This window comes from Anabrus simplex, chromosome 8, assembly GCF_040414725.1.
Source record: "Anabrus simplex isolate iqAnaSimp1 chromosome 8, ASM4041472v1, whole genome shotgun sequence".
In the NCBI taxonomy this organism is placed as follows: domain Eukaryota; kingdom Metazoa; phylum Arthropoda; class Insecta; order Orthoptera; family Tettigoniidae; genus Anabrus; species Anabrus simplex.
In genome coordinates, this window is record NC_090272.1 from 22,922,333 (window position 1) to 22,994,421 (window position 72,089).

At 40.9% G+C, this 72,089-nt stretch overlaps 1 protein-coding gene across 1 annotated transcript; it reads left to right on the top strand.

Moving 5' to 3' along the window:
- The first annotated feature begins 17,854 nt into the window (after nt 1-17,854).
- Nucleotides 17,855-47,380, top strand: LOC136879278 (nucleolar protein dao-5). Its single transcript, XM_067153100.2, has 2 exons — nt 17,855-20,953; nt 45,138-47,380. The coding sequence occupies exons 1-2, from the start codon at nt 17,855-17,857 to the stop codon at nt 45,645-45,647; spliced, it is 3,609 nt and encodes a 1,202-aa protein (XP_067009201.2). The 3' UTR covers nt 45,648-47,380.
- Nucleotides 47,381-72,089: the final 24,709 nt, after the last annotated feature.

A 72,089-nucleotide genomic window follows, 5' to 3' on the forward strand; every position in this document is an offset into this window, starting at 1 on the left:
AGGACGGGTGGCTGTATACAATTTCTGATCACTAGATTGCGTGCCAAAAGCCTCTCCGCAGTGCTCATATGACGCTGTTGATTCGTCCGTCGAATGAAGACGTAAAGCTTTGAGCAGATGCGTCGGTGTTATTCGACACGAGTAGGCTAGGTGGTGAAAAAGGATTTCACCCTCTCCCTACATCATCATCCGACATCCTGACGCGCAGGTCGCCCATAGCTCCAAAAGAGCCGAACATGTCCTCGGACACTCTCGGAACTGTCATTCTGGAAGTTGTGACTGAAATAGGCCGGAAACATGCAGGCAGCCTAAATGGCATTAGACGAACATTTCTGCACACAGTAGCTTAGGGCAAACAACAACTATTATTATTATTATTATTATTATTATTATTATTATTATTATTATTATTATTATTATTATTATTATTATTATTATTATTATTATTATTTACCTATAAGGGAATGATGACGGCGGTACAACGAAGAGTAGCATTGCGAATAGCATGTGCACATCGAACGGTATCCGAAGCTGCAATCCTTACCTGATCTGTAGCCGAAGTATCGCCTATTGACTTACTTGGTTTTGAACGACCGAAAATGTGGCGTACTCAAGGAGAACTCGGACAGAAACGCGCAAAGAAGTTAGCCCGTAGACGCCGAATGGAGCGCTGGAAACAGAGACGAGAAAGTGATCCTCGAGGGAAATGGACAAAGCGAATAATACCGTGTCTAAATGATCGGATTGAACGGACTCATGGTGTGGTAAATTACTACATTACTCAGCTTCTAACAGGGCATGCATACTTCCGTAAAGTTTTGCACAAATTGAACATAGCCAGCAGTTCAAATTGCACTTACTGTCGTGATATAGATGACGTCCTACATACTTCCTTTGTGTGTGATCATTGGTTGACAGAAAGAGGTATTGTGGAAGCTGAACTCGAAGTACTGACCCCAGACAATGTTGTGCTTGTGATGCTGAGGAATCAGGAATCTTGGGATAGGGTGACAGAATATGTGGACAGTAACCCGCGCCAGAAGAAGAGGGATCTGGATGCTTTTGAACGTCAGTGAAAGATGAATGAAGGAAGAAGAAGTCCGAATGACTAAAAGCACGACACTGCCCTGAAGTAATGCGAGAGCGGTTCCGGGGTAGAAACAAACATCGTGGGAAAATGGGTGTTTGGTTTTTAGTGGGTAAGAATCCCACACACTTGTGGTGTGCGGACCCTTCACGAGTGTCTGATGTAAGATTTTCCTCAGACCCTCACATATATATTATTTACCCCGAGGCCCACGGTTCGATTGCCTGCCAGATCAGGGATTTTTACTTGGATCTCAGGGCTGGTTCGAGGTTCACTCAGCCTACGTGATTACAAGTGAGGAGCTATCCGACAGTGAGATGGCGGCTCCGGTCTAGAAAACCAAGAATAGCGGTCGAGAGGATCCGTCCTGCTGACCATACGACACCTCGTAATCTGCAGGCATTCGGACTGAGCGGCGGTCGCTTGGTACGCCATGGTCCTTCGGATATGTTGCGCCATGGGGTTTGGTTTTTACACTTCTTGATCCGTTATTTCCATCGGACGAGCGCGTTTGAACTTATTAGCACTTTGTTGCTTTTTCTTCTTCCCTTCATCATCTCACTGCGTACCTTCTTACGTTGTTCACTCCATCCTATATTTCGTCGTGTTGGCTTTACAGAAAATTTGTGTTTGTGAATTCTTCTTCTTAATCATTTTATCCTCCAGGGTTGGTTTTTCCCTCGGACTGAGCGAGAGATTCCACTTCTACCGCCTCAAGGGCAGTGTCCTGGAACTTCAGACTCTGGGTCGGGGTATACAGCTGGGGAGAATGACCAGTACCTCGCCCAAGCGGCCTCACCTTATATGCTGAACAGGGGCCTTGCGGGGCAATGCAAAGATTGGAAGGGATAGACAAGGAAAAGGGAAGGAAGCGGCCGTGGCCTTAAGTTAGGTACCATCCCGGCATTTGCCTGGAGGAGAATTGGGAAACCACGGAAAACCACTTCGAGGATGGCTGAGGTGGGACTCGAACCCACCTCTACTCAGTTGACCTGCCGAGGCTGAGTGGACCACGTTCGAGCCCTCGTACCACTTTTTCAAATTTCGTGGCAGAGCCGGGCATCGAACTCGGGCCTCCGGGGGTTGCAGCTAATTACACTAACCACTACACCACAGAGGCGGACCTTTGTGAATTGAGGTTCTATCTTGAATGGTTTCTTCATTAATGCCAATTTCATTTCGGTCTTCACTGATTTCTTTGAGCCAGTTATTGTGATTTTTCACTGATAAGGCCAACTTTGAAATTTTCTTTCTGGGCCTGTTATTATCTATTCTATATAACTGACCATAAAATTGTAATCGTCGTTTCCTTATTGTGTCTTGCTTCTTTCTATAACTTGATAGATTTCAGGAGATTTCTTTTTCATCCAAATTCCACGTTCGGACTTTGGTCTTAAGATTTTCCTTTTTATTGTTATTATTACGCCATCTGATACACTGATTTCATTTCTTTTATCATTTTATACATTTTAAAACTCAAGTATTTTCTACTAAAACCAAGGGAGAAATTCACATAAAACCAAACCAAACCCCATGGCACTACAGCCCTTGAAGGGCCTTGGTCTACCAAGCGACCGCTGCTCAACCCGAAGGCCTGCAAATTACGAGGTGTCGCGTGGTCAGCACGACGATTCCTCTCGGCCGTTATTCTTGGCTTTCTAGACCGGGGCTCTTATCTCATCATCAGATAGTTCCTCAAATCTAAACACGTAGGCTGAGTGGACCTCGAACCAACCCTCAGGTCTAGGTAAAAATCACTGTCCTGGGCGGGAATCGAACCCGGAGCCTCCGGGTAGGAGGCAGGCACGCTACACCTACACCACGGGGCCCGCTAGAAACCTACATCCCTACTTCTAATCACTGTGAAGAGCTTTTATAGAGCCTGCCCGCACACGTTTGACACAACTTCCGGCAAACTACGCTGTGAAGGTCGGTCATGCAGCCAGGTTTTCTGCCTTGTGCTACAATAATTAGGCCAACTGTGCAACGAAGCAACCAGAAACACGGCCGTATCAGCTCAACGAAGATACAGAAAATTTCAGATTTTAAAAGGTCATCATCATCATCATCATCTGTTTACCCTCCAGGTTCGGTTTTTCCCTCGGACTTAGCGAGGGATCCCACCTCTACCGCCTCAAGGGCAGTGTCCTGGAGCTTCAGATTCTTGGTCGGGGGATACAACTGGGGAGTATGACTAGTACCTCGCCCAGGCGGCCTCACCTGCTATGCTGAACAGGGGACTTGTGGAGGGAGGGGAAGATTGGAAGGGATAGGCAAGGAAGAGGGAAGGAAGTGGCCGTGGCCTTAAGTTAGGTACCATCCTGGCATTCGCCTGGAGGAGAAGTGGGAAACCACGGAAAACCACTTCGAGGATGGCTGAGGTGGGAATCGAACCCACCTCTACTCAGTTGACCTCCCGAGGCTGAGTGGACCCCGTTCCAGCCCTCGTACCACTTTTCAAATTTCGTGGCAGAGCCGGGAATCGAACCCGGGCCTCCGGGGGTGGCAGCTAATCACGCTAACCACTACACCACAGAGGCGGACTATTTTAAAAGGTACTTGGCGAATAATTACATGCATATCAAAACGCTGCCGATCTTTCAGTATTTATTCGGACACGTAAAATTAAACTTAACCAGTTCTAAAAAATTATTCAAAACAAAATTATATTTTTTTGAAACGACTGGTGCAAATAGAGGAGTGTGAAAGTGTTTAGTTAATTTCCAAAGACTGAACGGGGAAAGTCACAGCAGTCTATTATGATCTCTTTTAACCTCACACTAACACATCGAAGGTTTTGGGGGAAGGGCTAGGATTAGGAATGAAGTGGTCGTGGCCTTAATTAAGGCGCTGTACAAATCGGTTAGCCGCGACGAACGATATTTTATGCGTATTCTTCTTAATCTGGTTATCCTCCAGGGTCAGCTTTTCCCTCGGACTCGGCGAGGGATCCCACCTGTGCCACCTCAAAGGCAGTGTTCTGGAGCTTCAGACTTTGGGTCGGGGGATACAACAGGGGAGGATGACTAGTACCGTGCCCAGGCGGCCTCACCTGCTATGTTGAACAGGGGCCTTGCGGGGGGATGAAAAGATTGGAAGGGATAGACAAGGAAGAGGGAAGGAAGCGGCCGTGGCCTTGAATTAGGCACCATCCCGGCTTTTGCGTGGAGGAAAAGTGGAAAACCACGGAAAAACAGTTCCAGGATGGCTGAGGTGGGAATCGAAACCGCCTCTACTCAATTGACCTTCCGAGGCTGAGTGGACCCCGTTCCAGCCCTCGTACCACTTTTCAAATTTCGTGGCAGAGCCGGGAATCGAACCCGGGCCTCCGGGGGTGGCAGCTAATTACACTAACCACTACACCACAGAGGCCGACTTTTATGCGTATTACCGTTAATAATTGTGTTAATTAAAAAAAATAAGGAAAGAATTAGCTGATAAGACAACAGGGCTTATACAAAGTGTTTTTTTTTAAATAATTTCTATTTTCAGCCTGCTAAAATGCAATAAAAATTTGTTTTCTCGACAAAGTGTGGGGGAGTCCCCCCTTGCCCCCCTAAACACCGCTGTAATTACACATGGCTGTAATATAACCAACAATATTCTTTTTTCTTTTTTCCTTTTCTTTCTGCCAGTTCAATCACGTCGCATGTGTTCGTCTTCCAGGAGGTGTGGCTTGCGACATTACGCGCTCAGAGGTCACTCCCAACTCCATTTTTTCGGGAACTGATTAAGATGTTTCTGTGGTAAAATATTCTGGCCAAATCTCTTTTATGATTAATTTCTAAAGAAAGAAAAAAAGAAAAAACTGTCGTCGGTGCGAGAAATCTCGGCATGGCCAGCCTACCGGGTAACCTTGTGTGTACAATCGCGATCACAAGAATTCCGGGTCGAAAAGGAAACAGGTAACGTCTGAGCGAAGATTTTGGCCACCCTAAGGATGAAGGAGAAGTAACTAAGGCAACGTCGCATGTGTTCGTCTTCCAGGAGGTGTGGCTTGCGACATTGCGCATTCAGAGGTCACTCCGAACTCCATTTCTTCGGGAACTGATTAAGATATTTCTATGGTCAAATATTCTGGCTATACTTGTTTTTCCTAATCAAGGAAAACAATTAATTAACTGTAATTGAATTACGATGAAGTGTGCACGATGTAATCCCACCCCAATATATGGCATTTAATTGTTTGATCAGCGCTGATAATAACTTCATAGGAACTGTTTTTCAAACGCCCTTGCGACTCTGACAATCATAATTATTTAATGCCAGGTTATTTTTACTTTGATTTCTGAAGATAAATATTCTTATTATTATTATTATTATTATTATTAGTAGTAGTAGTAGTAGTAGTAGTAGTAGTAGTAGTAGTAGTAGTAGCATTTAACAGGGCCTACAATGACGAATATAAGGGTAATTCTTTCTTACAGTGCTTGAGCGCGATGCTATTTGAAATGAAGTCATAGTCGAGACCGCCAACATTTCAGCCAGACTTCGCACAAAAGAATTACAAAGACACTGGAGAATTTGACCCTCAATGAGTGGACATACACATTACGTTTGTTGCCTTGAAGGGACCGTGTGGTTCTTCCCTTCATTCCCCTCTCCCTTCATTGTCGAGCCAGTGGGACGTGTGGGCAGGCGGGGAAGCAAGTACCTTCCCTTCAGCGTGTGTTTCGTCTATGCTAGATATCCTCGTACTTCGTTTCCTCCACCTCCCCTCACTCTTCAGATGTGTGCTTGTGTTAACGCGTCTAATGAATGTGACCAATGAGCAGGTCCTGGGTGGCTCTGAGGGCTGTGCTGATTTCTTGCCTGAAATCAATATTCCAGGCCACGAGATACTAAAGATTTCGAGTGTACAAGAGGAAGAAAACAGCAAGCGATTACTCGTCATCCGCGAGGCGTTGTATTTCACTCATCTCGACTGATACAAATCTTCCAGTCAAATTTAATTCAAGCCTGTATTTATTGTTCAAGTTTTGAGATATTACCTGGCCCTGTTGCGAGTTGGAACCAGTGGCCTCGCTCTGCATTTCTCCACGTCTCCGCCAGATAAATGAGTCACCTCGCACAGAGCTCGTCCTTTTCTCCAAATGGTGACATTCTCTTTCCTTATCTGACTTGATTTATTGCCAGCATCCTGCCTTTAGTTAACAATATTATCACGTGGTTCGTAGATAAGGCTGGAAATGGAGGTAGTCATGTCGCTGCTCAATGTTCAGGAAATGGTTCCCCGGTTGCACTTCCTCTTAAAACAATAATCACCACCACCACCACCACCACAATTCAGTGTTAAGTGAGTTACAAACTCGTTTCCTCATTTTGATGTCATTAATGAAATGTGTCATAATTCTGATAAACCTGCACTATATATTAAACTATTTGAGACCGGGCGAGTTGGCCGTGCGGTTAGAGTCGTGCGGCTGTGAGCTTGCATCCGGGAGATAGTGGGTTCGAATCCCACTGTCGGCAGCCCTGAAGATGGTTTTCCGTGGTTTCCCATTTTCACACCAGGAAAATGCTGGGGCTGTACCTTCATTAAGGCCACGGCCGCTTCCTTCCCACTCCTAGACCTTCCCTATCCCATCGTCGCCATAAGACCTACCTGTGTCGGAGCGACGTAAAGCAACTAGCAAAAAAAAAAAAAAAAAAACTATTTAAGTTAAGGAGGTTCCAGAGGGTATCACCCTGTCCGCGATGAATGTGCAATTTATTTACCAATACATAGCGATTGACATCCACGAGAGTTAGTGCAGTTTGTATTATCATTATTACGATGTATGATATCCAGCATTAGTTTATATAGCAATTAGTTTGAAACTCTGTTGAACCCTGCATTGTCCTGGACAGGTGGTAAAGGCTGGAGTCATATCATGTTGATGAATTTTGTGACGGAATGTACATACAGTTATGAAATTATGTTAACAGATATTTCTTCCTCCTTTCTTTCTTAATCCGTTTTACCACCCAGGGTTTTTTCCCTTCCGGTTCAGCGAGGGATTCCACCTCTACCGCCTTAAGGCCAGTGCACTGGAGTGTAAGACTTTTGGTCGGGGAGATACAATTGTGAAGAAGGACCAGAACCTCGCCCAGGCGGCCTCACCTCCTATGCTGAACAGGGGTCTTGTTGGGAGGGGGGATGCGAAGATTGGAAGGGATAGACAAGGAAAAGAGAAGGAAGCGACCGTGGCCTTAGGTTAGGTACCATCCCGGTATTTGCGTGGAGGAGAAATGGACGACGCGCCGGTAACTCAGAGTGCAATAAACGGCGACTGACTGTCACTCCTGATAGTGTACGATGTGTTCACTGTTCCTCTGTTGCGCCAGAGCCGAGGAGGGCGCAGATCTGTCCTGCAATGCCATTCGGATGAGGTGTCGATCTTCTCGGGGGGTGGTCTGGGTGATGCTACCAGACCCATCTAATCGAGTTCTACGGCCTTCTATGAACCATTCTGTACACACTCGTTGCACTGTCGACACACTTCGTCCTATACGAGCAGCAATTTCCTGGGTAGATGCATCACGTTCTCTCGTGTCAATAATGCACCCTCTTTCAAACTCACTCATTTGACGGTACGGTTCTCGCATACGTATGCGAGGCATGCTCCACGTCTGTTCAAGTCACACTGATCCATTACCTTCGGTTTATAGCTACAACGAGAGCCGCAGGCACATTTTACCAGTCGTTGGTGGTGCGCTGAGTTATCGACGTGGACCTTGAACCTGAGGGCCGACATGGTTCAAATGCTAATCATTTCTTCAGAATATTTCCTGTAAATATGAACTTCCTATCTCTAGTCTTTCAAGGTGTTCTGGTTTTTATGAACATGAGTGTAAAAGTCGCGTTACTTTAGTCTGGATTGCACTTAAAACTGGACATCCCCTAACTATCAACAGTGAACCTACTTAATCATACAGTACTCAATCAGTGGTAATTTAGGCGCCCCGCCACGACTGTCTCCAGTCATGGTTTAGCTCACACTACGTAGCAACCTTGCAGCTGGAGGTGGTCGCCGTCTTTAAAAACAGACGCAGCTGGGGATATAAGAAACACACAGCTACTTGTATTTCAGAACTATGATCAATGATTGTTGAAATGAAATGTCGTATGGCTTTTAGTGCCGGGATATCCCAGGAAGGGTTCGGCTCGCCAGCTGCAGTCATTCTATTTGACACCCATAGGCGACCTGCGCGTCGTGATGAGGATGAAATGATGATGGCGACAACACATACACCCAGCCCCCGTGCCATTTGTGTAGCGGTATAATTTTGAAATCACCGCTACGCCGGAAAAATGCAATGTTACTGTGGGCAATTGCTTCGCCACTGGACTTTTACTGAACGTTATTGTCTATGAGCTCGTTAGTTGGTAGCTCTGCTGCTTGATTGTCAACTGTTCTGCACGGCGCCCTCTAGCGGCCGTTATTCGAAACGAGCTATTCTGCTACAGCGCTAGGCTTGTGCGGACGTCATGTCGCTTGGCTTGCTGGTATTCGCTATGGCGGGCAAAAACGACTGGAAACCACCATAGTATGATTGTGAAAGGAAGGCTTAGGCCTGTGTATATTCTTTTACGTTTGGTTCAGATTTTTTTGGTGGTGCAATTTAAACTTGTTAGTTAATGTGGAACGTAACCCCTGTGCATGTTTCCGAGTGCCTGCAGCTGACTATTATATCATCCTTGGGAATATTTTAAAAGAAATAAGTGAGTACCTCAGGATTATTATCAACAGTCTGGTAAGTGATCGTCTGGTTTAATATTAACTACGAAGGACCTTCCATGTGAACTACTGGGGATTATCCTGCAGTAAGAAAGACGACAACATGGCTCCCTTGTCCCATGTTTTGAATTAATATTATTTCTGGGGAGACGTCTTGTGATCCACAACTTCAACATACTACTTGCCGGAAAGCAACGTTTATGTGCCAAATTATGTCCTGAAAGGATTTCCGTGTGTATCCCTTCGCAAAACTAGTATTTTGAAATACGCTAAGAAAAATAATAATAAAAACCTTTCTGTCAAGAACTCATAAAATTTAGTTGAGGATATTGTACTGGTTCGGTAAATATTCTTATGGGTTTCTACTTCCAAACTGCTACGGTTAATATTTATATCGTGCTACATCTTGGTGATGTGATAAAGATGGGTTTCAAGGCATTAATAAAATATAATGTTTTTGAAGATACTTCATGAATATAATAGCTGTTGGACACTCCTATATTTATATTTGTTAAGGTGATATTGTAGGTAGATTCATTATATTTTCTTTCTTCTGAAGTATACGGAAGTTGCTAATGTTCTAACTATTATTGGTCTGGTATACATTGTTATATTAATGTTGTGAACGTTAAGTTGTATTAATCTTGATCTTATCTGTGTTCTCGGTCGCATCTTCCATTATTGAATTCCGCCAATCTAAATATGGCCTACCAATTATGTTATACTTAAACAACTGAATTATTTTCTATTGATGCACATACTTATGCGTCACGGGAACAGTGTGGTTTAAAATGATCTGCTCTTTTAACTGGAGCTGTGACAGGTGAAGGCGTGTGTAGTCCATTGTGTCTTTAGCCTCGTAGAGGCGACTAAAATTGTAAAATTATTTTAAAACCTAGTGAATACTGAAGCGTGTTTCGGATCGAACTGTATCTAATTCCATTTTCCGGTTTAAATTAATTTTCTTCCATTATTATTATTAATTATTATTAATATTATTTTATTAAATTTTTCTTGCTTAAAATTTGATTCTATGTTTCGGTTTGAACCTTCGCCCCATTTCTATTCCATTGTTGTCACGGTATGTTCCGTCTTTTGTTTTCTGATAACGGCGTGCTTCAGTTGCATTGTCGCGAAGTGAGTCTGTCAACAATACTCGTGGTGTACAGACGTTCGTTGTTGCATGGCGTGTCTATGTTGTTAATGTGATGGGCTGGGTCACAAGATGAGTGTTTATTGTTTCTGCATTATTGTGCTACATTATTATTATTATTATTATTATTATTATTATTATTATTATTATTAATCTCCTTCTATCATTTTGTTTTCTTTTCTTTTGAAGTGGGTTCTTTTTTTTACCTTAATGTTCCTTGAGGACATTGCCCGTCCATTGGATGTTGTAATTCGAAACGCTTTCGGTGTTCACTGGGAAATGTCTTTTTTTTTTTTTTAATTTTGGGTAAATTGTAAGGTCGCGCGCGACGTTTTCAGGTGCACCTGAAATATGAATAACTGAAAATAATTATTTATGGTTTTCCTTAAAAGAAATGGTTTCGAGCTCGAAAAGACAAAATGTAATAAACAGTAAACTGTAATGAATTTTCAAAAAATCTACTCAAGTTAATGGTGTTTGGGAAATAATGTGGAATTTCTTCTAAAAGAAAAAAATTAATTGTAACTATTGGTTATGGTGACTGTGATTGGTGATTTTGGTATAAATGAGCCTTGTCATCAGTTTTCCCTTTTCTTAAAAGATGATGTTTGTTTTTTATTTTCCTTTTTTAATTGCACCACCCACCTTTATTATTCTTTGAGTATATTATATTTTGGTCTTTTTTAAGTGTTACGGAGTGTGTCATTATTGTGAATTGCTGTACCCAATTCTCCTTCCACCCTCTGTTATGATTGTTAACCTATTGGCCTCGCCCAGATTTCCATCGCTTCCCATTCCCTGTGTTTGTGTTCTATTGAGGCCCTTCTCTACGTAGCTGGCGTGATAGCGCTGGGAAGAGCCTCTTTTATCTCTTTGGTGGTTGCGCTACCAATCGCGGACTTGGGCTGCGGTGTTGCGCCGCCTGTTGATTTGTTGCCCTCGTCTGCGATTGATGGTGTCCCACAATTTGAATAAACCAATTAAGGTTAAAATCCCCGTCCCGGCCGGGAATCGAACCCGGGACCCTCTGAACCGAAGGCCAGTACGCTGACCGTTCAGCCAACGAGTCGCACATCAATGATTGTTGACCTACATCGATCCACATTGTTTTGTAAGCTTTTATTGTATTTAAATCAGACCCCAGCAAGCTAGAAGCTCACATTGAGAGGCAGTACACGTTAAATTCACAATTACATAAAAACATTAATTCTAAGGAAGCAATGCATTGAATAATAATGATAAAGACAGTCGGCTATATAATTGCTAGTAGTAAAGCCAGCTCAACACAAGTTCAAAATTTATCAGTAAAATAGGTATCCATATTATTTTGTTTTTACCTTAAAGCCAACCAGTTTCTTTGTTAGTCTGATAGGTTCTGGTACACTATTAAAGTTTTTAAATACACTGTGTGACCCTTGTTATCCCATATTTAATTGAATTGGGTTGTGGGTAGTGTAACGGATTTGTATCCATTACCATACGGTATGAATCTATTCGTAAAATTTTAACTTAAAAATTACAGTGGCTCAAGTTATTTTTATCATGTACATGAAAATATTGGATGAATATTTAATGTCGAATTCCAGAGGGCATATATTTCGGAGGTAGGTGTTAATGGACGCAGTTCATAAATAATATGGATAGCTCTATTTTAATTTAAGATATTACCAAAATTTATTAGGATCAGCCTATTCAATACAATAGAATTTACAAAGTTAGGACTTACATTCTATTAAACTAAAATTTGAAGGGACATGTTTCGCCCTTGAAAAGGGCCTTTTTACACTCATACTCAAAGATAAAAATCAGGATCCTGATTGTCATGGTAAAAAATATAAAATGAGAATATAAGATTAGAGTGAAATTATACAATGTGAGAAATTGTTATGAGTTCTTAAATAATAATTTACAATTAAAACTTCATTTAAAGTGTTTGCGAAGAAAAAGTTGAAGTTGGTATATTACACTAGTAATTTTAAAATGATTTTATAAATTCTATTGTATTGAATAGTTTGATCTTAATAAATTTTGGTAATATATTAAATTGATGTACATTTCAATACGGACTAAATATGAAATTTGTAACATGTAATGTAGCTCTATTTTGTAAAGTCTATAATGGTTCAAACTAACTTATTGTTACCAGTCTAGATTAAGTACATGTAGGATAAGTGTGATTGAGTAATACTGTTCAAGTGATTTTGAGGTAAAATGCCTGTAATTCTATGCAATGCTCCAATTACTCCTGCGACTTATTTTACAGACAAACTGAATATGTTTGTTCCATGATAAATTCTGGTCTGTAATCAATCCTACGCATCTTCTGAATGTAACTCTATGTGTAAAAATACTATAAACTGAGATACTATCAGGAAATATGATTTTGGAATGTATTTCAAGGCAGATGATGAAGACTGGTTTTTCTACATTTAACGAAAACTTATTTATGTATAGCCATTTATAGATGTGTTGATTATCATCTTTCACAAGAGTAGTAACTCCTTGCAGACTATATTATTTGCAATGTAGAATATATTTATATCATCGGCAAAGATAATTATTTTACCTCAGGTTTAAAACAGAAATGTCATTTATATAGACAAGAAACAACAATGGGTCTGAGACGTAACCTTGAGGAACGCAACAAACAGCATGGTAGTTCCTTACTTTCATATTCATTTACACAAACTGTGTTCTTTTCTCCAAATAACTGTAGAACCATTCCAATGCAATACAACGGATGCAAATGTTTTCTCATTTCTTCAATAATCATTCATGAGGTACTGTATCGAAAGATGTATTAAGGTTAACAAATAGTCCAGATGCAAATTTGTCTTCATCTAAAGCTGGATTCAGTACAGTCACAATGTCGATCACGACATTCACTGTCGATGAGCCCTGTCTAAATCCATATTCATAATCATAGATTTTTACGTTCAAGGTACAGGTTGAGTGAGTCGCCCTTTATTTTACACATTTCAATATTTTTTGTAATACGTGTTATATGGTCAGAAGTTACTTGGGTATGATTTATTACCGTTCTTAAAATAATACCGGGATCACACAAGCCAGCTTGCATAGTTTATGGAAATATTTAATAAGCCAATCGACAAAACAGATATATGCAATATCATTAAATACTTCGTTAGTTCTCCGGATTACCTTATGACGATATCACATTTTTGGTTTGTTTTTACACTTGTTTAAGAATTATTTCCTACCTAATGTTTGTAAATACGTGCGCGCTGTCATAGAGAACAACAGTTTTATGGATTTATTTTCAGTTTGAAAGCAGTAACTACTTCTTGAATCTTTATTAAGTTCATGAAACATTACACGATTCGGCCTCTCTGAACTGACTAAAGGCAGAAGGAACTAAAACTGCTGGTTTACTCTCGGCAACCCAAAAAAAAACGTCCAAATTTATAGTCTACAGTTCCTTTTACATACATTTCATCAACTTGATTCACGTTCTTTTTTCTCTCAGAATGTTGAACAACGAGGTTAAAAATGTGTATTCCCCCTTCCTTTTTTAAGGAGATACCTACTTCAAATAAAGCGGATAATTTTCTCAAATGGCGAGGACGCAAAAATGGCAAAATATTACTTAACCGTATGAAGCCAAAGCACTTCGCATTGTGGAAATAATTTAAACATGAACTTATAATCGGCATTTTCATGGATATGGGATGAAACAGATTAACGTAAAATGTCCAGCGGTTTTAGGCCACTGTTACCACAACTCTCAGCGTCTTCCAGCAGTTTCAACTTTTGTAAAAAGAACAAAAAACATAAATTTGGACTACAAGAGGGCTTCTGTTACTGATATCATCTGGTAAAACATATTATCACAAAAAACCAATGCGAAACGAAAGCTGGCTCCATTTTGTAACTAAAGAATGTCTACACACTATCAATTTAGAAGTTTTATCTCGTAAACACTTCATTCTGTAATCAGTCACAGTTCACATGCACTAACTCACTAAAATCATTTTATCTACTGCGCTCAAGTCGCGTTAATGGAAACACGTCTTTCCACTTTTATCGATATACTTTTTTGACCAAAACTCAAGTCACTGTCTTGAAAATGTTCCATACACACCAATAATGTGTTCGTTAGATCAGTCTTTGCTGTGACCAAATGAATACATCAACTACAAAAATCAGGATCTTTAAGCAATAGAAAACGAGTAACTTCCCCTTCTAATTGTACTGACATATTGTAGTTGTTTACGCACCCCACACTGCAAATCTATCTGGCATGATTACGCACGGCATATACCGTAATCGGTACAAATATACAACCGTGGATAGTGTGTCTGGTCAGCGAATGGACGAACTGCAGCGTTGCTACACTTAGCACAACCCAGCCATGCCTAGTGACAGCCGTGGTCCTACACGTAAATCTACGAGAGCACTACAAAAGCTATTGGTAAAATACAATGATCCCGGGTCCGGGTCCGGGTCCATGGCTAAATGGTTAGCGTGCTGGCCTTTGGTCACAGGGGTCCCGGGTTCGATTCCCGGCAGGGTCGGGAATTTTAACCTTAATTGGTTAATTTCGCTGGCACGGGGACTGGGTGTATGTATCGTCTTCATCATCATTTCATCCTCATCACGACGCGCAGGTCGCCTACGGGAGTCAAATCAAAAGGCCTGCATCTGGCGAGCCGATCTTGTTCTCGGACACTCCCGGCAGTAAAAGCCATACGCAATTTCCAATGATCCCCGACCCGTTCCGAAACGAGATTCTGAATACGTACCTGATTACAGTGAATGCGAGTGCTGCCTAGTGGACAATAGTAGAACTCATACGGTCTGCCTAAGGATTATTCACACAACTGAACCATGTAGTTCCATATGCATTGGGGAGTTTTCCCCATTTCCCATCCTTTAGGGAATTACGTTACGTAAGTTGCTTGCCTTGCTTTGTATTCATTTTTGATGTTTTGGTGTGCTTTTATTATTCTAAATGTCGGTTTATCGTGTGACTACGTGTTGCCTTATAAACGCATGGTGATTCTCGATAATGAATAAGAAGTTATTCAAAACGCAATAATGTCCGGTAGCCAGTAATGTAGGCTTGTTCATTACCTTGAAATTCTGTAACATTAACTTTTATTTACCGATGGTCAGTATTTTTCAATACCATCTTTACATTGTAACTAATGACATGAAGTAGTTTTACTTAGGAAGTCCTAACGTTAACATATGCAGCTTAAACAAAAGGGAATACGTGATACGAGTGAGACTCAGATATTTTGTTTCAGCTGGAGGAGCACGTGTTTTCTAAACATGTTGTAAACATGTCCTAGAAATATTTATTGACATTTCTCTCTTTTTTTCTTTTAATTCCGGTTATGAAATGTTTATGCTTGGAGACATGAACCGTGAATCACGTACTGACGGTGCGATCCTTCTTATGAAAGGACTTGAGCTTAATTTTGTGATGATTCTATTTGTTTCACGTTAATTGCTTGTGTGTTGCTTACACATTCGAAATATTATTAGAAAGTCATTAGATTGACTCCACCGCAACTTTATTTGAACTTTTGGAAGGACTTATCCTGTAAAGACATGTCATTTTTCCTGGTACGTTATTTCGGCGTATTTACTTCACGTCAACGCACCGTGTTCTTGTCAAGTAAAAACTTTACTTTCGTTATTAGTATCTTGTTCAGCAACATCAAGGTGGTTGAAGTCAGTTTTCTCACTTGATCAGACTTAACTTACAATCAATAATTATAGATTGACAGCAATTATTTATATCCTTTAATTAGTCTGTTAATCCATTTCAAGTATATTATTCGGCGAAAGTCTTCTCATATAATTTTTTTACATTTAATTTATTTAAGTATTTTCGTTTAAACTTCGTGTTCTCTTTTTAATGGTATTAAGTGAATTACATTTGATGAAATGCGATTATCAATATCTTGCAGTTTCGAACTAATCAATTAATCGTGTTCCAGAAGAAACTTAAATTGTTTCTTTTAAAGATTAAACTTTATCATTCAGCAACTCGGTTATCTTATTACCACTTAAGATCCTGGCTGAAACCTTCCACAATGTTACCAGTATTTTTTTGGTGAGTATTTTCTCTTGTGTGTTTTTATATTTTAATCATCACATTGTGAAATATTTATTGCGCTGTCCGAGGAAGTTGAACCGATTGATTTGTGTACTTTTGTGTTTCAGTTAAGATCGATTGACCTTGTCGTTACAGTCTATTTATTATCTGTACTATTATTTTTTTTACTGCCGTTACAATATAGCATAAAATATAGGCCATACAGTTCAGTTATTTCTTGTAAAAGTAAAGCAAAGAGCAAAGTCATCCCCCAATAGGCTTTGAAGGGCCTTGGTGGAGCGGAAGGTAATGGTTCCCATTATCAGAAACATCGGCACTTCGTGAGAATTAAGCTCGTTCTCATTTTTGGCGCAGATGATTGAAGCCACGAACTATGTGCCGCTCGAGAAGTTGAATTTCTTTTTCCGACTTCCTCACCGAGCCAGATAAGGCTTTTTCGAGTAATGTTATGCTGTTTGGAATAATAAATAATTTACAGTAATGTGAGCAACTGCAAAAAGACCTCGACAAAGTTGTGAGATGGACGTGGGTGAAAAGTGAGGTTATGTTCAGCTTTAATTACTGTGTGGGGAGAGAACCGATGACCTAGATGTTAGGTCCCTTCAAGCAACAAGCAGCTTCATCACTGATGGGGTGAATTTACATCATGCGGATCACTGGAAGTCACATTAAGGAGGCTACAACATATGGTAATGAGTATTTAGGGGGTTGTAGCTAGGATATAAGTCTCTGGTAAAACCCCAATTAGCGTGTGGTTGGAGTCACGCCAGGATTACTGATCCGAAGGCAAGCAGCACGATTTGCTCTGGGTGATTTCCGACAAAGGAAACACGTTGCAAACTTTGGGCTGAGAAGACTTGAGAGTAAGGAGAAGAGCTGCTATGTTTGGAGCTGTCAGTGGAATTATATTAATAGACGAACAAGTTTGAATGCAGGAAATATGGACATGGATTTCTAAATCAAGAGCACAAACTGGGGCAAACATTCATTTATGGAAAGAGAAAGATAGCAATAATATATCACGAGAAATGTTCGATACATTTCGAACTTTTTAGAAATTCCACTAAACACTTCGTGTTTCATATGGTGAGGTCTTTTCCCCTGTGGGCGGGGGCGACTAAAAGGCCCCAGGAGCTCTTAACTTAGGAGCGTGGGTTGCAACCACGGGACCCTGAGCTGCGTTCTGGCATTTCTTCCAATTACTTATGCCAGGCTTCTCACTTTCATTTATCCTGCACGACGTCGCTTGGTCAATTCTTGTTCTTTTCCGACCCCGACTGTACTGGAGCACTCGAGGCCTAGAGAGTAATCGATTTTCACACCCTTGGTGGAATTGTCTTTCCATGGTCGATATCTTCATTTTTTCGAAGTGTCGTATCCGTTCCATCTTTCTCCCTGATTAGTGTTACAAAGAGGATGGCTCCTATTTGTACTTCCTCTTAAAACGATAATCATTACCACCAGTGACGTTTTTACGAAACTCAAAGGATACAATCGCTTGGATTCGAACAACCTACTCAGCATGATCAGCGTCGCGGGTAAAAGCTAGTTATATAATGAATTTAGAGGTTGCTACTATTCATAGGGAAGATTTAACCCTAATTATCTGCTTATTGTAAATTACAGTATATTTTTCTTATTTTTATCAATGTGAATCATTATACACTGTGAAACACTGATCTGATTCTCTGTTCTTCTCTCTTATAATTTTCAGAATGTGCGCAGTAGAAGTAGCAGTCTACAAAAATACAACATTGAAAGGATATGACAATTAATCAGCACATTGTTCCTTGTCCGTAAATTGGATGGACGGAGGAAGTGGAAAGAAAACGGACGAAGAGGAAGAGGAAGCAGATTCAATGGATGCAGCGGGCTTAAAGGATGGTAACGATGTGTCTCAAGGGGAAAGTACAAAAGGGAAAGACGAAAGCAGTAAAGATACAAAGGTTGGTGGAAAACACTCAACTCTAGGCAGCAACTCTACACAGTCCAGTCGAGGTGATGATCCAGATCAACCACACCAAGAGTCTGCACCTGCAGCTAATGTACTTGTAACCAAGTCTGCTAAACAGATAGATACGTCTCCTTCTAATTCTGATTCACAGTCAGCGGAGAATACAGTCAAATCTCAATATACAGACCCAGTTACACACAAGCAAAATCTCAAAACTCAGAATGAAATTTCACAGAGAGATGAAGCAAATTCTGCAGACTTAGAAAGATCACAATTGAACCATGTGGCCAGGGAAGGCAGTAAAGTGGCTGAAGAACAAATGACAGAAATAGGCGTAAAAAAGAAGTCAGAAGGTGGAGTAAAGCAAAAAAGTCAGCAACAAGACAGTTCAAAACAAACCAGAAGCACGTTGAAAGTAGGCTCTGCTACAGGGAAGAGAGGAAGCACGACCTCGCTCTTACAAGTGGAAAGTGATATCATAAAGCAGCCAAATTCACAAAACATTGAACAAACTGCTGGAACATCAGAGGCGAAAAAGAAACCTGAATCAGCTAAAGTTTCTCAGCAAAAATCAGAAAAGTTACCTTCAAAACATACCCAGTCTGCAGTGGTAGAAAAGGCAGTCATAAAGTCTGAAACTGGCAAAAGGGACGGACGACGAAGTCCAACAACTATCAAGTCAAATTATCCAAAGAGAACAATAAACAAAGGTCTGGTGTCCGAGAAGCCTGAGGAGAAAAATATTAGAGATAAAAAGGTTGAAGTAATAAGAAGTCTTCCACAACAAAAGCCAACAGAAAGAGGAAGGATATCCCCAAGAGAATCTGATAAAATACGGAAATCTCCCACTCAGCTACAACAGTCTGATCCCAGGAGAAAATCAGAACTGAATAAAAGAGCTACAAGCAACGAAAGCTTAGACAAAGCAAAGAAAGATTTGTCTCCTCACTCAAGTAGTGGAAGTTTAGACAAATCTAAGAAAGATTTGTCTCCTCACTCAAGCAGTGGAAGTTTAGACAAGTCAAAGAAAGATTTGTCTCCTCACTCAAGCACTGGAAGTTTAGACAAGTCAAAGAAAGATTTGTCTCCTCACTCAAGCACTGGAAGTTTAGACAAGTTAAAGAAAGATTTGTCTCCTCACTCAAGTAGTGGAAGTTTAGACAAGTCAAAGAAAGATCTGTCCCCTCATTCAAGCAGTGGAAGTTTAGACAAGATTAAGAAAGATACATCTCCTCACACAAGCAGTGGAAGTTTAGACAAATCTAAGAAAGATCTGTCTCCTCACAGAAGCAGTGGAAATTTATACAAGATTCAGAAAAATACATCTCCCCAAACAAACAGTGGAAGTTTAGGAAAATCTAAGAAAGATCTGTCTCCTCACAGAAGCAGTGGAAGTTTAGACAAGTCAAAGAAAGATACATCTCCTAACACAAGCAGCGGAAGTTTAGACAAATCTAAGAAAGATCTGCCTCCTCACAGAAGCAGTGGAAGTTTAGACAAGATTCAGAAAGATACATCTCCCCAAACAAGCTTTGGAAGTTTAGACAAATCAAAGAAAGATCGGTCACCGCACACAAGCAGCGGAAGTTTAGAAAAGTCAAAGAAAGATACATCTCCTCACTCAATCAGTGGAAAATTGGACAAATCAAAGAAAGATCGGTCACCTCACACAAGCAGCGGAAGTTTAGACAAGATTAAGGAAGATACATCTTCTCACACGTCCGGTGGAAGTTTAGACAAATCAAAAAAAGATCTCTCTCCACGGACAAGCAGCGAAAGTCTAGATAAGACAGTGAAAGATTTGTCACCTCGAGAGTCTTTAAAACAGCTATCACCAGGGTTGAAACCAGACGATAAAGTACAGAAAACTGGTACTAGAAGGAAGTCAATGACTCAGCAGCCACCGGCCAACAGAGTTCAAAAATCTCCTGTAGGTAAAGAGAATGAGCTTTCCGTAGGGACGTCTAATTCAAGACTCAAAAGTACAGCAATTAAAGAGATGACAACGAGAATGAAGGATTATCAAGAAAAGCTCAATATTTCAGTCCCAAAAGGTAAAACAGAAAGAAAATCCCCGACATCACCTATGAGGTCAAGACCAATAGAAACTCGGTCTGAAGTTAGTGGCATGCAGGAGATCAAGAGCTTAAAGAAGTTGAAAGATGAAACAAATCTGAAAAGCGAGACTTCCAAGGAAGTACTGAACAAAGTTTCTAACAACAATGATCACTTTGTCAATAATAATGTGTCAGAGAAGGTAACAAAACAAGGGACAAGGACAAAGGATCAAAAGAAATCAAAACTTGGACAGGACAGGCCTACAAGCACTCATTATGGTAATGATAACAACAATTCTGGTATCAGTAACAACAACAATAATTATAACAACATTGTGCAAGAAACTAGTAAAGTAAAACTTCCCAGCAAAGATGATGAGAAGGACGAAAATACAGAACGATCTGTAGGGGAAACAAAGAGAAATGTATCTGAATATACAAGTTGTCAACAGATGGTACAGCAGCAGAGGAAAACTGAGGAGAAATTACAGAGAAATGAAAAAAATGCAGTAACTGTGAAACCCACTGTGCATAAAACTCTCAAAAGCAAAGCCAAGGAGTCGGAAAAGGCATCAGAAGGCGTGTGTTCATTGGACAGGAAGCATGATGAAGTCCTAGAATCAAAGTTCATGACAGTGAAGTCAAAGGCAGCTTGTAAGGAATGTGCTGAGCAGGAACTGATGATAAAGGCAGCAATGCTCCAGGAACTTGGAGACAATATCTATCCACAACAGACAAGACTGGTAGAACAAACAGACCAGTCCACTGAAGAGGATGGGAACAACACTCCTGGCTGTGGTCTACAGTCGAGCACCTGTCCAAACTTCTTTGGAGTAAGGAGTTACCTGCACCACTTCTATGAAACCAGAAATGTTGTTGACGATGGCATTCAGGTAAGTTACCATCACTTTTCAACACTGATGTCCATAACAAGGGTTGCCAGGTTTCTTCTGAACAAAATCGGAACATTTTCTGAAGGAAATTGCCTTTTAGAAAATTAGGTAGAGACGGTAATACCCATAATATAAGATATTCACTTCCTCAAATTAATATGAGGTTGGTAATTCTGAAAATTTTCAATAATAATTTATTTATTTATTTGACTTTTTGAAAGTACACAGGCAGTAAGCCCAATACAGTACCTTCTTAACACAACAGTCAACAGTACTTATAATGCATACATGTAAGTAAAGATAAATACACAATAATAATGCTGAAGATAATAAAGACAAGGAAGAAGAATGAATGGAAAACACATACACAGAGACAATGACAATCCAGAGTACAACAATGATTATTTCTACACTATAAAAATACAAGAATTGCAACAAAGATATAAATAAAGTAGTAAGTGACTATATTAATAAATAAGTTAAAGAGCACCTATTATATAGAAAAGGAGTCTGAATTTATAAATTAGAAACACAGGCCTTTAAATGTATATTAATGACAGTGTGTGATTCTGAAAATAAATCTATTCCTGCAGCAAATGTGTTATAAAATCGTAGCATTTTAATAAATGGCGAGTTCAAGTGATGAAATGTTCTAGATCTTGGAACTTGAAATACTGTGTTCATGCGAGCTCCAGCTCGTGGAACATGAAAGGAGATAAAATTGAGCAGTCCTATGGAATTAAATTTATTTCTAACGATTTTGTTTAACGTTTTTAGAGAAATAATTATTCTTCTGTTGCGCAACGACGTGAGGTTAAAGTTACTTCTTAAATACCGTGTTGATGTATCAAAAGGGCAAAATGTCTTATTTGTTTTATAATACAGATACCGCAAAAACTTGTTTTGAACAACTTCAATAGTATGTATTTGTTCGTTAGAACACGGGTCCCAAATTACAGATGCATATTCTAATTTACTCCTAACAAGGCTAGTAAATAACTGAATAACAATCGATGATTGAGCAAATAATTTAGAACTCCTTATTATAAAACCGAGCATACGGTTGGCATCGTTCGTTATTTTTGTAATATGGGCTTTGAATGTTAATTTTTCATCAAATATTACTCCTAAGTCTCTTATTGCCGAAACTGTTTCTAGTTTGGTATCTTTTATATAGTACGACGCAATCGTACCTTTCTTTTTCCTGGTAAAAGTTACTGATTTACATTTCTTTACATTAAGAGACATATGATTCATATCGCACCATTCTACAACACGATCAATGTCCTGCTGTAGCTCATCCTCATCCTTCTTGTGATGTATGACTTTAAATAGTTTTACATCGTCAGCAAACAGCAAACAACTGGTATGACGAAGATTATTCGGCAAGTCGTTAATCAAAATTAAAAATAGAAGGGGACCCAAATTAGATCCTTGGGGAACACCGGAGTAGCTAATGAAGTTGTCTGAGATTTCGCCTTTAAAAGACACAAACTGACGTCTATCTTTCAGGTAAGAAGAAAACATTCGAAGTAGTGGTTTCGAGAACCCAAACTGGTGCATTTTTTGGACAAGAATTTCATGATCTACCTTGTCGAATGCTTTTTCGAAGTCTGTATAGACAACATCCGTTCTTCCGTTGTTATCCAATACATCATACAGTGTCTGAGTAAATCCTACAAGATTTGTAATAACAGATCTATTAGGCAAAAATCCATGCTGAAATTCGGAAATACCTGCCTTAATGTGATTATAGATCTTAAAATATAGTATATGTTCGTATACTTTTGCAAAGGCGTCAATAATGGAAACAGGGCGGTAGTTAGATATATTTTCATGAACGCCTGCCTTCGGAACTGGTGTAATTTTTGATATTTTCCACCTTTCAGGGAAGCAAGACTTTTTCAATGAAAGGTTGAAAATGAAGGTTAGCTGTGGAACCAGTATTTCAGCACATCCTTTAATTATATAAGGTGGGATGTTATCTGGACCGCTTGACTTTTTAGGTTTTAGTTTTCCATTAATGACTCGTTTTACCTCCTCTTCTGATATAGAAGTAATATTGAGCACATCCATAGTTGGTAATACAGGAATCTCATCCAAGTCCATGTTATCGATATTATAATTAAAGTCCGGGATGGTATACACCGATGAGAAATATTGCGCAAAACCTTGCGCAATATTTCCAGTTTCATACGTGTTGTCATTATAGAAATAGGCATTATCACCTATTCGCGTTTCTCTTTTACTACTAGTAAACGTCCAGAAATTATTAATATTGTGTTTTATTCCATTTTCTAAGTTGTGAATATATATTTTATATGCAATGTTTATTTTAGATTTTAGTTCACTTCTAAGCTGCCTAAATCGATCGTCATAATATTTTGAAAACTTTCTCTTCCTGGCACATTTCTTTTTTCGCTTTAGAGTTTGGATAATATCATGTGTAAACCATACGGGATATTTGGATTTTTGAATGAGATTCCTCTTGGGAATGCATACATCAAAACATTTGTAGAGTGAGGTGTAAAAGAAATCTACTGCAAGGTCAACGTTCTCAAAGGAATACAACGGGTTCCAGTCAAAGTCACGCACTTCACAGTAAAGTTTCATAAAATCTGCATTTTTGAAGTCATAATATTCACGGCATATGTTCTTAAAAATGGGAAGTTTCCTGGTTGGTAACGATAATAAAGAGAGTGCGGGATGATGCAAATCTTCTGGAACCAGTACGAATTCTTCATGTTTTATATTAATTGGTATGTTGGTCAAAACCAAGTCTAGTGTTCTAGAGTTAAAATTGAGAACATTGTTATATGATTTCAATCCTAAATACGACATGAAATTTGCTAGACTACGACTGGCCGTTGATCCTTCAGTAAAATTATAATTTACATCATTAATTTCAGCTAAATTAAAATCACCCATAATGATGCAATCGGACATTATAAGGTGATCAATGTTTTCGACATAGTTAATGTAATCCTGATATACAGAATAGCCGGAAGAGGGAGTTATATAATCAACATTTATAAATAACTTTCGATTGTTACCGAGAATTTGAAGAGTTAGAGATTCACATTGTTGACTATTGTAAACAGAGGATAGCTTTACACAGTATCCCTTTTTAATAGCTATTAATACTCCACCTCCACGTGACTTTCCTGTTAGTGATGCGTCCCTATCATTTCTAAATACTACATATCGATCATCGAATAATTCACTATCAAATACATCATTCGCCAAGAACGTTTCAGTTAACACTAGTACATCAAATGAACAACAAAGGAGATTTTGAAGAAATAACTCACACTTGGTACGAAGTCCTCTAACGTTTTGGTAATAAATTGACAAATTGTTCACTGACATTTAAAAGGCAATAAAAAATGTTAAGTAAAATGTAGAAGTTAACAAATGACTGGTCATTGGAAAATATACAAACATTAAGGGTAGTAAAGGAAACCAAAACGCATTACAGTTTACCTAAATCTTCGACACTACGAAGGACATGAACAGGACTTCCGTCTTCTTTCCTGATCATTATTTTTCCACTGTTATTAACCCATAGGTATTTATAATCTTTGTCGTGCTGCAGCTGTTTTGCCTTAGCAAACAGAATTCTCCTCCCTAGGGATAAGGACTGATTAATGTACACAGGATTAGTAACTGTAAAGCCCAGGTGAGAAGTCGATAAGTTTCTTTTGATTTTTCGCCTCTCGAGGAGCTGTTCCTTATGACATCTGCGAACGAACTTCACAATAATGCCTGCAGTTGGACGATTGTTGACCTTTTTTAATCTATGGCAAGCATCAATCATGTCCTCTTTAAGCTCAACATCTAAGGCCCTAGCGACATTTATGACGGTCTGAACAACGTTTTCATTGGGAACCTCGGGAACACCATATATTTCAAGAGTATTTACCCTAGAATATTGTTCACTGTCATCACATCGGATCGAAAGGTCATGTACTGTTTTCTGGAGCCGCTGATTTTCGGATAACAGATTGTCAATTATCGTTTGCTGTCTTGCTATTATTGCTTGCTGATTATCAAGAAGTTTCTGATGCTCATCTAATCTCTCGTGGCAGACATTAATTGAATTACCTAGCTGTCTTTCAATATCAGTAGTTGATTTCCTTAGAGCTGCCATATCCTCCTTCAGAGTAACCAGAAGTTCATAGATGTCACCAACAGATGGCATCTCAGCTACTAACATTTCATCACTCACAGTGCTCGATCTTTTTTTACTATGACAAGCTTTGCACCTCCATTTATGATCACTGGATGAGAGTAACTTCAAGTCTCTGTCTTGGAGATTCACACATTTAGAATGAAACCATTTACTGCAATTAGAACACTGTATTTTGGCAGTGGTATCCTGCCTGGATACGGATTTTCCACACTCCAAACAGGTGCTCATCGCAAGCGTAGGCAAAGTCGATATCTCGAACAAAGAGTGAAGAACGTACTCCGGTGTTTTGAATTCGTTGGGTTTGCAACACTGACCGCCTAATGTTTACATACAATATCCTTTAAAAAGAATACAAATTAAACCAGTATTACGGCTATCTACCAGTGAAACTTAGTGTTATTACTGTCCGTTGAAACTTACTACATCGGTAGACACAACTCCAAGTCAGGAAACCAGCATAATCAGCAAAAATAACACATTTACACCGGAGCACTATTCACACACGTCCTCACTCAGCCGCCATCTCTGTCTTCACTGATGAGCAAATCAATTAAAGATAGCTGCCGTTTTGGCGAAATGTCGCTGTGGTCGGTTAGGAGAATGTAACAGTACGATGTACTGACAGCTGAGCGCAGGAGATCTCGGGGGATTTGATCGCAGCCAGATTTTCGCTGCTGTAAATATGGGCCAATCTATCTCCGAAGCCCTGCAGGCATAGGGCTTACCACTACGTGGATTCAGGCAAAACCTCCACCACGTTGTGCAATATGTTGTCGACAGGGGTCGCCGTCGGATGGTAAGGCTGATACTCGGGCCGCAGTGTATCAGATCACTCGCGAATTCAGTGCTGGACGACAACGAAATGTCAGCAACCATACCATGCAGAACTATGGGGTGCAGCAGTGTACATCTACTCACCGTACATCACAAGACACAAACATTGATATGGGCAACAGAACACCGCCACTGGACTCTCAGTGCATGGTGAAAGGTCACCTGGACAGATGGCACACACCGATGGCAGGGTACGAATACATCGCCAAGCACATGAGGCAAAGCAGTACTCTTGCCAGCAGGGTAGAGTTCAGGCCTGTGGTGGTGGTATCCTCTTATGGGGACTATACACATGGGATGAAATTAGGTCCCTGGTACAACTGCCAACATCCTTCTCCCGCGGGAACCTGCTGTCACTTGATGTCCAGCACCCTGCAGGAGACCTGTACCTACAGCAAGACACTGATCGCTCCATCGCTCCCGAATTGTGGGCAGTTTAGTTCGTTCGACGAAAACTCCACGGACAGCAGAACGCTTGCCTACCTCCCAGGGTCACCCGGCCTGAATTATCTTAAACGCAACTGGTATTCTGCGCACCCTGGACTTTCTTCCTATGAATCTCCGTGCATTCTGCGAGGCTGTGCAGTGGTCATGGGCCAGCACGTCCCTCGAAACTTCTGGTGTGTTGTGGAGTCCATGCTCCATCATCCGGTCGAATGTAGGTGCTACAAGCTACTGTGCAGGTATCCCTAATTCAATTGTTCATAGTATAGTTTAGTTTTAGAATGAAACAAAGCACTAAATCCTACTTTATCACTGAGTGGGAGACAAATTACTTATCACGCTTTGACTCACTCGTGAGTGGAATACTCACTACCGCAGAAATCGCAGAAGTGTCATATCGTGAGCAAGATTTCATATTATTTTCTATTACGTTGCCTTTACAATTCTTGTAATGGACAGTTTAATTGGAGACAAGATTATGTGAAACTGTCTGGGGTAATCGGAATTTTTACCAATCCTGTCTGGCTTTAAACGGGAAAACTGGGAGAGACCCACCTAAATCCGGATACCTGGTAACCTTGTCTAAAACGCATGCAATAAATTATAGTACTGCAAGGAAGTCTTACATAGAAACTTGGATAGGAACTCTTATTAGAAAAACAGGATGACAATTCAATGTGGAATTATTATTATTATTATTATTATTATTATTATTATTATTATTATTATTATTATTATTATTATTATTATACTTTGTTGGCGGCATAAATCTGTGTTACATTAGATGTGTTTGTACGAGTAAATAAAAGATAATTGCATAAGGTATTATAATTGTAACAGAAAATAAAATTTCTAGTATAGTAAGTTAAATAAGCCAAGTTTAAAAAAGGTTTTGCATTTGGCATATTATTTTTTCTGGCAGAAAGTGTGAGCAGTCAATAACAGCAATATCTAACTTATTCACATTTCTCCTTATTCTCTGCATTGGACTGTAAAGGCCACAGAGTCTAAAACTAATGTTTTATTCTTCTTCTTTATATGTTTACCCTCGGACTCAGCTAGGGATACCACCTCTACCGCCTCAAGGAGAGTGTCCTGGAGCTTCAGACTCTGGGTCGCGGGATACAACTGGGGAGGATGACCAGTGCCTCGCCCAGGCGGCCTCACCTGCTGTGCTGAACAGGGGCGTTGCGGGGGGATGGGAGAGTGGAAGGGATAGACAAGAAAGACGGAAGGAAGCGGCCGTGGTCTTAAGTTAGATACCATCCCAGCAATTGCATGGAGGAGAAGTGGGAAACCACGGAAAACCACTTCCAGAATGGCTGAGGTGGGAATCGAACCCGCCTCTACTCAGTTGACCTCCCGAGGCTGAGTGGACCCCTTTCCAGTCCTCGTACCACTTTTCAAATTTCGTGGCAGAGCCGGGAATCAAACTTGGGCCTCCGGGGGGGGGGCAGCTAATCACACTAACCACTACACCACAGAGACGGACATGATTTTCTTTACTATTTAAAGTTTTTAGTTTTTTGAAGTTGGTAATATACCAGACGGTTCGCGAGCGCCGTACTTTCTACTTATAAATGTTCCGCATGCATAAATGTTGAACGGGTTGTCTGCTAACTAATTTTCACAGGGGCACTACTGCCAGCAGGCAGGTTACGTCAGAATATGAAGAAATAACAACCGGACGGCCGCACGCAGCATGTTCCCAAGCGCTACCCGTCTAACGCAACCTCTTGGATTAGTAAACCTCGTTTACGACCGCATAGTACTAGGCTGGTGTATGTACTAGAGTACAGCAGCACTATATTTGCTGTTTGCATATCAGCAATGGCTAGTGTGTTCAGCAATGACGAATACATAGCTATCATTTTAATCTGTGGAGAATCTGGTGAGAATGCAGCCGAAGCTCCAAACAGAGGTCCGCCTTCTTTTTCTACTGCTTTTCCCACACCTGTGGGGTCGCAGGTGCGAACTTTGTCACACTTGCGGATTTGGCCCTATTTACGGCCGGATGCCCTTCCTGACGTCAACCCTATATGGAGGGATGTTATTACTATTGCGTGTTTCTGTGGTGGTTGGCAGTGTAGTGGGTTGTCTGAATATGAAGAGGAAAGTGTTGGGACAAACACGAGCACCCAGTCCCCGAGCCAGAAGAATTAATAACACGCGATTAAATTCCCCGACCCGACCGGGAATCGAACCCGGGACCCTCTGAACCGAAAGCGTCAACGCTGACCATTCAGCTAAGGAGTCGGACAGACGTCTGCCTTTTACACTCGTATTTCGCCGAACAGTATTAATTTTTGTTTCATACAAACAACTCTTTTATAGAGTGGAATGTCCACATGTGTATGAATTAATAAATTATAAAATTTTCTTTTCTGCACCTTTGGCATATTTACAAATGCAACGTGTGCAGTAAAATGACTGCTCTTTCTTTCACAACTTCTACAATGCAGCATGTTGTAGCACTCCTTCGAAAACAAGTGATTAGGCATCCCGTGCATCACTAGTGCATTCGGCACAACTGCTCGCGATTCGTTCCAGAAAGTTTTCATTCCCCACTCTGAAGGGGCTGGGCGGGCCACCTAGAGGATTACGCCCTCTCTCTGGCCAGGAGAGGTGACGGGGATAAGGAAGAGCGTTATATGAAGGAGAGGGGTAAAGCTGGGTTCGAAAAGGGAGATGTGGAGGCATGGCCTCTTGGCTAAGGGGGTTGTAGTTGTGTATGAGCTTTATTGACAAAAATATACAGTGATACAAAGACAGAGTCGTGTTTTACAATGCAGAGTTACATGGAGTGATAGGGGAAAAGATGGAAGGCGATGAGATGGAAGGTAGAGGAAAAGGTAGCAAGAGAGGTTAAGAGAAGACGGAAAAGATCGGTTGAAGGCGGGGATGGGGAAAATGAGCTGAGAGAGGGTGGAGTGAACCAAAGACGTTGTCGAGGTGAGTGAAGAGAAGGTGCAGAAGGCCGAGGACACCGACGGGGTGAGGGAATACGAGATTGAGGGCGAGGAGAAGAACGAGATGGTTCCACACGATAAAGTAGGTCAAAAAGTTGAAGTCCATGTGTGAGCAGGTGATTGACGGCATCAGGCGTGGCGAAGTGGAGACGTACCAAAAACGTAGGTCCAGTGGAGTTGTATATCCTGGAGGTGCCAGTGACAAAACGTCCAGCTTGATGAAGGGCAAAAGTGATGAAATCGACTGGGAGATCAGGATCCACACCACAGGCGAATCAAGTATAATTGGTAGTGCAGTCAGACGGCAGTGGCGATGGTGGATGCTCAGGAACCATAGAGGAATCAGTTGCAGCTTTGTCGACAGGCAGTTGCTGTGAGTCGGGCCGTTGAGCATGGTGTTGAGTAGGAAGAGGAGGAAACGTCATCACAGGGAATGGATGAGACAGAATGGTAGTGGTGGCGGGAACGGTAGAGACGGCAAAAACGAGGACGGTAGTGGTAATAGGTGATGGTAGTGGTGGTGGTAGCTGGGACGATGGAAGAATAAGACGATGTCAACGGCGGTGCAACAATTGTAGACAGAGCAGGCGCTAGGTCCATCAGCTGGGTGGGACGACGTGAAATACATATGTAGGCTGGTCGAGGGAAGTGCAGTGGTGATTCCATTTTCGAAGAGACCAGGTTGGAGTGGATCGAGGACGTAAGTGAATATAACCGACTTCCAATTGTGGTGTCAGCCTTTGTGCTTTGGGCTCGGCGAGGTGCGAGTTACAGATGAGGCGTCACCCCAGCCGAAAAAATAGAGAATTGAGAATCCCCTGCTCGCGAGCCGCCTGGTACATTTGACATAGCAACGAGCGTTGTTTATAGGGACGAATAAACAATACGTGTAATTGTAAACACTGAAATATAGTAAATGGTTTAGAATACGTGTGTGTGTATTATACAGCGTGATTCAGCCGCCCCTTCCAATGTAGTCGTATCCAACTCACAATATTCATTCCGTCCTGAAAGCATCTGCCCTGCCGGTATGCTTAGACAACACAACCGGATATCTTAGTATTTACCGCCTCACCATGATAGGACACCATAATGTTATACTCGTATTAAACACTGGAAGACATGCGTGTGCCTTCTAGATTACATGAACCTGACACGCCGGCGAAACATTAAATTGAAATTGTGACCGCAATAAACCTAATATATATTTGCTATAAGATGCCCAGCGCGACGTACGGAACCATAGCGTAGTTGGTAAAGGCGTGGCGGAGCGGCTTGTGTATCAGGTGGAAGGTTCATGTCCGGGGCGAAGATTACACATTTTTTAAATATTTGTTTAATACGTACCGCACGCAATGTAAGTTCAGTAGCTGCTTTCATGCAAAATGTATGTGAATGAATGTGTTTGTGGCCCTAAGAAGGGCCGATTAGTTAGAAGGCCTGACACTTCTTCTTCTTCTTCTTCTTCTTAGTGTGCTTGTCCGCCTCGGACGTTGGCGATCAACATGGCTATTCTGGCTTTATCCATTGCAATTCGGATCAGTTTCTGCAGATGTTTTGTTGAACCCAGTTTTAAGGTTGTCGAGGCAGGAAATTCCTCTTCGCCCAGGAGATCTTTTTTCCTTCTAATTTTTCCTTGCAGGATAAGTTGTAGCAGTTCATATATTTTCTGATTCCTCATGATGTGTCCAAAATATTGTAGTTTACGACACTTGATGGTGTTGATCAGCTCTGGTTTCTTGTTAGCTCGGCGTAGAACCTCAACGCTTGTAACTTTCTGTGTCCATGATATTCTCAAAATTCTTCTGTATAGCCACAGTTCAAACGCTTCCAGTCTACCAGTGTTTCTACACCATAAAAGAGAACTGAAATCACATGGCGCCTAAAGAACCGTATTTTGGTATGCATAGTAAGGTCGTGAATCTTGAAGGTTGAGCTCTTTGAGTTGAAATGCTAATTGTCCCGTGCTTCGTTAATGATGGTACCCAGGTACGGATACTGTGAAACTCTCTCTATACTTGCTCCATTGAGGAACAGATTCACGCCTCGGATGTTCTTCTTACTGACGATCATAAATTTTGTTTTATTAGTGTTGATGTCCAGGTCATTTCTCTTGCTTGTTTCAGAAAATTTGTCCATCAACTTCTGTAGTCCTTCCATCGTATCTGCAAAGACAAATAATACACCACAACTGCCCTGACAATGTTTTATAGCAGCAAATGCTTGATGTGATGACCGTTTTGGTTTTTGCACATTCGGGCCCAGTGTCCAATAGATCGTCTTGCGCGCTGAAGCATTCCAGGTGTAGGCCTAATTGCTCGGCAAGCGTCCGTGATGAGTTGCCGGAGCTCGTCGGGGTTTTCCGGCGCTTGAGTGTAAACGACGTTCTTCAAATGTCCCCACGAGAAGAAGCCTAACGGCGTTAAATCCGGTGGTTTAGGGGGCCAAGAAGCAGGGCCTCCTCGTTCTATCCACTTCTCTCGCATTTCTTCGTTCATGTGGTTACGAACGGGCAAAGTCGAATGTGGTGAAGCTCCATCCTGTTGCAATCACATCATCAAACGATCGTGCAAGGGCACATCATCCAGCAGCAGTAAGAGTTCCTGACGTAGAAAGTGCAGTTAGTGTGGGCCCGTCCATTTGCTCTCTGCCCAAGATTTCACACCAAACATTCACTCCCCATCGTACTTGATGGGCCGCTTGTTGCACCCAGTGAGGTTTGTCCGGACACCAATAGTGCATATTGTGGCGATTGACGTTCCCATTATTGTGGAAGCGCGATTCGTCCGAAAACAAGATATACGATACGCATGCTGCGTCATAGTCCAGCCTGCCTAATAGCCACCGTCAGAATTTCATTCGAGCTTCGAAAACCCGCCCATGGAGCTCATGGTGTAGCTCTCAAGATGATGCAGTATTCGCCAGACGGACGGCTGACTAGTGTTCACCTGTCATGCAATCGTCCTTATACTGATGTGTAGATTATCATGAGTTGCCTCTAGAACGGCCTACTCTGTTTCGACCGATGTAACGGGCCTATCGCGGACTGGTGGCTGGCTGCAAATCACGCCTGTTGTCCTTAGGCGTCTTTCAACACGGTGGAATGTCGTAGCAGCCGGGTGTCGCCTGCACGGATACCGTTCCTGGTACAGACGTAGTGCCTCGCACGCGTTTTGTCTTGCTTCCCCATAAATGAGGAGCATGTCAACGTATTCCTCTGTGGAAAACATGACGAATGACAGCAGAGATTACAGTACATTCAGGCCCTAACCAGCGGAGTACGCGCAGGGCATAAGATGAATAACAGCGTCATTCTACTGTTTGAATGTGGCAAACGTGGGCCTGTGTTTACGTATTCAAACATCAGACCGATGGAAAAATATTTGAACGATGCAGGAATCGAACCGCTCCTGGCACATTCCGTCGAGTGCTAGGCGAACGCCCAAACACATCCACTACGCTACAGTACGTAGTACGACGAGAGCAGAGTACATGCGCCATGCGGTTCAGTGCTTAAAACATGAATTACTGCACTGTTACTTAGTTGTATTCACTGATTCCCCTACTCGTTACATCCGGTCACGAGGCACGACACTTTAACATAGTTCTTTCTTTCTTAATCTGTTTACCCACCAGGGTTGGCTTTTCGCTCGGACTCAGCGAGGGATCCCACCTCTACCGCCTCAAGGAAAGTGTCCTGGAGCTTCAGACTCTGGGTCGGGGGATACAACTGGGGAGGATGACCAGTGCCTCGCCCAGGCGGCCTCACCTGCTATGCTGAACAGGGGCCTTGCGGGGGGATGGGAAGATTGGAAGGGATAGGCAAGGAAGAGGGAAGGAAGCGGCCGTGGCCTTAAGTTAGGTACCATCCCGGCATTTGCCTGGAGGAGAAGTGGGAAACCACGGAAAACCACTTCCAGGATGGCTGAGGTGGGAATCGAACCAACCCATACTCAGTTGACCTCCCGACACTACGTGGACCCCGTTCCAGCCATCGTACCACTTTTAAAATTTCGTGGCAGAGCCGGAAATCGAACTTGGGCCTCCGGGGGTGACAGCTAATCACACTAACCACTACACAACAGAGGCGGACCTTTAACATAGTGAACCCTTTTGGTCCATATTTAGGGATACCTACCTTTCTTACCTATCAGCAAAGTTCATGAGATCTGTCTCTTGGGTCGTATCGGGTTCTTCGTTACTTGCTGAGGTAAAGGTAGGGTTCAGTAATTCTAATCTATCTACTTAAATGAAAGGTCTGTTTAAAAGATTCCTATTTATTAATGAAATTCTAAAGCATTCTGATTTGTCAACGGTATCATTGAAATTAATCGTGTCCACTGGACACCACAATCATTTTTATTACATAGAAGGTCAGAACACTAGTGTGAGCCTTTGGCGTGTCTGCCTGATGGGCATTCTTACTAGAAACCATTGCCTCATTTTTTATTAAAGAAAGGAAAGTCTGGAAATCCTTCAATTCGGTTTCCATGTGAGACTACATGTACCATCATAGTGATTCGTTATGGTCCAGCCCTCGTAACACGAACTCTGGACTCTGGGCATAATTAAGGCAGTCCAATCGGTGTGTGCCACACAGTGGTTATACGACATGGACCCTTAATTGAATCTATGTGACCCGCGTCTATGTCATGGACCGACATCTAAACTTCTAAGTTACTTTAAAGTCATTGTGGATGATGACCGCAAGGAAAATGACGCTACAGTGGCATATGGCCCTAATCTAAGTCACTGAGGTTGATGACCCCCTGACCATCCAAGTTTCTAAGCTGAAGGCTAAACATAATTAAATTACATCGGTTGATGACCAAAGTTTCCACTTTACTATCCCCAGCACATTCACTGCTCAATCAATCAAAGTTAAATAATACAACAATAGCAATGCTCACAATACTTTGTGGCAGTAAAATCCATTACCTTCGGATATGTCCCCTTAACGTTACGTTAACATTTACACATTCCCCAGAAAACAAACTAAGATTTCCAGAATGCATCTCCAAGTTATTCGCTTGATTTAAAGTTATTTCAAAATGCGGTTTCACTGAATTTAATAATTAAATAAATTTAAATGATTTAATGAAATCTTAAAGGACAACAAATTCTATCTCCGCGGACTCTGGTTTCGTCACAAATTCCTACGCAATTGTGTTCTCACAATTGTAAATCCTGTGATGTTTATCTGTTGATTCCTATTGTTGGAAAATAACGATTACATAATTCATGTTCAGTTTATATCCTGTTTCATGATCTCACACTTTAAATCTAATCTAACCATTATTAACACTTGGATAACCCTAATAATCTACGTGCAAACCAAAAGCAACTCGCCATATAATTACGATGTCATATCTCGTCATAAGATTTTATGAAGTTTGCGCACTCCTCACAGACAAACAATCATCACTGCCATCGCTCTATATTTTGGACAACCCTGAATTTGGCTAATCTTGTTCACTGTCCTCTAAGTCCGTGGTATCAAATGCACATTACGTCCCCAATTAAACAAATTTTACAGTATCTAATAACACTCAGGTTATTACCGGATGAAAATTTCAACTAAATCCAACATCTAACGTTCTCCCCGGCCGAGAAATACAATCTCAATTCCACGCGTGTCCCGTTATATCCCCGCTGTGTTCCCCTATCAGCTGACGGCATTTCGCTCAAGCCTGCTTGCAGTGATGTAAAACACCCGGTCCGTTCTACCTGACTGGCTTCTCAAAATGCTCCCTTTTAAACTCTGCCGACATAATTAAACAAATATGATATTCTAACCAACAAAATGCACATAGATTATACTTCAAAATGCCCACAATAATTATACACGTCGCAAATTAATACCAGCGCGGATTCCGTGTGTATTGCTTTCCATTCCCAACATTATAAAATCTTCCTCGGGCTTCCACAAGTCCCGGCTTCATTGACAGGTCTCCAACCTGATTTCACAAATCTCATCCCGACTCACACGACAAAACTAACCTCTGTTTCCCAACTCACGACTATCACCGACAAAAGAACTGGAATAAAATCCTTACTAGAATCCATGACGCCTAATAACGCACAATGCATTAATATTGAATAACTTCGCATAAAATGATATCGTATTTTTAATAACTGGATTTTCACGAAAATGACTGAAAAATTCTACTAAATCCTTTTTATTGTCAGTCAGACACAGTTAAAATGGGCCTAGAAAAACGTTTCACTCCGTGACCAAATTCATCACACTATACTCTCACCCGACAGCGCGCTTCCACTCGATTGAAAATGAGTAACCATGGATTTCTTATATTATTTACGTCAAAATTTCAGACAGAAAAATTTTACGTCGAATGAACATTTTAATTTGACATCACAAAATATAGGCAGTAAACACACGGAAATGACGATCTACATTGGACGCGATATCACTTCGAAACCCTATTTAATAACTTTTTACATCATACGGCACTCACAAGACTTTAAAAATTTATCCAAGTGGAAAACAAAACAAATGACTCTTTTTAGTCGTATTATAACATATCCAAAAACCACATAGGGGTGACCAGCTGCGTCGTATATACCCCATTCAAATACACATTTTAGAGATCCTGAAACAAGATATAATAGGTAGTAACATGGTAAGTCACATACCTTATGTTACGTCATCGATCATCATTGGGCTCACCAACGACCCTGGCATTTTCATTTGGCCATATTTACATTTCTGGCTTTACAGATCATTATATTTCTTCACGTTTCCTGGAAATAAAGCATAAAAAAAGAAAATACCCTTCACTTGTTTTTGTTGAGCGCACACGGTAGACTGTAATTATTTCCGCACACGACTTACTTTCTTCATCCACTCCAAATTTTATTCGGTACTTTGACCGTCCTATCTGGTACAACTATTTCCACTCAAGAAAAACTATCTCCACATGGAGTCAAGACCCCAGCCACAATGGCTAAAATATGTTGGTTGAACTTAGTCTACTTTTGTTGTTTGATTTCACAGAGCAGCTCAACCCTCCGTCGTCAGCTTCGTAACACAAAATGCAGGAGGCTTCGTCATGGCGTCAATTCTTATTTATAGCAGTTACCCCCTCTCTCCGGGCATCTCCCTTTGCCGCCAAGAAAATTTCTATAACTTTTCTGACTTAACTAAACTGTAATTACAAGAGTTTTGAAGGTGACTACATACTCGCTACTTTTCTGGCGGTAGTGTTCATGGACATTTAAATTTTATACATGTTCAATTAGTTGGATAAATGACCTCATTTGGTAGGCACTATATTTTCGACTTGGCTTGGGCACGCCATATACACGCGCTTTGAAATAGTTCACAAAAATGACTTAAGATTCTTCCTCCGTTGACACGTGCGACTGACGTCACGTATCCCAGAGCGTGGGACCGAAGGTAATCACCCCCTTGCCACGTGTCAATTCCATGCTATCAAGAATCGAACTTCTTATTAAATTGACAATTTAATGCATGATATTCTTAGGGCACAAAGGTCATGGGTTCAATAGTTACGTGGTAAAATGACGTTGCTACATGATTTCAAGGCGTCATGTTTTGCGAACGGATGTCACAACATTTTGCTAGGGTTCAGAATAGTGTGCAAAATGTGCTCCCTGAACATTAGTACCATACAGTACGCCTGCAGGGGAATAGCACCCCCATAACTATGTGCACGTTAGTTGGACTGCAGCAAACGATATTGGAAGGGGCTGCTGAAGCACTCTGTATATTAAGTTACATCCAGACCGTAAAACAAGCAAGAGTATCTCATGCATCTAGGAGGACCACAGATGTTGACTTCCTCTAGTAATTTGTTTATGTGTGTGTCAAGTAGTTTGTGAAAATGAATATCAAAGTTTTTATGTCGTTCTTGGAGAGATTGTAAGAAGATAATCTCCATATCTTAATACGTAGGTACACTGCTGTATTCGCATAGATGGTTCTCTTTCTCATCAGTCCCATTTCGTCTATGCAACATGTCCCTTTCTTCTCTGCTCCGACAAGTCATATCTGCTTTCTGACTTCATCAGAACTCCATATGAACAAACAGAAGCTATGAAAACATGTTTTAAACTTTCCAGACATTGAAAATATCAAGTGGAAAAATTATGATTTTCTAGAATTCCTCACCCAAGTGATTGCTTCAGGTATGTTCTATCTATGTTTTATAGATGGGTAGTTCTGGTCCTAATAATCACTGCTTTTACTGTAGACTACCTTCAATCTCCCTCGTGTTTACAATGCACTCATATCTCCTGAAGGGTTAGAACAACCTTGTTATCATCATTGACCTGTCTCAAAAGGGACCCTACCCAATCGATGCCACCCCCAGACATTGAGATGAGTTTTCATTGACAAGAAGTACATTCATTTACTAAGTTTTGTCAGCAGGTAGCGGCGAATAAGGCTGGAAGAGGAGAGAATGCCTTGAGTTGGAAGAGTCAAATATGGAATAATATTTAACCTAATTACGATATCTATGCAGAGTTTTGTACACAAACAACAATAAACTCATAAGATCACTTATCATTTTGAACAGATTGTAAGAAGAAAAATTGTTCGTTCGTTTTTACATTTATAATACATATACACCACAAAGTAAAATGTTAAATCTACGTTCATATATTATGACATGAATACATAAATAAATTAATCTACAAGAAGATGTTTTTTCACATTTTGCAAAATGAAAGCTTGGTGAATTTAGAAAATGACGATGTTGCTCTGACTCGTGCTCAAAGACCACCGTCGACTCCACCCTCCCCCGGCATGTACAGTAAGCTTCGTGAAAATCTACGCCATTAACTTGGATGGAGCCATCAGCCGGACTTGTTTCCGAATTCTCTGATTTTTGCAATGTTAAGACGATCGTGAAAAGCGATCGATCCATGCCTGTAGAAGCTCTTCCCTAGTTGTGGCTCCAAATATGACGTCATCAACATATAACAGTATCCATGGATCATCACAATACAAATCACGTGTTACAGTGTCCGTGGTGAGGATGAAAAGGAACGGTGACAGTGAAAATCCCTGATGGACGCCGACTTTCACACAGAAGTCATCAGATATGTCAAGTGAGCAACTAAAAGGGCTGGTGGTGTTTGAGTAGAGCAGTTGAACACACCTGTTGAGGAGCTCTGGAACTCCATGGTACCGCAAGGAGTACCAAAGTTGGTGTGATAAAAGCTAGGTGGAATGGTTTCCTCTTCTCCTGGCGTCTCTCTAGAAGGATCCGTGCGGAAAAACTCGCATCCGTCGTACTAGAAACGTTGACGCTGATCGACGGTGAGACTGACAATCGCTCGAAGATCTTAACGGGGTATATAGTTTGAACACAAAGACGCCCTCTTGGTTATAAAATTGGGTACTGTTACAATCGATGTCTAGTCAGAGGGAATTTTACCCGAATCAACCACGGCATTTATTGTAAGCCAGGCCCGATGACCTAGCTGTTAGGCCCATTTTAAAAACAAACAGCAATTGTGAGCCAGGTAGTAGCCGTACTCTGAAAATAATTGTGCTGGCAGATCATCGGGATGAGATACTTTCCGGTTCTTCATGGCATTAATAGCTCTCTCACCGGGCGAGTTGGCCATGCGGTTAGGAGCGCGCAGCTGTGAGCTCGCAACCGGGAGATAGTGGGTTCGAACCCCACTGCCGGCAGCCCTGAAGAGGTTTTCCGTGGTTTTCCATTTTTACACCAGGCAAACGCTGGGGCTGTACCTTAATTAAGACCACGGCCGCTTCCTTCCGATTCCTAGGCCTTTTCTGTCGCACCGTCGCCATAAGACCTATCTGTGTCGGTGCGACGTAAAGCAACTAGCAATCTCTCTCTCTCTCTCTCTCTCTCTCTCTCTCTCTCTCACGCTCTCTTCCTCCTGTTGTTCGGGGCTGTAGGATAACACCCATAGTATCCCCTGCCTATCGTGAGAGGCAACTATAAGGAGCTCCAGGGGATCTTAACTTGGGAGCATGGGTTGGCGACCATGGGGCCCTCACCTCAGTTCTAGTATTGCTTCCATTTACTTGTATCAGGCTCATCTCTTGATTTACCCTGTCTGACCTCCTTTGATCAACCCTTATTCTCTTCCGACCCCGATGGTGTTAGAACACTCGAGGCCTAGGCAGTCTTTTGATTTCACGCCCTTCGCGGCCCTTGTCTGTCTTTTGCCGATAACTTCATTTTTCGAAGTGTCGGGTCCCTTCCAATTCTCTCTCTGATTAGTTTAACATAGAAGATGTTAGTCTAGTTGTACTTCCTTTTAAAACAATAATCACCACACCTGACACTTAATGCTACTGTTTGTTCCCTATTACCTGTTGGTGTTTGGGTCATCAGTCCATAGACTGGTTTAGTGCAGCGCTCCATGCCACCCTATCCTGTGCTAACCCTTTCATCTCTACAGAACTGCTACATCCTACATCTGCTATAATCTGCTTGTCATAGTCATGCCTTGGTCCACCCATGCCGTTTTTACCACCTACACTGCCCTCAAAAACCAATTGAACAAGTCCTGGCTGTTCTAAGATGTGTTCTATCATTCTATTGCTTCTTCTGGTAACATTTCACCAAATCGTTCTTTTCTCACCAAATCGATTCAGTACATCTTCATTCGTAATTCGATCTATCCGTCTCACGTTCAGCATTCTTCTGTAACACCACATTTCAAAAATGCTATTCTCTTTCTTTCTGATCTACTTCCGTACAAAGCCACGCTCCAGAGGAAAGTCTTCAGAAACATCTGCAGTATATCAATGTTCGAAGTGAGAAAATGTCTTTTCTTAAGAAAGGTCTTATTTGTGCTCGTCTGCATTTTATGTTGTCCGAACTTCTGCCACCGTTAGTCAGTAACAATATCCATCCACTTCCTTTAAGACTTCATATCCTGGATCACTTGACTTCGTTCGACCGCACTCCTTCTCCAAAACTGTGTCCGTACTTTCTCCAGATCTCCTGCAGACTCGGCAAATCTCAGAGTTTTGATTTCCTCTCCTTGGACTGTGATTGTTTTCCAAATTCCTGTTCGATGTCCTTTACCGCCTGTTCTATACGAACATTGAAAATGAGAGGCTACAACTAGATTTTGCCTCACTCCTTTCTGGATTGCTGCTTCTTTTTCACAACCTTCGATTCTTATAACTGCATATAGAGTGTAGAAGAAATTCTTCTTTCCCGATCACCTTCAGAATCTCCAGTCAACATGATCGAATGCCTTCTCTAGATCTACGAATGCACGTATGTGGGCTTGTTTCCCTTAATTCGATCCCCCATGAACGTGAAGTCAGGATTGCTTCACGTGATCCTACATTTCTTCTGAAGCCAAACTGATCTCGCAACTCAGTTTCAACTTGTCTTCCCATTCTTCTGTAAATAATACGAGTTAAAATTTTTCAAGTGTGAGATACTAAACTAATGGTGCGTTAGTAGGCTATTCACACTTGTCAGCACTTGCTTTCTTGGGAATAGGTGTAACGACATTCTGTCTAAAATCGGATGACACTTCTCCTGTATCACACACACACTAAATGGAATAACCTCCCAATGCTGGTTTCTCCTAGGACAGTCAGTAATTCTGAGGGCATGTCATCAGTTCCAGGTACCTTCTTCCTATTTTTGTCTCTCAAAGCTCTGGCGAATTCTGACCTCAAAATTAGGTTTCCCATTTCATCAGTATCAACAGCCTCTTCTTATTCCAGAACCTTATCATCCAATACTTTCCCTTGATATAACTGTACAACATATTCTTGCAGTCTTCTTTTCCTAGAAGTGGTCTTCCATTTGAGCTGTTACTATTTATACACCTAGTTCTCCTTTCTCCAAAGGTTTCCTTGCTTTTCCTTAATTCAGCATCTACCTTTCCTATAACCACTGATACTTGATCTTACCTATCTCCCTAAACTTTCTTCACCAGCACTACTGATCTCATTCTTCACGACTGTCCACTCCTCATCTATTCCGTTTCCCTCAGCTTCTTCATTTAGTCCTTGTGCAGTAAATTCCTTGAAACAATCCAACACACTTCTTTTCTTTCAACTTATCTAGATCCCATCTTCATGAATTTCTTGAACTTCAGATGCTTTCGGAATCTCTACCTGATCATAATGAAGTCTATTTGATACCATCCTGCATCTTCACGTCTCGTCCATGTATACACACGTCGTTAGTGGTGTTTGAGCCAAGTATTAGCAAGGACTCAAATATGGTCGGTGGAGAGAATTCAACAAGCCGACTTCCTCTTTCATTCCTTTGTCCCGGTCCGAATTATCCTATACCATTACCTTCCCTTCCTTGGCCTACCATTGCATTCCAGTCTCCCATCACAATTAGTTTCTCGTCTCCTATTACATTGTATTAAATCTTCTATATTTTCATTCATTCTGAAAATTGTAAAGATTGTACATAAGATTTCGTGATTCAATGCACTCGATAGAAACATGACAATTGCTACTTGCAATTATTAAAACTATTACATGGATCCTGTCCTTTAAACAGAGCATTGAAATACCTGCTCCGCGTTATTCCAGGCAAGTGACGCTATAATAATAATAATAATAATAATAATAATAATAATAATAATAATAATAATAATCGTATGGCCTCAGCTACCGTGTGCAGACATTTCAATTTGACGCCATCTGGCTGTCTGCTCGTCAATTTCGACGTTCCGTTTTACTCTAGGCCGCCACTAGATGGCAGACCGAGTACACCGAAACTCTCTTGGGCGTCTATGGCTGAGATTGTAATGAATTTTGTCGGGTAAACACCAAATATATCACCAGAGATCTTTTACATGCCGACATCGTACGACATGGAGTGTCAAATGGACTTTTTTCCGCCCTTCAAAAATCCGACTGCCTCTGCCGGGTTTGAACCCACTATCTTGGGATCCGGAGGCCGACACTCTACCGCTGATCCACAGAGGCTATGAAGGTCGCTCGGTATAGAGCTGGTTCCGGGCAAGTGTCCCGAACCCATTCTTGTGTCCGGCTCCATGGCTGAATGGTTAGCTGCTGGCCTTTGGTTCAAGGAGCCCCGGGTTCGATTCCCGGCTGGGTCGGGGATTTTAACCTTAATTGGTTATTTCCGCTGGCTCGGGGACTGGGTATGTGTGTCGTCCTTAAGCAGAAAACGAAGCGAAAACAAGGAAAGAATGAGAAAAAATAAGAAAATATCTGTAAAAATAAAAAGTCTAAAAAATAGTTTAAAAAACAAAAAATTGCAATGCTCTCAAAGCTGTCTCCCCCTACATAAGTAGTCGTGAGAGATAACTTGGTGGGCCATCCGCAGTTGCATCTACACTTTAGACTGATCTCTTCAATTTATTTCCAGGGTGAATACAAAACTTTCCTTCGGCTAGGTCAGTTGAGTAGGGTGGATGAGGAAGCACCAATTGGCTTTATCTTCGTCGCGAATCAAGGAGGTAGTGCGATGTCACGTTGGGGGCTCCAGGAACTGTTTCTTCACATGTTTGGTATATTTCTCTCAAACATCTCTACACTTTGAGGTAACACTACGTTTCTCCGTTTGACTGTCAGGTAGGAATTCACAAGATGCAGTGTTTAAGGATGATGCCATTCAGGCGTTTAGTTTTCCAGATACCGCTTTCCTGTTCCCTTTATTTTGCAACAGCAACTACACATGAGGGAGACATCCAGCCGCCATACGATTCTGTCCGTTTCCTCACTGGGTACGAAAATCATGACCGTACGCATGCTTAGTGCGGATATTTATTTATTTATTTATTTATTTATTTATTTATTTATTTATTTATTTATTCGCGAAGCACAATATGCAGCTACACTGAGCGCATTCCACTTGTACTGTCTACAGACTAATTAATAAATGTAAAATTTCATAATAAAATATAACAAACATAACAAAAGATAGCAAGAGTAGGTACTAATAGCAATTGTCCAAGTCGTCGTGGGTCAAGATGGCGGTATAACCACTTCACATCAGACTGTTGACACCCCTCTCGAATATACTCTTGCTTGCTGCTAAATCAAGCTCTTGTCTCCTATTAATAGAGTAAAAGAGAGTTGGGAGATGGATTGGAAAAGATCGTTGAAGTATTGAGTGCTGAGTGTGGGGAATGTGGAGAAGGTCTTTGATTCTCGTGAAGTGGGAAGGAACGCGGAGAGAGAAGAGTGAGACAAGTTGTTCCGAACGGGATGCCCATTTAAGATTCCGTGGAGGAAACTCAAGTCAGCTGCCTGTCGCCTGATGTAGGTGACACGTTTATTGTCCTTAATACCTGCTGTGTAGACAGGCTTCTGAGCTTGACGTCTCTGTGCCTCACGATTCCAGCAAAGAAGGACATTGCTCTGTCTAACTGGTTAATATTGGAGGGAGAGGCCGTTGTCGAAATCGGAGAGACGTTGTTCAAGGGAGGTTGAATGATCGTGAGGAAGAAGTGGCGAAGAACAGTGGGATCAGAAATTTCTGGGAAACAGTAGGCAAATATACCAAAGGTTTCGTCATTAACAATGATGAAATATCAAAAGTTTGCCGCATGGTATCGTACATTGTCAAAATTATATCTTCCTATCTATTTTACAGGAAATTCTGTTTCAATAGAAGGAAAAACATCCACCACTCGGTCACTCCAAGTCCGAGTCCCACACGGAGGAGCTATCTCCCCAACCCTCTATGTGTAAATTACCTTACAATTCGCCAGGGAATTGAAGTACAGCAGTACGCCTTTTTACTTCCAGGAGGAGAAACATTCATGCCATCTCCACACTGCAGTCTTGGATCTCGTTGTTCTAGAAGTTGTGCCTTCAGAAGAAAATTAAAATCAACGCCAATAAGACCCAGGCAATTGTCTTTTTTTCTTTCAAAAAAGAAGGCCTTTAGTTGATCATATTACTATTAATAATGTCTCATTTTCCTAGATCAATAAAATTAAATATCACGGCCTAACAATGTAGGCCCTGAAACGAGCAGCGGCACGCATGCCTAACTTAAAATCTCTGCTATATGATTAATATATCTTTACCACGATATATTCATTAAGCATCTATTAGGCCCATGTGCTGTATGTTTGCGAGATCTGGTGCTATGTTTCCCAAACTCCTCTTTCTAAATTACACGTTTTTCTTTTTCCAAAATAAATTCCTGAGAAGAATGACAAGAGCCCCATTGTTGATAGGAGATCTCAGATAGACAAAATAGCGATGGGAAACCAAACGTCGTGGCCCTTGGCTCACATACGACCTGGTGTAAGAAAGATTTCGGTCTTTTACAAATTATTAACAACATTTCCAAATGATCCGTTTGTTAGGAAGAAAAGTTCCTTTCCCACTCACTAAAGTACTTAAGAAATTACCTTTTTCCAAATTCTCCAGCGAAGAGGGGCTTTCCGTTCTGACTTGGAGGAAAATACCACTCAAAGCCAGATCGTGTTTCTCCCGTCCCCAGTGCAGTAAAGTTGAGATTTTCCGACTCCTTTGGTATCCTAGGAAACAGACGAGTAAGAGGGCATAGTTTTCGCCCTGGGACTCTCCCTTTACTCACCCCCAACATAAAAGCATGATACCGTTTTGAGTGCGATCATGATAACATATACAGTATAGTAATACATTCTGCAAGGATCAATTGTAAGGCTGGAAAAAAAACGTTCAAAATGTAGGATACACTTCAACATGAGGGTTATAACTTGAATAAAGAATACACACTTTTCCAAAATATTGTAATAACTGAAATATTTTTGGTCTTTACAGGAGGATGATTTTGAATTCCTGGTGGATCTAACCAAAGATCTAAAACCAAAATGCTGCAAAGGTTTCTGGTTTCGAGCAGGCTTGTGGAGTGGAATCAATTTGATGTTGATTGGTCTCATTGCTCTCATGGTTGGCTACTTCACTCCTCAACGCAAGATGGTGGTAGCGTATCATGATGAACTCGAGATCCTGGACCGGTGGGCCATCGCCTTCAATCATCGGCTGGACATGTGTCGTCTCGTGGGACTTGCAGTCTTCTGCTTCGGAGGTGTCATCGTCCTCATCACGCTGCTCGTCTCCACCTTCCTTCACAATAACTGTCAGACCTGCTGCGATCCCAACTATCCCAGCATCTCCATGATCGAGCCTTTCATTGGCGATAAAGTCCCTCCTATGCCAGCGGGGTATAAAATACCCATCACAGAGAAAATTAAGTCAGTACAGCCAACAATCTGGCCTGATATCTCACCCATTAAGGAGGAGGAAAGTATTATTGTCCAAATGCCTTGAAAGGTGCTGCTCCATCCAGTGAAGAATACTATTTAGATGTAAAGAGAGCCATATTTATTTCCCTTCCAGACTGAACCATCCAGTATGATATTTAATGTTAATGTACACTATCCGTAAACTTTGGTTGTTATTAAAATAACCTTGTAAGTGACCAACATATGTTTGCTACCAGAGATTGGTGCTACCATGTTAACCTTTACTGCACAGCTTAAGTATCACACGATAGGGAAAAGAGTCCAAATTGGTGAAGACTTCTCCTGTCTCTTCTTTTAGACGGGAATATTATTGTTCTAACAGCAGCATTTCGTTAACCCGGGAGGGGTGGCGTGAAGTTCTTTTGTGACCCTTCACCATTTTATTTAGTTGCAGTTTCTATATTTTAGGGCATACAGACTGCACCCACCATATACATTTGCTCACATTATTACCTGAGGTTATTACCTATTGGCGAGTAACTGCCTTATTCCAATGTTTATCGAACATTACGAATTAGGTCGTACTTACAGTAAGTTATGAAATGAAAGAAACCAATGTGTTAAAGCTGTGGAAGAAAAATCTTTCGATGGTGAAAATAGAGAGAATGAACTAGAAAAAGCAGAATTTAACAACGATGCATACAGAGTGCAAAACAATAGGAACAAAATACGTTAGCGGCGATGATACACCTCATTAAAAAAATGTCTCTTGCTGTAAAAGATGGTATTACAAAGTGGAGACTAATACAGCCTTCTCAAAATTCACGCACGCCATCCTAAAACATAGTGTCTCATTTGATCTTTGTAAACTCCGTAGAAAAAAGAGTCGTCTCTCGAGGAGTTTGAAATTTCCTTTTTTTAACGAATGATACGTTTTAACTTGTAATATGTACAGATTTTGAAGTCAAAAAGGTGACAGAAATTTAACAGCAATACTGTGGCAATATGGCAGAAGTAGATTAGTCAATATATCTATTTTGTGTTTTTTCTGATATTTTGCTCGCTGTCCATTAAAAGAGAAAAATATTTCTACAAACACTTGTTAGGGAAGTGCTATATGATCAATCAAATTTATCATTAAATATAATACTAAATTTTTACCAGGCACTAAAGTGCTTGTTTAGCTAACCTGAAAATGTACATATCTGCTTTTGCCAAATTGTCACAGAATTCTACAAGGCTTATCGATTCTCTGTCAGTTCAGCATCATTTATAGACAGTAAATATCATTTTATAATATGTCAATAAATATATATACTCATGGTTTTTAACAAACGAGTGCACGGAAGAAATGAGGATAAAGCTGATAAAATCGTAGAGATCCGAAAGGACCCCACGTGACCTCTAGCGCCACCTCTCCACTGTTAACAAAGAGGCTCATTCACCCTTGTCAAGTCTGAGTTGATGAAGTAGCCATCAGGGACAGTTATATGTTGGTCAAGAAATACTTACATTAGAATAAGTATAGTACATGTATAGATAATTATTATACGTCTGCGAAACAAAATAAAGCAAAACAAAAAATATGACTAATATATTTTAAAAGTTGATGAATGTATGTTTATGTGTAATGGAATTTAATCGTTAATGATGTTACAGAATCTTGTTGACTATTTTCCATTCTTCTAAAAGATATTCTTGACCAAAATCCAAGGCATTATTTTTAAGATATCGTAACTGACAAGAATTGTCACAATACAGACTTTTGTTAAATTATTATCAATACAATATAATAAGAATATGTTTGCAAGGAAAGTATTTAAGGGCAAAAATAACATTTTACTTGTCATTCTGTTGACACTAAACGTAATAATTCTCAAAACATGATCTGATCCTTAAATATACAGACAATTATTTTGTAATTACCACCAAACTGCTGTGATTGCGGTTTGTTCATTGAGTTCAGAAGTTATGAAGTTAACGAATATTTATTTATGCTCTTTTGTCATGTCTTCTGATTGCATTGTTTACAAAGAGGCAGGATAATCAACCGACTAAGAAATTCTAAGAATTAGTTGGGAATTCTTCCGAAAATACTATGTCGTCATATTGCTCAGCTCGTTTCTGTGTAGCATTAGCAGCATTCTTCGAATATCTCAATTGTGACATCACTTTACTAACAACGATGCTAGTCAAATTATGTTCATTGTGGAAACAAAGTTTGGGTGCCATTGTAGAATAGAAAACGAGACGGTACATAAATTTAACCCAAGCTCTACATAGATTCTGCCTCAGTGTAAAAGAGATTGTAGGCTAATAAAACAACCAACATAAAATCTGCAAGGCCAATTTTGCATCCCCATGCTTGCGATTAATTTTAAGAGAAAGGTCACCAAATAAACCTAAAAACATCCAACATTATTAATGGAAAGGACTAGAAAGGTTATTGCTTGTTACACTTTCTAATACAACTTGGTATGGAGTGAATAGAAAGAATGTATCTTGTTTTCTATAATATGGCTTCTGAAACTGAGAAACTCTTCAAAGTTAGCAAATATTTATCCTGTCTTTGCTATGAATTTCAGTGAGTTAGTATAAATGCCCATCTTGATCAATCAGTTGAATCAACAGCTATAATCAAGACGTATCCCATCGACTCGAGGCCACCCAATTTGCAAGAAGAGTTTCTTGTTATGTTACCATTTGTACTGACTGCTATTTTTCCATTCCCTACTTCCTAGCAAAGCCAGGTTGTAGTATCCGGTACTGAAAGAAATGTTTTGACAGTTGACTCTTAACTTAAAGGATGCAAAATATCTGCTAACTTTCAAAATAACCTTCATAGGTATTTTTTATAGTTGCTATTGGATTTAAATACAATCAGAATTGGATATCGCCAAATTATCGCAAGTGAAATTCCAATAATAGAAGAAAACAATTTTCTTGGGCCTTGGTATGCACAGCGAAGGTCAGCAATAAAACTGTCACACTTTTAAGCAGTGGTTTAGTTGGACCGGAACGGGCCGGAACGCCGTTCCGGAAAATATTTTGCCGCTTTAGAATGACGTAACATTTTTACATTCAGTAAGAATATCTTATAATCTATACATAGCGCTGAAACGTCATGGGTGTACAATGAGATCCACGCCGAAAAGAGAAATAGGGTGCTGGTTGCAAGATCAAGCGGACTGATTTTCATAAGCAGCGTTGGACCCCCTGTGCATATATTTAACCGACAACCATATGTCAAGTCATGGCTACGAAAGGGGAAACGTTCAGATGATGAAACAACTTGTCGGAAACATGAGGCCGCTGATTTTGACATCTAATACGAGTCCATTTGGAAATTGCTGAATTAATAAGATGAGTTCCTGTAAATATTTTGTTCCAACTACATCACTGCTTTTAAGTGGGAATCCATGAATATAGTAACATGCAAAATGCACTGGAGATCCTTTAGTAACTCACTCTTCTGCTTGTTACAGAATAAGAGAGGTAATTGGATTCTGAATGCTTACCCTGAATTCTCAAATTGAGGTTGACAAGTGGTGTCTGATGATGTAGTTACGCTATGGAATTTCGTCCTTTATTTCAATTCTCTAGTCCGTTAGTAATTAGGAGAAACAGAAAAGAGAGCAAAATGCAAGCTTTCAAATCAATGAAGCAATGAAAATCAAAAGTTACTCCAAAAATATATACAACTACAACAAATTAAGAACCTCCATTGGAACAAAAGGGCAGGGCTAGATTCCAAAATGGTATAAATGACTAAGTTTAGAGAAAGAACGAACTCCACAAAATAATCTATCAAGTAGTAAAGAAAATCTGACTCAGCACAGGAATTTCAAATTTCAAAACTAATTCAGAGAGATGGGGGATGCTCCTAGAAGGAAAAAAACACCCTGTGATCGAGTAAAACCTGTAACTGATTGAGCTCTATTATATGGTAGATGTATCAGCTAGGTGCACCGACTTTTTAAAGAGCGGCTAAACCCATTCCTTTAATTTGAAATGACGCGTCCAATTAACAGTCCTGTGTTACATTTTATAGCAGAGGAATACATTCGCTGAATCGGATCTAGGATAAAAAACATCTGCCACCTGGGATATAGATTTAATTTCAGTAATGTCAGTTTCAGATTATGATAACATAGGCTCAGTGACTGTAAATAGCCATGTTAGTGAAGTCATTGTCGGTATAAACACAGGAACGTTTCTTCAGTGTCTCTCTCGTAACACCAGAGATGGATTATTTCTTCATGCTTCAGATCTGATTAAGATTTGAAAATATTTCTGTAAGAATGGAGGAATCTTCAGTCAGGTGCCTACGCCATTATTAGACTGTTGAAAGTTCTGAAGGAATCACAAAGTGAGAAGAGGAACAGATGGTGATGAATGCTGTACAATTTGCATGATCCACTGGACCTGATCGCCCGATGATGGTAAACGATAAGTCAGGAAGTATTTTCAAAGAAACGGTGAACGGACTGCTGATTTGTAGTTTACATGGTGGTGGTTGTTGTTTAAAAGGAAATACAACCATCCTCACGAGGAAACTGGAAGAGGTCCGACACTTAAAAATGAACGTATCAGCCAAAGAAAGACGAGGACCACGAAGAGCGTGAAAATGAAAGACTCTCTGGGCCTCGCAACCTAATACCGTCGGGGTCGGAAAAGAACAACAATTGACCAAGAGAGGTCGGATAGGAAAGATAAAAGTGATAAGCCTGATGCAAGTAATTGGAAACAACGCTAGTCCTAAACTAAAGGCCCCGTGGTAGCCAACCCACGCTCCTAACTTGCCAGTCCCGAGTCTCCTTTTAGTCGCCCCTTACGACAGGCAGTGGATACCATAGACATAACTACACATGTCATCAGGCCAATCTACAACCCAGAATTCGGTACAAGTTGTCACATTCCAATCTTCTTTGTTATTCTGTTACTCACAGGGGACCAAATATGTTACAAGATAAAGGAAGGTTTAGACAATATATTAAACTTCTGAAACTTGATTGCGCAGTGATCATCAGTAATTCGCAAGGCATAGCAATTATTTTTGTATTCATAGCCTGTTGCTCAGTCAAAGAGCATTGTAACAAATCCAAAGGTTTCTTGAGGAAGGACTCTTTTAACTGCCATCACTTATATAATACAAAGTTGAATGGAGTACTTGATTTCCCTGTTTTGTTTCTAGTCTTAGCTTACTGAACATCATGACTTCCACTCCTTAGTTTTATGATTGTTAAGTATATTAATTCTTCAGAATGTCTTGAAAGGGGATCTGTATCTGTACTACAGAAAGAAGTCAAACTTTACTTGAAATTTAAATGTTAATAGATTTTGGTCCTCTAGAATAAACATTTGAAAAATGTTGAAGACTACTAAAAATGCTATACAGTTGTATTTAGAATAAGAATTTAAACATGACAATAAGTGGAAAGAAATACCTCTTCTTCAAAAGATAGGTCGGAGTGTGAACATGTGCCTTCAGGGGAACTCCCCATATGAGGGAGATGCTATGTTAGAGATACTTCCTTTTATCCAGTTTATTCATTCAATTACACGAAGTTATAATTTGCACACCGCCATTTCTCAGAGCAGAACTGCATGGACCAAATGAATTTAATTAACAAATTAATATACTGTAAGTTAAATGTTGGTGATAGATTGACGATTCTTTGTAAGGGACGTCAGCATCATGGTCACTACCATCATATATCAACTTTATGATGATCTTCCACGTGTACATTTTCCCTTCACTTTTTCTATCATTTACAACAACCTAGTAAATTCTGTACTGCTGTGAAGGAAAGCAAGTTTGTCACATCAGATTGCTTCATGTCCAGGGAGGCCAAATCAACAAGCAAGTCAATATACTTCATACATGTTTTAGCCTCTGTACAGCCTAATGTCAAGTTTTCAATGAAAAATACATTCATTTGACAAGTATCATTCTAAGTTGGGGTTGCCACCTTTATAATTTGCAATTCCCGAGCACAGAAATTAAAAAAGAACACATCAGTGTTAATAAGTGAAGGATTTCCTGCTGGTGCACTGCACGATGTTCTCTTTACTTTCATGTCAAAAGACACATAACTCTCTACCACACAACAAGCTATGCAGCTAAGGAGTCAATGATTCCGCTCAAGCTTTGAAAGTTGATCTACGTGAAAAATAAACAGACACCATGCTATTGGCGATTATATAACGAGAAAATGCTAAAAGCGTGGATTATCTATTGACGATTTATGCGGGGGCATCCGTGCCATCGCTAGTCTAGTGATGAGCATCTCTTATTTCCACACGGGTCTGCCTCATTCTTTCTTTCTCCCTGTTCCTTCTATCGTATATCTCTTTTTCTTTCTCTGTGTGATATGATAGGATGTGCAGAGTAAATATAAACTGTACCATAACCACGTTTGCTGTCGTCCTAGGTTGTAAAACGTCAACAGTTTGACTCATATCGTAACTGCAGTAGTGGACATTAAAATTGCAGAAAAGGCGAAGACTTGTTAAGCCACGAGTGGCAAGATACGACAATAGTAAATGAGTTTGTGATACAGCTTATGTTTATTCTGCGCATTTCCTACTTTCCATAGTCACAGAAAAAACATATGTAAGATAAAACAAAAAAAGGGAGAACAAGTTAAAAAAAATAGAAGCCACTCTTCCCTTTGCGAAAATCAACTTAACATCTAGGAGGAGATTTTTGTGCGAGGAGGAGAGGCAAAATGGCATTCTACCCCCCTAAAATCATTTTTTGGGTGCAGAAAACGTCTTCTCCCGCCTCAGGCACCGCTGTCTACATAAGCATCTTCATAAAAATCTAAAACTCTGCAGTAAATTCCTCCAGCATCGGTAGAATATTACTGTATGCAAAGGGAAAAGAGCTTTTGGTTATTGTTCTTACAGATAGCACTTCAAATTAAAAAACAAATCCCTCAAGTAAGTTAAATGATTTCCGTATAATGCGCTGCTAAAACATTGCACACTACAGCTTCACATTTTGTTTTTCCATAGGATATTTTGGCAGCAATTTTTGAGTCCGAAATGTATTTCTGAACCAGCTAAAAACTACATCCCATTGAAAATAAGAGTGATGATGCTGAGTATAATGGAAAACACTAACCACTTCAGTAGTAATGACTTTCTTTTCTTATGAAATGTCTTCTTTCACAAAAACATAGTTAATATTTTAGATGAGTTACACTTTGAACAATTCTAACTGTATGTTTTTCTGAACTATTATGTGCTTAACTGCTTCCAAACCAAATTCTCGGAGAGTGATTGAATGTATAATACAATGTGTGCTTCCAGTATTGTCACCATCCGTTAAACATGTAGGCTGATGTGATTTTTTCCACTCTTTGTAGTATGAACATTGAACAAGTCTACCATTTTCAGCAAGTGAAGACTCACCAGTACCTACATCGTCAGTGCACACACAGCATGCTCACTCCCCAAGCTCACACTCTCAACTGAAATGGAATTTACAGCATACGTTTAAAGCACGGCCTATTGGATTGCATTGTTGCACTGGATCCTAGCGTGCAGTTTTTTTAACTATATTTCAGTGCTACCAACTACTGATTAATTATTATCAGTACTCTATAGTCAAAGATCAATGAGATTACGTAGCCATAGACTACGGACTATTTCCGAGGGAAACCCAAATGGGTGGCAACCCTACTCTGAGCTGCCTTCATTGTCCCATTTTCCTATTTTTAAATTCAACTAGTTTATGTACCTTCCTCGCACAAGAGATAGGGTCTCTCATGCAAAGCCAGACCGGACGCACGGTGTTTGTATTGTGCGCTACAGCAGCTGCCTTAGCTTTAAGGAAATGTTACCTTACAACAGACGCCGGAAGTGTCGTCCTTCGTGGGTTATACAGGCATCGTATCTGGCTGGCACAAGTGAGCTCTTCTACTGTAATGTTTCTGATTTCATTCGGAATGTTTTCTTTCAGTTCCTCCAATGTGTGAGGATTTGTTCTCGGTTTCACTAGGCTAAATGGTGACAGTCCCAATGACATTATTTGGAATCGTGAACAGCATATCTACTGCGCGACGCGTAAACACATACAACCATCAATTAAGATTTTTTTTAATATTTGTCTGAAAAGATCATCTAATTCGCAGACAATATGGGCTGCAAGAAGGACAAACTTCACCCACGCGCACACACACAATACTTCTAAAAGTACAAGAAGTTCGTAAAATACCAATCAACGTCACAATACAGTAAAAACTTCACTTGACACATTAACAGGTGATATAAATCCTAAGAGAAACTTTTCAAAAAAGTATCAGGACAACGAATGGAGCAATGTCACATCAAGACATGTTATTTGACCTATGTACACCGCATGGTGCCGAGGAGCTCGGTTCCTCTAGTAGAAACCATTACTTGTGCTAATTGTGTGAACGATTTATTCGGTGACCGTTCAAGATTCGCACCAATGTCAACTAGCTTTTCCTCTTTTAAAACTGTTCGTGTGCGTGCATGTTTTAATTGAGCACTGGACCAGCAGTTTCAAGACGATTTACAATTAAGTTACGTGAATCTGTGCTCGTGAAGGTGGCACTTCACCAGGAAATTGCTGAACAAATACATCGCATACCCGTCGAGCCGATTCTTACTTAAAATAACTTTTACATATGAAAATATGGTGTTGCAATGATAACTGTCTCACCATGTTAACAACCTGGCGACTGATGCTTGCGAGATCGAACACGTGCAGGCAAGGTCAAAAACTATGAGCGCGCCTCCAACACAGCAGCTTACGTACCGGAGAGTAAAACCACTGCTTGGACGGTCTTAGTTTATGTGAGAGACTCTGTAGTCATGTACAGTTTTAGAATAACTCGAGAAACACGACGTGGAGGTAATGTTTTAATATTGCCAGCCCCGTCATATAGGACTTGCGAGGCTGCTTCTTACCCGGATGCCACAGGTTTGATTCCCGATCAGGCCATGGATTTCAATTCTGGACTGATGACTGAAACAGCATGCACACTCAGGTCGTGAGACGAACTGACGAACGGTTGATAGGAGAGACAGAGGGCCGGTCAAGAAAGTCGAGCAAGTTGTCGCGATGACGCGTGGTCTTCATCCGCCTTTCACCAGAATGAAGTGCTATAGCTGAACTCTAAATACAAATATAGTTTATTATACGGTTGTAACATATGCCAGTCCCATTAAAGATCACAGAATGATGATGTAGTTCTCTAACTTTACAATAACGTTTAAAGTAACTGTAACCAGTTTCTGAGGAAGATATTTGTAATTTTGTTTAAAATAAATTTACTTTTAAGTTGAACTGTAAGAAATTCGTGACTCAAATCTCCTGAAGGTGTGTGTTTAAAGCAAGAATTATAAGAGTATTTTAACAAACTGTTGTCGAACTATTTTGTTGAATCATATGACATAGGTTTGTCTTTCTCTACGATATTCACAATATTTTAGCCCTGGATTGTAGACATACAATATATTACCCCCACCCTCTCCAAGAATATTGGCCACTGTAATATCTAGCATCTAGAATGTATTTATAAAACATTGTTGATTTTTGTAAAACGAGAGTTTAATATTACAATAATTTAACCTGGATGTTGTAAAATGCAAGAGTACTCACATCAGAATGAATATCCACACACACACACACCGATGTTTATCAGACCCTGTCTCATGTATCTGAGAGTTTCCAGGACGTCAATCCTTGTTTCACTCACCAGTTTATCAGTATAATTTTGTCTTGATATTTTGAAGGGTGTGAAAGTCAAGAAAGATTGATTGAAAGCGTGACCATAGCACATATTCACATTATTATTATTATTATTATTTATTTATTTATTTATTTATTTACACCCCAAACTTGGCTTTCCCCCGGACTAGCCAATGCACATTCCTGACAATATGCAGCATTGCGATATGAAATACTTAGTTACCCTTGTAACATAATCAAGCCACTACAGTATTAAGCAAACGAAATTGCCTCGTTCTTTTGCACCGATGCTTGTGTGTGATATTGCACGATTCAATTCACAGTCAATTAGATATGCCCTGGCTTCATCTAAAGTGACCACAAACGTTCACCAAAACCCCGCCATGTGATGGTTGTACTGCTCCCGACAGTTCATGGCTGGGTTCTAGAGCGTGTATAAGACCACAATCATAAGTAACTTCTTGTGAATGGCACAGCTGTTAGCTAGTTGTCATGATTAGAGAAGAGAATTATAGGCACTAAAAACAGTTAAAATAGGCAGGCATATGGGCTCTTAAATTAGTCAAAATAGGCATTCAAATAGACACTAACGTGTAAAATAGGCATGAAAAATTACTTTTAATAACACACTCAATTACTATAAAAGGAATTTACAGGCAACGTTTCAATGTTTTCCGGTAACAATCTTGTTCTCTCATGCATATTGTTTTTGTACTGTGAGAAAGATCTCTCAACATCACATGAAGTGATCGGACAAAAATTCAAAGAAGTCACTTCATCTGGTTTTATTTCGCTGACAGCGGCTGCCTTCCCAGAGGTTCGGTCAAAACTTCCCCCGACTTCTTCCACAATCCTAAATGACTCCACCAGGGGCATGCCACTCTTCTCCAACTTGGTGATTACTCCCGGCAGCTTGTTGAAATTTGAAGGTGCTCCGGTTTATGCAGGAGCATATTAGCTCCCGACATTACAGTGCATAGGTCTGAAGAAAATGGTTGTTGGTCGCTGCCCAAAGTGGACTGGTAGAAAGGCTGCGTTGATACAGATTTCTGTACTCGTATCAGATGCATCGCAGTATTTCTGAGTTGTCTATGTGGTATTTTTCACACATTTGATCTGTAAAATAATAAAATTGACATAAATTACATTGTCGCTATATCTTAAATTTCTACATTTGGGCTAATTGGCAATAATGCTTAGTATATATCATGCATTTGTTTCATAAAAAGGACTATCAGAGATGATGTTTCTAAAAGTACAAAACTTTAAAGTAGGAACAAGGGAATTAGTAATTTACATGGAAATATATCCTTAAGGATTTTTAGTTATAATTTGTCAGTATTGTGTCGAGTTCACTGGGTGAAAAATATAATAAAAAGGACGTGAAACGATACCGGAGTAGCGTAGAGGAGAAATTCGTCCTTTACCGAGCTCGATAGCTGCAGTCGTTTAAGTGCGGCCAGTATCCAGTAATCGGCAGATAGTAGGTTCGAACCCCACTGTCGGCAGCCCTGAAGATGGTTTTCCGTGGTTTCCCATTTTCATACCAGTCAAATGCTGGGGCTGTACCTTAATTAAGGCCACGGCCGCTTCCTTCCCAGTCCTAGCCCTTTCCGGTCCCATCGTCGCCAAAAGACATATCTGTGGCGGTGCGACGTAAAGCGAATAGAAGAAAAAAAAGATTCGTCCTTTATGCTTGCCAAGGACCCACCAAGCTGGCCCTAGCAAGCAAACTATTTCTGGTGAATTCTGAGAATTCCCATTTTTGTTCGTGTGGTAAACAGATATTGAGAAAAGAGAAGATAATTCTCTCGAGCACACTAGCTACAATATAATGCACTGGAAGAAAATAGGATTTTTAAAATACAGTTAAAAGCCATCAAATAGGCAATTATACTCCAAATAGGGACAAATACCTGAAATAGGCATTTTAGGCACACTAAAACAACGAAATATAGCTAAAAAAAGACCCTAAAACGGATTTATATCTCAAAAGCCTACGTTCCTGAACACAGGAATAAAATAGGCAAATTCCCGTCTCTAGTGATGATACATGGAACCGTGCGAGAATTATCGTACGCAGTCATTTTCTGAATTCCATGCACCATCAGTGCCGTCAGTCATGTCAGACAGGGATACAGCCTCTGGGAGTTGCATCCTACATAAGTACGAGTATCTTCCCACATGTTCCTGGCACCCTCTCACTGTGCGATAAGAACTAAAATTCCTATCAGAAAGTGATATAACGAAGCCTGCTCAGGAGTGATTTACTTCCAACGGCAAGTGACCACTTTGCACGCAGGCACTGAAGCATGCGTAGGTGTAACTCACACAGTGGCTACCAAGGCTATCGGTGAAGCCCAAACTTCAAATGAGAATGATGGAAGTCTAAAGTACATTATAGTGTAAGCATCTGACATAGTGTTCCATTTACAATACTCGAAAGGAATGAGAAAAAACGTCGCAAGTATTTCTGAGAACAAGGCATCGGAGACTGATATTGCAGCCCAGACACTCATTCCTCTCCCCTCGACTCGCCCCGCGCGGCTTGCTGCTGTATATCGAATAGGAGCGGGAACTTTTTTTTTTTTTTTTTTTGCTATTTGTTTTACGTGGCACCGACATAGATAGGTCTTATGGCGACGATGGGAAAGGAAAGGCCTAGGAATGGGAAGGAAGGGGCCGTGGCCGTAATTAAGGTACAGCCCCAGCATTTGCCTGATGTGAAAATGGGAAACCAAACCACGGAAAACCATGTTCAGGGCTGCCGACAGTGGGGTTCACAGCTGCGCGCTCCTAAACGCACGGCCAACTCGCCCGGCGGAGCAGGGACCGGGGGGGATAGGTGTGCTAGGCTTCGGTCCGTCATATCACCACTGCTAACTATCAACCAAGGTAAGTAGAATATTATACTATCGTATATACTTCCTCACCTCATACTTGTGACCTAATTATATAGATAACAGAGTGCTGGTACAATATTTCACTCCAGTTTATTTCTACATCCTTGTAGGAAGACAATGAAGGCCTGCTGTTATGGGATTAATATAGTTTTCTTTTTATAGGCAGATCTGCTAAAATGAAATGCAATATTTCAGGCTTAGTGTTCTCTTTTGTTGGTTTGAATCGAACCCGTGATCATGGATTGGACACCACCACTGATCTCTCGCGGAAGCTAATTAACCAGTGAACGATGGATACGACCGCTGTAAATTTCAAAATTTTATTTATTAATAATAATAATAATAATAATAATAATAATAATAATGGCGCATGGCATCCTTATAGGCTTGGTGGTGACCTAATGTGGATAAAATGAATTGCGAAGACGTCATAAACACTCAGTCTCCAAGCCAGGGGAATTAACAGTATGAGGGGCTTGATTCTCAAAATTGATCCGGGGCCATCGGATCAAAAGCAACCATTCTATCCATTTAGCCACAAAACCGGACTTTAACTTGCTAAACCTTAGTCTACCATCTTCATTGATCATGGGTTTGAGCATTGGCAGTAGCAGAGGCCAGGGTAGTAGCTTGTGAAGCGGCCTTGACAACACAGCAGGCTTCTCCGTTGGCTATTGGCTGCAGCTCAAAACGATGAAGGCTTGACGTTCACTAAACCAACCATCGAAAAGAGGTAACGTATGTCTAGTGATAGCCCACATCTTGATCCCAGCATATGCCACTGAATTTACACTACTAGGCAATGTGCCTGAACCGTAATTAAACGTTTCAAACTCATCCAAATGGAATAATTTCTCTCAGATGTCAAGTACTCTTGCACTAGGTGAAAAATGTTGATATCGAAAGAAACCTATATATTGCTTTTCTCCATTGACAAATTATATAAAGCCTCAGATCAAAATGTAAGGCTGATAAGCCATAATTGACGTGTCTTTCAAAATATGACTGATATACAAAATTAAACCGTAAAGGATTATGTCCTTGGAATATTTGTAATTTTCGGGTGCTTTCTATATTTTTATGAGGCTCAAAAATTAGAAACACCTGGTAATTTATATTTGTATAGTAGTGCCATGTTGTTGTTGTTGTTGTTTGTTGTTATGAGAGTGTTGACAGTAAACAACGTATGTTCATTAAATGTGTAATATATGATGTGTGATAAACTGTTTCACTCGACTCTTTATAGCCACGGCCTAAATCCTTCAATAAACCTGCCGATGAAACTGGTGTATTTTGATTTCTTATTCCTCCCCTGTACTCTTCGAACCAGCTACCTCGATGCTTAGTGGTAGAATGACGGCCTAAACTGCCCAACATCATGTGTTCAAACAGGTCACAAGTAGTTATAAAGGGCGGGAAAAGGGCTATTCAGCACTCCGTTACAATAATAATGACCTCAACTACCAAGTGCAGGCATCTTTATTTGATGCCAAGGAGGCTGCCTGCAAATCGATTTCGACGTTACGTTTTACTCCATCAGATAGCAGAGTAACGGATCTCTACTGGGCGATCTATGACTACGGTATTGTAATGTGTTCAAAACGTCGGAGACATTAGTCTTGTGTCACCAGAGATCTTTTACATTCCGACATGGTGTGTCGAATGGACTCTTTTCCGCCTTGCTTGCAGTGCAGTGTGCCGAGTGAGGGCTAATAGACTAGATAAAAGAGTGGCTAATATTGTGTACAAAATAGAACTCAGAGAATTATAGTAGGTGAAGGGCCCCACAAGGCAGTATTGAATTATCCAAAGTCGGTTTCCAGTCTTTCGACTGGGTCAGGAATGGAATGAATGAAGCCCACATCTAGCAGCGAGGATAGGAATTGTTCCAGTTGCCGAACCCCGTCGCACTTTTCTTGGGCTGTGGTTAATGAGTGACAGATGAAATGAAATAATATTGGAGAGTGTTGCTGGAATGAAATATGACAGGGAAAACAGGAGTACCCGGAGGAAAACCTGTCCGCCTCCGGTTTGTCCAGCACAAATCGCACATGGAGTGACCGGGAATTGAAGCACGGATCCCAGCGGTGAGAGGCCGGCGCGCTGCCGCCTGAGCTCACCAAGGCAGTGTTATTGGACCTTTGCCTTTTTTATATATATAAAAATAATCTGAGTAAAGGACTGGAATCACAGATAAAGCTATTTGCGGATGAAGTTATATTGTATGGAGTAGTAAATTAGTTGCAGGTTTGTGAGCGACACCAAGGGGATCTAGATAATATTGTGAGATGGACAGCAGACAATAGCATACGGGATGAGAAAGCAGGTTGTATGTTTTACCAAGAGGAAATGTCCTTACTGTATTCATGGGGGTGATAGTACCTCATGGTGAATACTGTAAGTACCTGGGTGTTAATATAAGGAATAATCTTCATTGGGTTAATCATATTAACGCGGTTGTTAAGAAACGTTACAGACACTTTCAGATGGTTATGAGAGTATTTAGGAGTTGTAGTAAGGATGTAAAGGAGAGGGCGTATAAGTCTCTGGTAAGACTCCAATTAGAGTATGCTTACAGTGTATGGGACCATCACCAGGACTACTTGATACCAGAACTGGGAAAGATCAAAAGGAGAGCAGGACGGTTTGTTCTGGGTGATTTCCGACAAAGGAGTAGTGTTACGAACGTGTTGCAAACTTCGGGCTGAGAAGACTTGGGAGTAAGGAGACGAGATGCTCGACTATATTTCGAGTTGTCAGTGGAGAGTTCGCGTGGAATGACATCGTAGACGAATAAACTTGAGCGGAGTTTTTAAAGGTAGGAAAGGTGAAGACAAAGTTGAATTCAAGAGGACAAATTGGGCCGAATATTAATTTATAGGACGAGGCGTGATTGGAATAAATTACAAAGGGAAATGTTCAATAAATTTCCATGTTTTTTGAAGATGTTTAAGAAAAACCTATGCAAACTATTGATAGGGAATCTGCCACCTGGGCGTCAGCCCTAAGTGCAGTGCACTTAAATTATGAAGTGTATTGCGGTATGTTAAGAACTGTCCATCACGTCTTAGCTTTCAAGAAAACGTTCTAGGTACGGTGTGTTTGCCCAACCCTTGCCCCGTTTCTCTACGGGGTCGGTTATGAGGAGAAAAGAATCTGATATTATTTAATACGAACTTGTGGTTAATTAGGTTCTGCTGCCATTTTACGGCTAGAAAGTTAAACTTGCTTTTAAATGTTTATAATTGAGTTCTCTATTGAATAGAACAAAAATAACGGAAGTATTTTGGAGACATGTGGCGTAATTCCCTTGTTCGCTATAAGAATGAACATGAACGGTAAATTTATGTAGTTTGTCTGGTTTTTGTAATCAGCCTTTACAACTAGTCCAGGGTGTGCGTCTTACATACTGGTTCCCCGTATTTCGAGTACCTATCAGTAGTCATTATCAATGTGACGAACAGTGGGACCGAGGGGATACGTGTGCAAGGCTTCGCTCCGTCAGTTCGCCATAAGAGAGTTAACTCAAAGACTCGAAGTTCTCCGGAAACCTCCGAACGGGCACGATTGACAACCATGAGTTCCTCATCGCACAGACTTCCTGACCTCCTTCTTCTGACTTAATTGTTTAGATAACAGAGTGCTGGTATTTCACTCCCGTCTCCTTCTGCGACCTTGTAGGAAGACACTGTAGGGCTGTTCTTATAGGAGTAATATAATTTTATTTTCATAGGTAGATCTGCTAAAATGAAATGCAATCTTTCAGGCTGTTGTTTGGAATCGAACCCGTGATCATTGTTTGGACACCACCAGCGATCTGCCAAGAAAGCTTATAAACCTATGAACGACGGGTACGACCACTGGTAATGTTGTAAAATTCTATATTTTAATTAAACAATAATAATAATAGTGCATAGCCTCTGGAAAGGTTTGATGGTGACCTAATGCGGATGAAATGAATGGCGAAGACGTCATAAATACCCAATCCCCAAGCCAGGGGAATTAAGAGTACAAGGCGGTTGATTCCAAGAATTGAACCAGCGCCATCGGACCAAAGGCAGGCATTCTATCCAGTTACCCACAAAGTCGGGTATTAATTTGCTAAACCCTAGGCTACCATTCCCACTGATCAGGCGTCGAGTATTGGCAGTAGCAGGGCACTAGCTTGTGAAATAGCCTTGGCTACTCCGGTGATTCAAAACACTTGAGGTTTGACGTTCACTAAAACAACTAGCAAGCCCACGTCTTGATCCCAGCTTACGCCACTGGTGACGGAAAGTCGATTTTAGCTACCTGGCGAGTCTCATCACTGCGAACTGAGTAGAAGTATATCAGTAGCTTGATAAAGAATATTGTGATGTATACGAAACGCCGGTGACCTGTAAATAGGGTACAATCCGGTCTAAACCAAACGAAGAACATACGAGTAGTTTAACAGACCGTGGAAGCTTGAACTACAGGGTGATTTCTTTCTTCGCGGGATCGCTCCACGCGTATCTAGTTCATAACTGCGACTGTCACCTAAGTTATTACTAGTAATAATAATAGTGCTGCCGTACGCGAGTCATATCTCATATGTCTTGGAAAGCACATGAACACAGCACGAGATGGCGGTGCGTTCGTCAGGTACCACGCGCAGGGCGATGGGTCTGCAATAGTGAGTCAGGGATTCAGTTCACTCAGCGCTCTTAACAGTGCTCATCACTCACCATTCAAAGGCGCACTTACCGGGTGCGGAACCATCGCTCTTTCATCGTTAACGAGGAAAAGTTTTCCATCCAGTTTTGATTGTGCAGCATTCACGAGAAGATCGTGCTGTGTTATTTACATGTAATTGCGTTGTTGTTTTTTGCAAATGTACGTAGTTATCGGTGTACATGATGGTTAATAGAGTAGCAGTAGTGATGATGAACTTACGGCAGCAAGCAAACTGCACTTGATTTCAAATTCTGAGAGAAGTACTGTGCAGATCCAATTAATAAGAGATGGCGGAAACTTCGGTGAATACCACCATTTATACCAGGATGTGAAGAAAGACCCACAGAAATTCTACGAATGTCAATGCAGACATTTCAATGTCCGATTCCTTGGCTGAATGGCCAGCGTTGAGGCCTTCGGTTCAGAGGGTCCCGGATTCGATTCCCGGCTGGGTCAGGGATTTTAATCGCGTGATTAATTCTTCTGGTTCGGGGACTGGTTGTTTGTGTTTGTCCCAACATTATCCTCTTGATGTTCAGAGAACACACAACCGGTACACTACCAACCACCACAGAAACATCCAATAGTGATTACATCCCTCCACATAGGGTTGGCGTCAGGAAGGGCATCCGACCACGTGTGCGACACATTTCGCGCCCGCGACCCCACAAATGTGGGAAAAGGCGGTAGAAGAAGGATAAGAAGAATAACAAGAACGCAGACATTTCAGTATTATTTGCTAAAAGGAATTGAAGGCAATATGAAACCACGAAAGTACAGCAACTATCATGTCAACCCTACTCCCATTGAAGAAAAACCGGTCACTATAATAATGTAAGCAGTAGTAACGTAATATTATTCTCCATTTCAATAAAGTAATCCATACTTTATCGCAATATTAAATTTATAGAGTATAAAGATAATATTAAACAAGTAGCCTACTAATTTAATATTGATATATGAACATAGACCGATAATATTATGAGCAGTGGCGGCTGGTGCAGAAAATCAGTTGTGTGCTGTAACCCATCCCCCGTCCAAAAGTAAAAATATTTAGAAATATATGCGGTTTTCAAGGGGCTCTCCACTGAGTTTTTCATACTGAACAAACACGCAAACAACCCCAACACATATACACATTCCTCATACAAAACTAATTAAACACACAATAACACCTTCAATCACAAAACATTCACGAAATCAGTAACACTTGGTGTGAGCGCGCAGAAACAGAACAGACACTTTCGCAGCCCAGCGCTCGTGCAGAGCAGACCTGATAGCACCAAGCTCCGGCCATCAAGGGACTAGCACCCAGAACACTAGTCACACAGCCGCTATCTGCGAATACGAGGTACTCCGTGCCAGCCAAGCAACGCTCAACCACCAATGAGCCCCTGCATCAAGAGAATAGGCTACCAGCACCAGCCTATTCAAAAGCAACAATCGACAACTGTCGGCCAAGAATAGGCAGCACTCCATACACTTGAGTCTCGGGAATGTCGAACGAGCAGCCATCATCGGCTTTGCTCGTGACTGCTCGAGAAACCTCGGCGTTTAGTACCGCCTACCTAGCTATTGCGCGCCACGTGTGGGGCAAGGAGAAGAAGAAGCTCTGTTTTGTTTGTTGTTGGTTGCAGCTTTTCGCGAAGCCAGTATTTCTTTTAAATCGTGCTGCTGTGTTCAGTTTCTTTTAAATCGTGCTGCTGTGTTCAGACTGTGCTAATAGACTTCTGCAGTATTTGGAGGTCCACTTCATGAAACAGTGAATTAGTTACGTGCATTAAGTGGTTTATTGCGCATTGTAGTGAACTTTTTGTGCTTGCACAATGGACAATTTCGTATGTAGTGAGTGTAATCAATTTTTCAATTACAGGAAAAATTTAAATCATCACGTAAGAACAAAGCACACTAACAAAAACCCTAAATTTTCGTGTGATTTGTGTAGTTTTACCTCTCACACAAAATACAATTTAGAACGACATAAAAATTCACAACATAAGACTGCGAAGTGTGAACAACCTCAAGTAAAATGTCCGCTTTGTGTAGAAGAATGTGCTACAAAATCCGAAATGGTGGCACATTTTATTAATTTTCATGAGATTCGTATCGCAAAGGAAAGTTTAAAATTTGCGAATGAAGAGGATTTCCTTAAGTGGAAACGTGAAAAAGAAAGTGAGCAAGAGTGTGAATTTGTTGTATGTCGCTCCAAGTACGAATGTAAAGATGGTTCTTCTAAAATGAAATACAGGTGTCACAGGGATGGGACCTTTAACTCAAGGGGTAATCATGAGCGTCACCAGAAAGTACTTGGAAGCAACAAGATAAGTGGTCATTGTCCAGCAAATATTGATGTTACTTTTCAGTCTGGAGAAGTGCATGTTTCATTTTGTGCAACACATGTAGGCCACCAAGAAGAGTTAGGTCGCATGAGGTTATCGCTGTCGGAAAGAAATGACTTAGCGAGGAAGATTGCGATGAAAATTCCTTTCGATAGAATCCTTGATGAGGTTAGAGATTCTATTGGTGAAACTGACATTGAACGCATTCATCTTCTGACCAGAAAAGATCTATTTAACATTGAGCAAGAGTACAATTTAAAATCTGAAGCTGTGCGGCATGAGAATGATTGTACGAGTGTCGAAGCATGGATTCGTGAAATGGACGAACGTGGAGGAATAGTACGCTTTTACAAGGGTCAAGACATGTCTTCTATGCTGTACCCTCAATTAAAACCAGAGGACTTCGTTCTAATTATAATGAATGAGGCGCAGCAAGAAATGTTACTACGATACGGCGACAAGTTCATTTGTATTGACAGCACACATGGTTTAAATAAGTACGGATTTGAACTAACTACCCTCCTAGTCGTAGATGACAAGTTCCAAGGATTTCCGTGTGTGTTCATGCTATCAAATAGGACGGATGCATTTGTGATGGAAGTGTTTTACAGAGTTATTAAAGAGGCTCTGCAAGTGACACTACAGCCAAAAGTGTTCATGTCAGACATGGCAGAAACATTTTACAGTGCCTGGCTATGCGTAATGATGCCTGCCAAATTCCGCCTGTTCTGTTCGTGGCATGTTGACCGTGCTTGGAGGAAAAACCTTTCTAAAGTTAAAGGCCGAGAGAAACAGGTGGAGGTGTACAAGGAGCTCAGAGTATTGTTGGAGGAAAGAGACGAGGCTGCTTTTTCGAGAATGCTCTATCAAGAAATAAATAAATTAAAAAGTGACCCTGACACAAGAGATTTTGGTATTTATTTCGAGGCCAATTATGAACACTCTGCAAGTAGCTGGGCTTATTGTAAACGTCTCAATGCCGGCCTTAACACTAACATGCATCTAGAGCGCATGCATGGAGTAATTAAACACATATACATGGAGGGTAAGAAGCCTAAGAGACTGGACATCGCAATCCATATCCTCATGCGATTTGTGAGAGATAAACTTTATGACCGCCTTATTTACATGAATAAAGGCAAACTTACAAATAAACTCTCACAAATAAGACTAAGGCATGCCAATTCATTATCGTTACAACCAGGAGAAATTATTTGCGGTGAGGATGTATGGACTGTTCCATCCACGAAGAAAAGTGAACTGTACGAGGTCAGAAGAACGGGTGAAATGAATTGCGGCTGTGACCTGAAGTGTACAGAGTGCAATACCTGCATTCATTCGTACGTTTGTACATGCCACGACTCTTCAACTAAATTTAATATGTGCAAACATATACACCTAGTGGCTAAATATATTGGCGGTGCTAATGAACACATTTTAGAATCAGATACAAATTTAGTCATTCAGGAAGCACCTTCAAATGAAGAAAAGGACATTATCCTGAAGAAACTGCGTAATCCCATGAAAAGAAGGCTAAGTGAGGACATATGAGAGTGCAAGGCCAAGCTCCGAAAAAAGTTTGAAAGTATTCTCGCAACAATAGAATCACGAGAACATGTAGATATAATTGAGAAACAGCTCCAACCAATAATCCCAACTATACAAGCCCATAGCACAAAAGCAATGATCAGCACAGCACCTTCAACTTCAAAGGGGATAAAGTTTGAAACACAGCGACGATTATTTTCCACAAAAAAGCCCCATAAGAAAACTTCTTCGTCCTTGTCAAGGCCTACCGAGAGTGAACAGCAGGCAATTGCTGCAAATTTGTTACTCCAGTAAGAAAAATGTGTTATAGGCCCTCCGTTAGTAGAATAAACTCTTTCTTCTGCTTTCCTCGAGGCAAACCAGTGTAAGTAAATTCCAATATTGTGAAATATTAGTGGCGGTGCAGAGATTGTACTCATAGGTTTGACTTTAATTTGGCTTTTTTTATGTTTTAGGTGTGATCAATGGAAGGGACCTACCTACATACATACAAGATATGTTGAGATCACTTCCAATCCACAGATTTTAGGAATCCTCGGCACTTTAGTCAGGGGTAAGTCATGAATCAATCACTCAGTCTCTTAATCTGCATTTAGGGCAGTCGGCCAGGTGGAACATTCCCTATTGGTTTTTTTTCCTAGCCTTTTCTTAAATGATTGCAAAGAAATTGGAAATTTCTTGAACATCTCCCTTGGTAAGTTATTCCAGTCACTAACTCCCCTTCCTATAAATGAATATTTGCCCCAATTTGTCCTCTTGAATTCCAGCTTTATCTTCATATTGTGATCTTTCCTACTTTTAAAGACACCAGTCAAACTTATTCGTCTACTAATGTCATGCCATGCCATCTCTCCACTGATGATGATGATGATGATGCTTGTTGTTTTAAGGGGCCTAACATCGAAGGTCATCGGCCCCTAATGGTACGAAATGAAAGAACAAAAATTAAAAAGGCATCCACTGACCAAAAAAAAAAAAATGTCATGAAGAATGAATGGATGGACAGGAACCCAACAAAACACAAAACAAACAAACAAAAACAAAAACCAGTGGATCGGATTCAATAGAGAACGAAAAAAACATTATTACCGACCAAGGAACCACTTATAAAGCACAATGATGCTTGGTGTCTAAAGGGGGTGCAAAATCCACGTCTAAGGCCCCACAGAATGGTACATGTCGCGAGTAAAATAGAACCATGGTATGTGTCATGTTGGGGTATTAATCAGAAATAGCGAAGACTCACGGTGTTCCACAAAAGATGGTACTACTCACAAGTACTGTACTTCGTACAGGTAACGCAGACCTATGGTGTTTCGCACACAATGGCGCCACTTACAGCCAACGCAAACCGATGAGTTTCCTCACCTAGGGTACTAGTCACGGGTGCCGGTCCCAAGGGCCCCGGGGTGTTCCGCACATAGTGAGTACTAATCACAGGCAACGCAGACCCACGGTGTCGCTCATATAGTGGTACAACTCACAGGCTACGCCCAGACCCGCGGTGTTGCCCACATGGGTACAACGCACGGGTACTGGAATCCACCAGACCAGGCTTTTTACTGCAACGAATCACAAACATATTTCGTACCATGTTAGTGATACTACTCGCAAGTACATGCAACCCATGGTGTTCCCCGCATGATGGTACGAATCAAGAGTAGTTTCATGGTTCTAATTCATTCATCCCTTGGTCGCCCCTTTTAGTCGCCTCGCACGACAGGCAGGGGATACCGTGGGTGTATTATTCGTCAGCCTCCCCCACCCACAGGGGGTGTGTGTTTGGTCCGCGAGAGGTATTTTATTTCCCTCAAGTCCGCCGGCAAGCCGGTTAGGACCCCCCTATCCGCCACCTGGGACGCGCCACGTGGGAGTATCACCTCTCCCCCTGCTACGCCTGCGTAGCAGGTTCGTGGTCTCTCCACTGACAGCTCGGAACATAACTGAGATTCAGTATGGACCCAACATGATTTTTATCACTTGTAACATACCACTTAGTCGAGCAGCTCGTCTCCTTTCTCCGAAATTTTCCCAGCCCAAACTTTGCATTATTTTTGTAACGCTACTCTTTTGTTGGAAATCACCCAGAACAAATCGAGCTGCTTTTCTTTGGATTTTTTCCGGTTCTTGAGAATCAAGTTATACGCTGGATCCATACTCTAGTTTAGGTCTTACCAGAGACTTATATGCCCTCTCCTTTACATCCTTACTACAACCCCTAAATACCCTCATAACCATGTGCAGAGATCTGTACCCTTTAGTTACAATCATATTTATGTGTTTATCTCAATGAAGATCTTTCCTTATATAAACACCTAGATACTTACAATGATCCCCAAAAGGATCTTTCACCCTATCAACGCAGTAATTAAAGCTGAGAGGACTTTTCCTATTTGTGAAACTGACAGCCTGACTTTTAACCCCGTTTATCATCGTACCATTGCCTACTGTCCATCTTACAACATTATCGAGGTCATTTTGCAGTTGCTCACAATCTTGTAACTTATTGATTACTCTGTACAGAATAACATCATCAGCAAACAGCCTTATCTTTGATTCCACTTCTTTACACATATCATTTATATATATAAGAAAATATAAAGGTCCAATAATACTGCCCTGAGGAATTCCCCTCTTGATTTTTACAGGGTCAGAAAAAGCTTTGCCTACTCTAATTCTCTGAGTTCTATTTTCTAGAAATATAGCCACCCATTCTTGTTTTCTTCATGGGGCCTCTAAATATTAGTTCCTAATTAGTGTCGACCTCTAAGATCTTTTTTGCTACCATGTTTTTCCTTCATTCCCACCTAGATATACCTGCTCCCTTCACAAAGCAGCAGGTTGTTCTTATTGGGTCTTCTTGGATTTGTCCTCTCACTTCACCTGGTAGTCCTAGAGTAGAGAGTCTGATTCTACCCAACGCCTCACATTCGAAAAGTATGTGTTCAGCTGATTCCTCTGCTTCATTGTATTTCCTACATATGTTGTCTCTTATTACTCCAATTCTATGTAGGTTGTTCTTTTTTTTTTTTTTTTTTCAGATGGCAGTATCCTGTCAACAGGTCTACTACCCATCTTATATTTCCTCTGTTGAGTTTCAACAACTCTTTAGTATGCTTCTTGTTTAATCCTTTTTCAGTTCCTTTGCAAGCCTGCATCCTGGAGTAATTTTCCAGTTCTCCATTTGTCTCTTTTGTACCCATTTTCCTATGTAGTGTCGGGCTTGTCCATAGGAAATCCCGCATACAGGTTCCGGGCCTACAAAATGTGTTTCTGCCACTTTCCTGGCCAGTTTATCTGCCTTTTCATTTCCTTCTATACATTTATGCCTGGTACTCATGTTATTTTGACAATGTTGTACTTTGAGAGCTTCAGAAGAAATGAGTGGCAATACCAGACAATTCTGGATATTATCCGGACTGCCTCTAGTGCCTTAATGGCCGCTTGGCTGTCCGTTAAAATGAAAATGTTCTTATTCCTATAGTTCATTTTCAGATGTTCTTCAAGACATGTGATTTATATGGGTTGATTTCAGAATCTTCTGGAGCCTTGCTGTTTCATTGTGTGCTTCCACTTTCTCACAGAACGGTCTCCAAGATTTTCTTTTTGCTTTCCATATCTCTAGGTTATACTCAGTGAGTTTCCTATGATATACGTCCCACATACCATTTCTAGATGATATTCTATACAACATCCTAACCTCTTTTTTCATTTTGGCTAGTTTGTTGTTCCACCACCTTACTTTTTGGTGTGTTTCTTTTCTTTGAGAGGACAGTTGTCATGGAATGAGTCTATTATGGCCTCTTCTAATACTTTCAGTGCCCATCCAATTCTTTCTGTCCTCTCACATTAGTTTGAATTTCTTGTACAGCCTTCCCTAGAACTTCTCTGTATCTATCCCAGTTAGTTCTTTTTTTACTCTGTACATGTCAATCCCACATAGTCTCGCATCTATTGCAAATTGGATGTGCTGGTGGTCTGCCAATCATGGTTTCTCCAGTACCTTCCAGTCTTTAATAAAGTTTGCAATATGCGTAGTGCTGAGTGTAATGTCTATTACCTCCCGACGATTTTTATTTATAAACGTAGGCTTGTTTCTTGGTTTTAGTGTCGTCAAGAGTTCCAATAATAAACTCTAGTAAAGACTCACCTCTTGCATTGCTGCCCCATGCCGTGTGATGTGAATTTGCATCTGCTCGAAGGACTTAGTGTTCGCCTTTCCTCTTTGCGTTGCAAATTAGGTTCTCAACTTCTTCTGGTGGGGACAGATTAGTTGAGTCATATGGGAGGTATGCAGAGCCTATGGTTATATCTCTGGGAGCTTCCCAATTTCCAAGTTTTATCTTTTATCTTGGCTGCCAATAACTCCTTGGAACAATGTTCCTGCATCAGAAGGCATTGTAGTCTTCTGCTCACAAGTAAACATGTTCTAGGCATATTCGATGTAGTATCGTACATTAACTTACCTCCAGATTCCGTGAGTCTTGCTATTCTGCCTTAACTACCCGTTGCTTGTGTATAAAAGCCACATCGATAGCCTCGGACTTGAACTTCCTGACGAAATTGGCAACAGCTGACTTTTTATGTTGTAGGTTGGCCTGTAGAAAATTCAGTACCATCCTTGCCAACGCTAGGTTTTGTTTTTCCCTTGATTACTTGAAAGTTGATCTGCCCAAGTCCAAGCTTGGCCTTAAGGCCTCTCTTCTTGAGCTCTTCAAAAGCTCTTTCATTAAGGGCCAGTAGTTGTTGCATTCAGCACTCTCCACTCTTTCGTCGGAAATTTGGTGTCATGCTCATGTATCCTGAAAGGCACATCATCAACCTTCATCTTGTCTTATGGAGGAGGAAACTTGGCGATGACCTTTGTAGTATTCAGCACCTTCTTGACTTCTGCCACCTCCAAATTCTCCCCTTTCCAAGGGTAGCAATTGGCCACTGTCTGTTCCAGCCAGCTTTTAGTTTCTGGATTTACACAGATCAGTACCACTGCTCCACTTTCCAGCCTCGGAGATTCGAAGAAGCCTGAAAGGCATCCATCTGACAGCGGTTTCATTTGCGCTATCAGAGCAAATGTAAGTTCCTTCACGTCATCCTCCTTCAGTTTCCCATCTGGAGAGGTTTAAGGTATTATTGCTACCTTGATTGAAGTTAGTCTTTCCGAAAAGGACATGACCGTCTCTTCTTTCTGGTTTTTGGCGGGCGGTTTTGTAGCCGAACTTGATGGCCTCAGCCTTTTGGGCATTGTCGGAGGGATAGCCTCTCGCCGATCCCTGTTCCTTGGCTTCTTCTCCGTCCAAGTTCCAGTCGCTATT

Bases quoted from the DNA above. Each gene is read 5' to 3' on its own strand.
- LOC136879278 (XM_067153100.2), top strand. From the start codon at position 17,855: ATGGACGGAGGAAGTGGAAAGAAAACGGACGAAGAGGAAGAGGAAGCA. The intron at 20,954-45,137 runs GTAAGTTACCAT...TGGTCTTTACAG, and splicing joins TTGTTGACGATGGCATTCAG to GAGGATGATTTTGAATTCCT.